We start from the raw sequence: 72,089 nt of genomic DNA, 5'->3' as shown, positions 1-72,089 counted from the left end.
TGTACTGGGATGCATAACCTGAAATTTGTGTCCATCCTGCCGATTGTGGGTCCGACACGGCGGCATATGTACTCAAATGTCTCTGGGGAGACTCGGAAATTCATAATGAATTGGCTTCGGTTAAATGTTGGCACGATTACATCCCACCAATGGCTTGTGCGTGGATGTCTCCAAACCACAGGAGACGTCCGTTGTCTCCGAAGCCACAGCATCTATTAACAGATAAATATGTCTATATAATACATCCACCACTTACAAAATTGTTGATTGTAATATGGTTGTAGGTGTCAGGTTGGCTACTTTCAATCCAGAATTTATTTTTTTCAATTTTATGTAGTGGACCCCCCATTTTTGGTTATTCCCTTATTCCCATTCTCTGTCTTGGTGTCATGTGTTTTGAACTTAATTGTGCAGTTGCACGTTGTTACCAGAGGATGGCAGCACAAGACTATACAAAGAGCTGAGTAGCCAGTAACTGAGGTCATGTGACCAAAACGAAACCTAAGACACGGTTATGAACTCAAGGCACCAGTACCGGAGCTGTATTTATTGTGAGGAGTAATAACGAACCCTCGAAATCAAAGCACAAGTAAGGACATTTTTCATTAAGTTTGCAACATATACAAGGAGTTTATTTGTCAAATGCATTGAATTACAAAGTAATTACGCTGTCTCATCTGGATGTGGGCCCAGAACAAGATTTGAGTGATGGGGACCATGAATCGCTACAGTAAAGGGCATACAGTGTACGTATAGCCAAGGCTAGTCCGATTGGAGGAGTGATTAAATGGATACTTCGTATCTATTCACAAATCCTACACACCAGCGAGAGCAGAAAAAAAGCCTCTCCTCCTGTCCTGACACGTCGAATTGAAGTCTAAACAGCTAGACTTGTTTTCTTGATTGAAAGTAGGACACCCACTAGGCCTATCGGAATTCATAGGACACGTACCCGACGTCTAATGGAAAACCTTCTTCTGCTGTGCAGCCTGTTCAGTGTGGTTAGACGCAACCACCCTTCATATTGACTTTGAATAAACATTTTAATAACGCTGACCAGCAAAACAAGACACACATTTCGTGGCGCCATGGTGGATGATCTCTGAGGTTGTTACCAGGGTAACATTATTGCACTTCACTACTCTAGAATCTATATCGGTTCGCGGACGTAAGATTCCATTCAGTGCTGAACCCTATGGAAATCCGTGCTGGTGCCGGAGCCGGAGCCAGCCTGAGGCCAGTTCAGCACCGGCTCCAGCACCAGCACCGGGCTGGCCCTGGTCGAAAAGTGATACAAGTGGCCAATACATGCCTGCAGTAGCCTGAAGAATGGACAGCCCTGTATACCTGCATGTGATTAAAATGTTGAATGTTTAAACGCCGTAGGGATAGAACATGATCTGGATGACACAACCGTTTTAGTAATAACAGCAACAATAGCTCCTTCAAATACATAAATATTCAGTATGTTCTGCAATATGTTAGAGCAAGTAAAAGACAGTCAAAACAGGGGGGTTCCTCAGGGGAGCGTTTTATCACCTTTACTGTACATACTGTACACAAATGACTGCATGGGCCACACCCATGAATGTTCTGTTTTTAAGTTTGCTGATGATACTGCGATGGTGGGTTTCTTAAAGGGGAAATGAAAGGCCGTCACCTTTCGGCGAAATTCGACGTTTTGAAATCAAAATGGGTCATTTCTGTGAATCGTGTACATCCAAGGAGAAAATTGGGGGGGGGGGGGGTCGAGCTAGGAGAAAAGTGTAGCGCCAACTTACTGTATCATTATGTAGCGCTCTACCGTAGAAAACTTCATACAGTTTCAGGAGAGATTCCACAATTGACAATGACTTTTGACCAGCATTTGTTTCTGTCGGCACAGCCAATAACGTGAACGACCTCAATCGAAGTCCCGCCCTTCATACTTCTCTTTGAAAGCGCAATTTAAACAGGTGCCGCTTTGGTCTGCGGGGCTGGTGTGGTTGTATCAAATATCTTTCTTAGTTCTAGAACATCTCTGATTATAAGAAAATGTCCAAACGATCTGTCACAGATAGTCTACACGTTTCCCAGAGAGGTAGCTATTTGAGATCATGATTATTGTTATGAGAACATCAAGACGCAAGCATTTCGATGAGAAGTGAGTGGATGTAGTTAGCCACAGTGGTTAAGCTGTTTTCCTAATAATTTGAAACCGCATTTGCCCTGCCCACGTGAAAATGTATTTATTCTCAAAAGAGCTCCGTTAATGAAAGCTTGGGTAGGCTTACGGCACGTTTTCCTGACGGCTATTTTAACGGGTCTGTGCGCTACGAAATGGCGAAAGTATCTAGTAGGCACTACGGGGAAGAAGCGCATATAGGCTACGCGAGGCATCCAACATCATGCTTCGAATCATATGCTGCGGCTTCTTATAGCACGCACGAGAGAGAGGGAGAGGGAGAAAGAGCAAAGCCTAACTTAGTCAATCGTTCGACACAGGACAAATTGTTATAGGACTCATGCCAAGTTTTTTGTAATCAATTGGTATAGCCTACCTCTAAATGACATATTAAAAATATACCGATTTATATTTAGTGGAACACGGTCAAACAGTTTTTTTCACGGTCAAAGTTGGAGCTTTCCTATTATTTTTTTCATAGGGAAACAGATATACTAGGTGAATGGACTAAAATTTCAGTAGTTTATCCAAACTGTGACAAAGATTTTTTGTATTACAAGTTGTCTGAAATATGATGATTAACTGTTCAAACGAGATCACAACCAGGCAAGCGTTGAGGGGACATTGGATAGCAGGGTTGCCAGATGAGGCTGATGATTTCCAGCCCCAAAAATGCTCAAAACTCTGTCTGTCTGTCTGCCTGCCTGTCTGCCTGTCTGCCTATCTGCCTATCTGCCTATCTATCTATCTATCTATCTATCTATCTATCTATCTATCTATCTATCTATCTATCTATCTATCTATCTATCTATCTATCTATCTATCTATCTATCTATCTATCTATCTGCCCCCCTCATCAGACATGACAGCATGACAATCATGAAGTAACGAAGATGGTTGGCAGTTCTTATGTTCACTGTCCCTGGGTCGCTACAGTATGCTCAAAATTCATCATTTAAAGACGGTTTTAGCTAAATTTTCTCCCATGGGAGACCATGCCCCCAGACCCCCCTAGTATGACTCTTATACAACACTATCCCCCAAAAACGCCACTGCACACCACACATGTGCACGCGCCGCTGCAGCACACGCACCGCTCCGTGCCACCGTGCCACGCAGCACCTTTCTCACCTTTTTCACTCTTGACCCGTTTTCATGCCTGTAACGGGAAACGAAACTGGCTACAGACAAGAGGTAGACCAGTTCTATACTTGGTGCACTGAAAATTCTTTAATTTTAAATGTTTCAAAAACGAAAGAAATGGTTATAAATTTTAGAGAAATGCCACCACTTGAACCAATTAATGTACATGAGAATGATATTGAAACAGTAGAGGAGTACAAGTATCTAGGTACTATAATAGATAATGAGCTTACATGGAAAGAAAATACTCTTGCAAGATGCTCAAAGGCACAACAGAGACTTTAGGTCAGAAACTGCGTAGCTTCAAGGTTGATACAGTGATTTTAAGATTGTTTTGTTTAAGTTTTATACAAAGTGTGGTCACCTTCCACCTTTCACCTGCCATTCAGTGTTGTGGAGGTGGTCTTTCTGTTAAAAACAGACACATGCTGGACAAAGTCACACACACAGAAGTTAAAAGTATCAGGCAAATCTCTGATGAGTACACTACCAACTTGGCATTAAAAATAGTAGATGATCCATCCCACCCTCTTTTCTTTGAATACTCCCTCGTCCCATCTGGACTTAGATACAGGTTACCCTGTTTTAGAACTAATTACATCCTTTAGAAGCATCCCACTCTTAAATAAGTTAAGTGCAGACAGAGTTAACATACTAACTTTAATATACTGAATGTATGATTTTTTTTTTTGTAATCAACATTTTTTATTTTCCAAATTCAAAAATAAAAACACATGGTTAAACAAATACAATTATGGTGTACCATCAGGTACACATACACAAGTACCCTTGTAACACTTGTACCACGTGTACACAAGTACCATGTAAACACAACCTTAACAAAACAATCAAACCCCCACACAGCATTATCCCCTTTCTCCCCCTTCCCCTGGCACACAACATTCCAATAGATCACATAGTATTACCTCTTATTTCAAATTACTCTAAATTCTTAACATAGTTCAAAAAACTGTCCCACATGGCAGTAAACTTTGACATTTTGTCTCTCACTTTGGCAAGCATTAGCTCGTAGGAGGCTGTATTTGTCATGAGCTCCATCCAGTCCTTGTAGCAAGGTGCACTTTTACTCTTCCATTTCCTTAAAATAACTTTGGCTGCAGTAAGGAAGTCCAAACTGAACCTTTATAAGTCCAGCTGTTAGAGTCCGATCTCCGAGTAGCACAGGCAAGGTGAGCTAGGCAGTGGCTGCTCCAGCTCTTCCATAGTCCCAATCACTTGAGTCCAGAAGGGTGAGACAGTCCCACATGAGGGCAGCCCCACATGAGAGAAAGGTACAGAGTTCTTACATTTCCAGCAGTCATCACTGTTGATTACACTAACTCTCTTCAGCCGAACAGGTGTCCAGTATATTTATGAATTATTTCATGATGTATAAATCTTGTCTCGATGTCTCTCACTACCCAGCCCATATTATGCAAAATATTGTCCCAAACATCTTGTTGCAACTCAAGACCTAAATCCTTTGGCCATACTAACCTCAGATTTTCAGTTTTACCATACAGTGCATTAGCTGCCATGTTATCAAAAACAGAGGACGACTGCAAAAACCTTGGAAGCTTAAAGAAACCCTGGAGAACATTTTCATCTTCACCTATATCAAAGCCCATAGATAATACACAACAACGCAACAAGAGATATTTCCAAAAAATCACCTTTATCATTCATATTGTATTTATCTTTAAGCCCTTGAAATGAAATGAACACACCACCCTCTTCAAAAAGATCTGCAATAGTGCAAATGCCCTTATCATACCATGTCTTCCAATACACCTGTTTCTTTCCTATTTTAATTACAGGATTTTCCCATATAGAAGAGTAAGGCTGTTTGTAAGGACACAATCCAAGTATTTTGTGAATTTTGATCCAGACATTCCTAGAATGTTGAAATATAGGATTATCTATTTTGGCATCTGGTAGTTTTTGAGATATAACATCTGTGTATTTAAGTGGAGATGTCAGTGACCTCTCAATGTCCACCCATCCTAATTTCGAGTCATTCTGTGTCCAATGCTCACCCATTTTAAACATTTCAAAAGAGATATTATACAGCTCTATATTTGGCAAAGCCATTCCACCCATTCCCCTGGTAGTAAATAGTTTATTCAAACTAATTCTCGGCTTCTTACCCTCCCACAAATACTCTTTAACAATATCATTGTATTGCCTTATCAGTGCATTATGAATGGTCAAAGGGATCATCATGGAGACATAGTTAACCTTTGAGGAGACCATCATTTTAACTGTATTTGTTTTGCCCCACAAAGATAACTTTATTAATTTCCACTTATCAAAGTGGGTCTTAATGTTCTGAAGAACTGGATTCATATTGATTTGTACCAGTGTTTGGAAATCTGTGGTTAACCTTATACCCAAATATTTCATCCCTGACTGTATCCAAGTGAAAGGAAATGTCCCAATATCTGCCTGTGAGCAGCTACTGGAAACAGGCATAACTTCAGATTTCTGCCAGTTGATCTTATAGCCTGAGATACCTGAGAAATTGTCTATAATATCCATAACCCTCGAAATGGAGGAGGCCGGCTCTGACAACAGCAATAAAATGTCATCCGCATATAGAAACATCTTATGCATTTGACCCCCTGCCAACACCCCTTTAACGTCTGGATCCGTTCTAATAGCAATTGCCAAAGGTTCCACAAATAGAGTAAATAACAGTGGGGACAAAGGGTCCCCCTGTCTTGTGCCTCTTCCTAACTGAAAGAAGGGGGACATGATGCCATTAGTTAGAACAGCTGCCCGCGGTGCTGAATACAAGACTCTTACCCATTTAATAAACCCCTCACCAAAACCAAAGGTCTCCAGTGTGTGAATCAAGTATCCAAACTCGACCATATCAAATGCTTTCATCGAATCCAAAGAAAACACACCAACAGGAACGTGTTCGTCACGATTTATCCAAATAAGATGTAAAAGGCGCCTGAGGTTATCTGCAGAGGATCGACCCTTGACAAAACCAACCTGGTCAGAGTTAATTACTGTTGGCAAGACTTTCTCCAGTCTCATTGCCAATATCTTAGAAAGAATCTTACAGTCTACGTTCTCCAAGCTAATAGGCCTATAGCTACCTGGTTCATATGGGTCCTTATCTTTCTTAAGTAACACGGTTATTAAGGCGTCATTAAAGGAGGGAGGGAGCAGACCCTCTTCCAGTGCTTCTGAGAAAACCATTGTTAAAATGGGGGCCAACACGTCAATATTTATTTTGTAGTATTCAGCCGTGAAACCATCAAGGCCCGGTGACTTTCCAGATTTCATCGACATAATGGCGGCTCTAACCTCTTCCTCATCTATAGGTGCATCCATCATGTCTACTTGTGCTTGGGACACAACAGGGATTTCTAAATTTGAGAAGAAATCTGCATATCTATCCTTATTAACAGGCACTTCTGATTTATATAGATTTTCATAGAAGTTCTTAAATATGCTGTTAATTTCTGCATTGTCTGTTGACACCTCATCTCTACCATTATTAATAGCAGGGATTAACATACTAGCATCCTTTTTCTTCAGTTGTGAGGCCATCAGTTTACTTGCCTTCTCACCACTCTCATAAAAACAGGTCTTCAACCTGAATAGAGCATATTCTGCCTTCTTATTATAAATCTCATTGAGCTGATATTTCAAGTTGCATATTTCTTTAAATCTCTGTTCGCTATAGCATTGTGACAACATGACTTCCTTACTCTTAATTTGGAATTCCAATTCCCTTATCCTCACAGTAGAGATTTTCTTCATATAGCTTGACTTTGAGATAAAGTACCCCCTCATAAATGCTTTTGAGGCTTCCCATACACTTGAGATCTTTTCCGTTGACCCTATATTTTGATCAAAAAAGTTATTAAGTTCATTTTCCATAGATGCCTTAAGTGTAGGATCCATCTACCTCCACTTGGCTTACTTGACCTCAGCTCCATTACCAGCTCTACTGGGGCATGATCAGACAAAGCTATTGCTCCAATCTTACAATCAGCTACAATATCTGCCATTTGTCTTGAAATTAGAAAATAGTCTATCCTTGAGTGTGACTTGTGCACGTGTGAAAAAAATGTGTATTCTTTTTCTCTAGGATTGACCACCCTCCAGATATCCATCAAACCATGATCCTTCATCATAAGTTGTATAGCTAACCTGTCTCTTGGCACTGCTGCATGATATGTTGTTGGGTCTAAATAGGCATCTTGTATTTGATTTAAGTCACCGCCCACCAATATCTGAGCCTCATCAAGTTCCCCAATATTCTTATTGACCATATGAAAAAAGTCGCTATCATCTTTGTTTGGAGCATACAAATTACAAATATTAATTTTTACTCCATCAATAATAGCATGGACACATATCATCCTACCTTCTTCATCCTTCTTTTGGTTTAGCATGACAAAGTTCAACTTTTTGTGCACTAATATTGCCACCCCATTCTTTTTGCTACTGTAGGAGCTGTAAAACACCTGCCCCACCCAATCTCTTTTGAGCTTCTCTGCTTCCTGACCCTCCATATGGGTCTCTTGAATTAAAGCAATATCTGTGTGATGAGACTTCAAGTAGCTTAGCCACTTCTTCCTTTTTATAGGATTCTGGGAGCCATTTATATTCCATGACATCATTTTCATTAATTTAGCCATTAGGTAATACTATTAGACAGTGTGCCCACAGAGGAGAATACCCACCCACAATCCCAGCTGTGTACATACCCATAAACAAAACAAAGATCAAAACACAAAAAAACAACCCCTGATATCCCCACCCTCGTCTCCCCAAACTTCTTTTAGCAGAAAAGAAAAGTTCCCGCCCACACATGGTCCGTGAGACGCAACAAACAGATGCCTACAAACTCCGCCCCACCCCTTTCCCCTCTTAATAGTTGTAACAGATGAACATATTCGTGCACACCACCATATCTTACTTCAGTTTAAAGCTATGCCCAACATATCTCTTAACACCAACAAAGAACACACCGCCGTTATCAACATGGGCAAAATTGAGTGAAAAACTGAAAACCATTCAGACCTCGTCGGTCTATTTGAGGACTACTCACATCATTGTCCTGTTCAGCCAACATTCAGGCTTGCTTTTGTCCAAAGAGTCAGTGAATAAATCCAAAACGTATTAGTCCAAGCCAAAATCAAACATATTCTATGAGTTTCCAGCGTCAAGCCGCTCGCTTGAGAAAAAGAAAACAAAAGCAAATCTACCGGTAGCCTATTCCTCCAGCACTTCGCCCTGATCTGTGTCGTCAGCCATGGATTCCACTCGCTCTTCACACAATAGCCCCATGGCCTTGTTGGGATCGGTAAAGCTCACCTTCTTTCCCATCCATGTAAAACGAAGGGTGGCAGGAAGGGTAAAAGTGAATCGGACATTCAGCTCGTGTAATTTCTTTCTGGCGTCATTAAATTGCTTTCGTCGGTTTGCCACCTCTCTGGTCATGTCAGGAAAAACAGATACGTTGCAGTCGTCCCATTGTATTCCTGTACCCATGCGAGCCTTGGCTTTCACTGCTGTCATGACACGTTCCTTCTCCAAAAAACTGTGAAAACGAACGATGACAGGACGCGGCGGTGCTTCCTCGTCCTCAGACTTTTCAGAAGGGACTCGATGCACTATTTGCAACTCCGACTTGGCCACATTCACTCCTAATGCATTCGCAAAGAAGTTCCCCATGCGCTCACGCAGCCTCACCTGACTTCCCTTCTTTTCTTTCAGTCCAAAGATTCTCACATTGAGCCGCTTCTCCCGGTTGACCATGTCAGTCACAATTGCACGCAGCTCAGAGCATTCTTTAGCATTCGCCTTAGCCCGCTGTTTCCAGATTTCTCGATCATCTTCTAATTCGGATATCCGATTCTCAGCCTCATCCAATCGCTGTAGAATAGATGACACGTCTGTCTTTATTTGCCCTTGATCATTCTTGACGCTTGTCACGTCTGCTTGTAGGGTTGATAAAGTTCCACTGAATCTGGACATCTCCTCCATAGCATTTTGAAGTGCGGCTTGCAATTCGGCAAATCCAGGTGGTGTCTTGGTCACCTCAGTTCTCTGCGAGCTAGCATCGTTAGCACCTGGCTTAGCAGTGCGTTGTCTCGACGTTCCGCTCATGCTGGTCTAATTTAACTTCACCAAACTATCACTTATTTAACTCGTGGTGGCACTCATACGTCTCATGCAACACTCCCCCGCAAATATGAAGTCTATCGTTTCATAAAATCAATTTAGTTTGGGGTTGCGACGGAGCAGCTCTCTCACACGTCCATCTCGTTTCTCGATCCCACGTGACTCCTCGAATGTATGAATTTTAATTTAATTATTAGCTGACACTTTCATTTATTCAAAGCGACTTACAGTTATTATTTTTCAGGGTATTGGTTACAGTCCCTGGAGCAATGTGGGGTTAGGTGCACTTCAGCCATGGATGGAGATGTAGGGAGAGGTCTGGGGGATTTGAACCTGCTACCTCTAGATTGAAAGACCAATCTAAGACCAATGAAAGGCCACGGCTGCCCCCTTCATATTTGACCTTAAAGGTCAAGTTCCATGTTGGCAACCAGGTGATTCTGAAACCTTAGCCCATGCTGATAACTTCTGGCATGGTTGCCAACTTTTAACAGAAAATGCCATCAAACATTTATTTTAAGGTTTGCTGGCTGACTTGGTTGGAAAACTTTTCAGTATCAAGCAAAATTCGTGAAAGGACTATGTGTAGACACTTGGACAAGTATATGGGATAAAGTAATTATAATTATTTTGAGTAACGGTTGAAAACCTAATTTCTAACTACTAAAACGTGAGGATATTAGGACACAGACATCGCCAAATCGTCTGGAAAGCGGTTGGTAATTTCTTTTTCAAATAGCCTGCAACGTGTTTCCATCTTGTTCTTGATGAATCTCCTACTCACCCAAACAAAAAACAGCGGGATGTGGTCATTGCAATATGACAGAGTTGAATTTGGGAAAGGGCTCACACTATTCTTAATGCGTCGGAAGCATTTGGGCTTAATAACGCTACTCATCCGTGCAGTCCCGCGGCCCACTGGTGCGAAACTGAAAGTTTTCTGCGGCCCTGGAGGTTGTGCGCGCGGCCCAAGTTTGGTCCGCGGCCCTATATGGTTAAGAATCCCTGACTTAAATCACAATTTAATGTAATTAAGCGGGCTTGCAGAGAAAGGCCAGATTCTAGTAATCTCTAAGTCCTGTTTATTATTATTATTAAGCGGGCTTGCAGAGCAAGGCCCGATTCTAGTAATCTCTAAGTCCTGTTAATTATTAAGCGGGCTTGCAGAGAAAGGCCCTTGCAGAGCAAGGCCCGATTCTAGTAATCTATAAGTCCTGTTTCTTTATTCAGCAAGGTCCTTGCAGAGCAAGGCCCGATTATAGTAATCTCTAAGTCCTGTTTAATTAAGCGGGCTTGCAGAGCAAGGCCCTTGCAGAGCAAGGCCCGATTATAGTAATCTCTAAGTCCTGTTTCTTTATTAAGCGGGCTTGCAGAGCAAGGCCCTTGCAGAGCAAGGCCCTTGCAGAGCAACGCCCGATTCTAATAATCTCTAAGTCCTGTTTAGTTAAGCGGGCTTGCAGAGCAAGGCCCTTGCAGAGCAAGCACGATTATAGTAATCTCTAAGTCCTGTTTCTTATTAAGCGGGCTTGCGGAGCAAGGACCTTGCAGAGCAAGGCCCGATTATAGTAATCTCTAAGTCCTGTTTCTTTATTATTGGTTCTCTTGTGTCGGGCAGTAAAATAGAAAATGGATCTCCTCCTAGGCCTTTCGAGATAGAGACACCGTTCAAACACTAAAACGACCGGCTCGGCTTGGAGATCGCGTATACTAATAGGCTTGTCCGTGTCTCTTGTCGTTTTCCCGTTTTTGGCGATTTTGTGAAAGCTTGGGTCCCCATTGAAAACAATGGTGGAACCTTCATGAACCAAAGTTCCGCCACTCTAGAGATTAGAGTGTAGGAGGCTTTTTCGGTCATAAAACATCAACACTTTCACCTAGAAGTTAAGTTGACGCGTTGTTAGCGAGCTCTGTGGGATGTCTCCAAATTGTCAAAGTTTCACCTCCCAACTCCCAATACTTTTTAAATGGCAGGTTTGTAAAAAATGACAGGCCTGGGTCTATGGAGGTTCCCAGTCTTTCCAAAAGTGCATTTTTCAAGAGATCAGCGCATGTCCCACACAGAGGTCCATTTGTGCCTGAACCATTTAACCTATAAACTTCATTCAAAGACTGTTAGAGAGATCACACACATGACTCTGATCTGTGAAAAGGACACATGCCAACTCCTTTTAGTTTTTTTTGTTTTCTCTGTTTATGTTTCATGTTTGTCTTTCACTACATTTCCCAGAATGCTTCACTGACTCAGAGTGCTGCACCACAGGTGCCAATAATGATGTATATTAACCACAAGCACTGTTTGTATGCACTCTGCCTGATGAAGGTCTAAGGACCGAAAGCTTGCAAGTCAAGTAAAGCTTCTTTGCACAAAAATAGACCTGAAGTGTGCGGATTGTCTTCTTCTTATACTGAAGTTTTTTTATAACGATCTTGTAAAGACAAAACACTGGGTCTGATTCTGTTCCCTGCTAAGAGCACAATACTAACTGTCATTCAGTCAATCAGAACAGGTGCTGTCAATAAAGGGGTTCCATTTCAACTGTCACTGTCTCAAGATTCTATTCTTAACGAGCAGGTGCGAGCAACCATTCTAGAAGTCTATTGTTCAGCTCTTCAATGCAATGTGATATAGTCTTGCTGGACTGTGCATGACAGCTAGCTGCTTGGCTTAATGGGAATGCATGCTGCTGGATTAGAGATATGGAGGTTGAGAGTTTGAACCCCACCCAAAGCTATGTTGATTTTCAAAATTATATCATACCCAGTGTTCATTGGCCAACTTAAAATGCCATGTATGTCATTTATTATCAATGACAAATATGCTGGATTAGAGATATGGAGGTTGAGAGTTCGAATCCCACTTGAAGTGATGCTGATTTTCAAAATTATATCATATGCAGTGTTCCTTAGCCAAGTTAAAATACCATGTATGTCATTTAGTATGAATGGCAAATGTGCTGAATTACAGATATGGAGGTTGGGGGTTCGAACCCCAGTCGAAGCCATGTTGATTTTCAAAATTATATCATATGCAGTGTTCCTTAGCCAACTTAAAATACCATGTATGTCATTTAGTATCAATGGCAAATGTGCTGGATTACAGATATGGAGGTTGAGAGTTCGAACCCCACCCGAAGCCATGTTAATTTTCAAAATTATATCATATGCAGTGTTCCTTGGCCAACTTAAAATGCCATGTACTTCATTTAGCATCAATGGCAAATGTGCTGAATTACAGATATGGAGGTTGGGGGTTCGAACCCCAGTCCAAGCCATGTTGATTTTCAAAATTATATCATATGCAGTGTTCCTTAGCCAACTTCAAATATCATGTATTGTATGTCATTTAATATCAATGGCAAAGGGGCTGGATTACAGATATGGAGGTTGTGAGTTCGAATCCCGCTCGAAGCCATGTTGATTTTCAAAATTATATCATATGCAGTGTTCCTTAGCCAACTTCAAATACCATGTATGTCATTTAGTATATCCCCAAAACGCAGAGCTACAACACTTTCAAGATGGCTGAATCCAAGATGGCTGAATTGTTTGGCCCATAACTTCTGACTGGGTGGATGGATTTTTTCCAACATTTCTTTTAGCTTTGTTTTCTCAATAGTACTTTGTTTCATCTCTGCCAGAGACGGTCTTATACGAGACGAATCACTCATGAAACCTTCCATAGGAATGAACGAGAGCATTTGGCTACGCGAACATGGCGTTTGCCGGCGTCACTCCCACCTGTCCGGTAACGAGAGCCAATTGCTTGCTGAGCTGCGCTGTCACTTATCCAATCGTCTCGACGCCTCGACGCAAGTGCAAACGTAAACCTTTACGACTGCTCGTACCTAATCGGTTTGTTTGCTGGCGGCCATGTGGTTTGTTTGCCGTCCGTGGAAACTTCATTGTGAATTGGGCAGAGAGAGCAACTCGACCATTAGGCTAATCACCTTTCTGCGCCCATCCAAAATGCAGGTGCAAGACAAAGGGACAGATAGGCTATAGCCTAATCACGGAAACAAAACCGGCTGTGTGCATAGGCCTACATGTGCACACCCGTTGTGGTTTTTCTTATGGTTGAAAACAAATAAGTAAGAAAAAGCAAAACGGGAGCAAGTCTGCAAGACATTCAACTTTGATCAGTTTAGCTTGTTTTCTTATATTTTTCACCGTTGGTCATTATCAGTTTAGGCAACAACAGCATCACAGTTTAAAACACCAATCATTAATTTATTCAATAGCCTATTTTTTTTTTATTACTGATGAGCAGGGACGACCATTGTGCTTACTGCTTTGGCTATCAGAAAATAAATCCAGTGTCTTTTCTGTACGATGACCGGAGAATGGATGCCCGTTTGACAGTCCACGCAACTTGCTCCCACCTGCCGCAAAACAGAACGTTGTCGTGGAATGTGGCGCATGCGCAGATCAAAAATAGCATAAAGAAAAACGCTGTTTTAAAGTGTTACTTTCATGTTTCGGTCATTTTAAGACTGCCATTAAACCCAGTTTTTCATTGTGATTCCAACCATATGAGTTGTGTATCGCTGTGTTGTCCCACTGTCACACAACATTATTCCCCCCATTCATTCTTATATACCCCATCACTGACTAATCTCAAATAGTCAGTTTGAGGCGTAGCCAAGATGGCCGCCGAGTGATGGGACTTATGGGAACAGACTTTGTCTCTGCCCCAAAAGGCAAGCCCGCTTCCAGCATTTTCTGTGAGAATCCAATCTAGTTCCTAATGATATTCCTTAACTCTCCGGAGTCTAGGGTGTCTCAGAGGCTTTCAGGCAGTTTGGAACAATGTTTTATTTAAATGGAGTGTAAACACAACTGAACAAAAGAAACGGTTTCAGAAGTCTTAGAACAGTGCAAGAAAATATATATATTTAAAATATATATAAAATATATTTAGCCAAGACTTTTGAAGTTTCAATCTTATAAGCAAGTGTTGGCTGCATAAAAGTGCAAAGAGCATTTTGAAATGTTTTGTTTCCGTGCAAAGTGTAAAAAAGTAATTGTATGTCAAGGTACTGCATCTGTTATTCAGAATACTAATGAGATGGGTGGGCAACACCTCTGATGGCCCCCACCCCCTTGCCGTCACTTGCCATGTGCTCTGGCAGGGCATTGTCTTTGTTTTGAGTCTTTTGTTTCTGCTGGTTGAAAGGGGTGTGTTCACACCTCTGTATAGCCACACGCCTCTGTGGCCACACACTGTGAATAAAGATAGGTGTGGCTTCGGAGGCTGCTGCAGTCAGAGAGTGCAGAAAATCCAAAGATTTGTTTTCACTCTCTTTAAAAATGGCCAGCTATATAATTTTATATACATATATATATATATTTGAAAACTAGAAGTTTCAAAGTTTTTAATGATGCCAGAGAAGTGGTGCGTGAGGCATACAGTATATCACGAAAGTGAATACACCCCTCACAGTTTTGCAGATTTTTGAGTATATCTTTAAATGTAACTTTGACACAATGATTAGTGACCTTTTAACAACATATTTAACCGCTTAAATTTCTTGTTCACTCAGAAAAAAACAAAATACAGCCATTAATGTTTGAACATGTACTCACAAAAGTGAGTACACCCCAGATTAAAATCCGGTAGAGAAGGGGCTATGTTGGCTCGAATCGTCTCGAAATGAAACGAAATGAAAAGGGATGACAAGGGAGGTCATCAGTGTGCGTTTCAACCTTTCTTTGCATTGAACTTTTACATTTTGAGTCTGTATCTGGCTTAAATAGATTGGTGTGAGATTTGAATGCAATCCTATGGAGAATATCATGATCTGCTTCAGTAGTCACAGTGCATGTTGACATGCATGTTTCTTTTAGGTGTATTTCAGATTGCCAATGTTGACAGCATTCATGCATCCCCAAACCATGTCAGTCCCACTACCATGCTTGGCTTATGAAAGGATACACCTTTTTTGTAAAACTCACTTGTTTACCACCACACATGCTTGACACCATCTAAAGCAAATTTGTTTATCTTGGTCTCTTCAGATCACACAACATGGTTCCAGTGATCCATATCCTTGGTCTGTTCATCTCTCTTGAGACCAAGATAAACACATTTAGACTTCATCCAAATTTCAAAATATTTTACACAGCGTGTTTTTACTGGGTGTAGAACATTTGTACTATAGGGCCAAGGCAATGTCTTTTCATAGAGGGCGTTTGATGCACCCTAATGTTGACGTTAGCAGGTTCATCCCACACATAGTCACATTCGGAAAAATTCACCACCTGGTATGAACGCAGGTAAACACTTAATAGGCCAGTCTAGCGTTTGACAAATTTCAATAGTAATCATTCCATGTTTTTTGTAATCCCTAGGTATGTCTAAATAACGTACTCTGGAGCTGGATGCAAAATCAAAAAATGTATTAAAGAAAGCCGAAAAAATGTAAATAAAACCGACAGACAGGGGACAAACGTTTCGGGTCTAGCCCTTCATCAGTGTTCCCAGTTTGATGAAGTTTGATGAAGGGCTAGACCCGAAACGTTTGTCCCCTGTCTGTCGGTTTTATTTACATTTTTTCGGCTTTCTTTAATACATTTTTTGATTTTGCATCCAGCTCCAGTGTGCGACTCCTTTCTTCCCTTTATCATACTGCTCTTGGAATTACGCACTGAGCGATACGCACAGGATAAGACATTGGCGCGGACGCCACCCCACCATTACTAAATAACGTACTCAAAATCTACAGCTGAAGTAGGAGATTTCCCATTCATTTTCCCGTAGGGAGACAATATAGATACCTGGGGAATAGGCTAAAATTATAAACAATAAGATATCAATTTGAAACTTTCACAGTAATTTACTCAAGCAAAGACAAAGATGTTTTGTATTGCAAGTTGTCTGAAATATGATGATTAAATATGCAAATGAGATCACATCTGGTAAATTATGCAACAACGGGCTAAACATAAAACAAATTGCAAAAGTTTAATGATTAACACTTCTTAATGATTCTACACCACATGTGAAAAATCTACCTTCATCACTTTAGTGTAACAGAAGTGACAGATTTCCAATGCATTTTGCCATTCAGTGGGTAAAATCGGATACCTTCAGCTGAAAGCCATATCTTTGTAGGCGCATATCTGAAAATCTGAGTACTGGGAAAGTAGGTTCACCATGCAAAACAAAAATACTTTCTCCACAAACCATAACTACAATGTCAACATCAGCAGGTTCATCGGGGTAAGTCACAGTCACTTGAAACGTTCTCTGAATGCAACTAGTTAAAAACTTAATGAACGCTAAATTGAACCAATGAAAGACCTGCGGAAACCCTCAATGGTTCTCCCAACGAATCATCTGGGCAAGGTTAACGCACTAACAGTGCATTAATTATTGAGGTCATTATCACCCAACTTTTTTTTAACGCTTAACACAGCCTAAGTCTTTTATGATTGTTGTTTGTTCCCTTTTATTTTGAAAGCGTCAGTGTGCTATGTATGCGTAGTATGGACGGTATGCTACCACAAGTGGTATTTTTAGGTATGGATTTTGTGCCATACCGTTCTTCCGCAATAGTGCATTGTGTTGTGTAGATTGCAGTAATACAAAGTTTTGAAAATCCAATGAAATTGTGTGATCAAACCAGTAGACCTAATTTATTCTATTATTTATTTTCTATAGACAAGGTTAGATGATTACATACCACTCATTATTACCACCCACAGAATGAGTGATTATAACTCAGATATTTTTACACAAGCCCCTTGACAGACTTGACTTGACAGACTGGGTGTTTCTATTTGAAAATAGACAAAAAATAAGCTTGTTGGAAACTGCAGGGCCATTACTTGTGCCGTGTGTGTGGATAGACAGCTGACATCACTGTTGAACAACTGCTAGAATTTTTGTTATTCAAACACGTAATTCTACATGTGTCCATGCACAGTTGCAATGCCCTCTATGAACATGTACAACGTACTGTAAATAGACATAAAAATGAAGCAAATGCCTTGAATGAGAAGGTGTGTCCAAACTAATGGCCTGTACTATATATAAAAGACAGATATAGAGAAAGATAAATCAGGCAGCGTTGTAATCAGAATCTTCTGATATTTCAGCTGTTCCAGTTCCTCAGTCTCTATCTGTGAGCTCCATCACTGCATCATCTGCTAAAATCAGCTGGCAGGTGCCTACTGAGATACAGAAGACTCCACACAGCTTCCTGGTCTCTTACCAGACTGAAGGGAGTGAGACCAAGTCCATCTCTACGCAGTCCTGTTCCACAGAAATCACAGGCCTGACACCAGGAACTGACTACACTGTTCAAGTCTACACTGAGCTCCAACATGGAGGAAAGAGCCAGCCTGCTTCGACCCAGATGAGGACAGGTAGGAAACATTACATTTATCCAATGAAAAATGTGTGTGTGAGCGTGTGTGTGTGTGTGTGTTCGGGTGCGTGCGTGTGTGTGTGTACATGTGTATGTGCGTGTGCGTGTGTGTGTGTGTGTGTGTGTGTGTGTGTGTGTGTGTGTGTGTGTGTGTGTGTGTGTGTGTGTGTGTGTGTGTGTGTGTGTGTGTGTGTGGGCGTGTGTGGGCGTGTGTGGGCGTGTGTGTGCGTGTGTGTGCGTGTGTGTGTGTTTGTGTGTGTGTCTCCCTTTAGGTAAATATGTGCTCCAGTGCTTTGCACACTGTGAACAACATCAACAGAGTTGTCATGTAGGCACCAGGGACAACAGGAAGTGACCTCATGACATCACACAGCTGCTAGTTGTCAAAGACACTGAGCATCAGAAATAGTAGGATAGGGAACTTAATGAATAACATCCGACAATGCTGTGATATATTGGAATTATTATTACTTTCCTGTCCAAATTATGAGTTAGAATTTTTCCCATATTTTTTCATCCTCCTAAGCAAGACTTACAACAAGATTCTTTTTCAAAATTCCAAATTTTGACAAAGATATGAATGTGGGCACTGTGCATGAAAGGACTGAAAGTGCTCAATGGACTTTTGTTATTTTGCACTAAAGTAGTATTAAATGTTCTTTTTATCTAAAATATATTTTTTCACATTAAACAGTGAAGCATCACAACTAGTGCATATTTCATTGAAATAAGTAAACTCAGGTGAAATTATTGATGGTTTTAACACATTGAATACCAGCAGTGCTCACCGAATTATGTTGTAGAATACCATTACATTACATTACATTGCATTTGGCAGACGCTTTTAACCAAAGCGATCAAAAGAGGACATAATCAAGCCAACATCACAAGCAAATACAAAGTGCACAGGAGATATACAGAACAACACGTGCAGTCCTAGTTAGTCCTTCAGATAAGNTGGGGCCGTTCCTGTGATGGTTTTGTAGGCAAGGGTCAATGCCTTGTGCTTGATCCGGGCAGCGATCGGTAACCAGTGCAACTCAATAAATAGAGGAGACATGGGTGCTTTTGGGTTGATTGAATATCAACCGTGCCGCCGCATTCTGGATCATCTGCAGAGGTTTTAGCGCACAAGCAGGTAGACCTGTCATGAGTGAGTTGCAGTAGTCAACGCGGGACAGGACTGTGGCCTGGACCAGTCGTTGTGTAGAATATTGTGTCAGCACAGGTCTGATATTCCGTACGTTGGACATCTGGAATCGACAGGTCCGGGTGACTGAGTTGATGTAGTTGGAGCATGACAGCTCATCATCAATCATGACGCCAAGGTTTTTGGCGACTTTGCTTGGGGTCACGATGGTGGAGCCTATCTTGAGGTTGATGTTGTGACTGAGCGACTCTTTAGCTGGGATCACCAGGAGCTCTGTCTTGGCCAGGTTCAGCTGTAGGTGGTGGTCCTTCATCCATGTTGACAAATCGGCGAGGCAGGCAGAGATGCGTTCCGAAACCGTGGTGTCCTCTGGACGGAACGACAGGTACAGTACATCTGGGTGTCATCCGCATAGCAGTGGTAGGAGAACCCATGTGCTTGAATGACACGTCCCAGGGAGGAGGTGTATATTGTAAACAGAAGGGGTCCCAGCACTGCTCATTGGGGTACGCCTGTGGAGAGGGTGTGAGTCGTAGACAGTTTCCCTTGCCATGACACACTGAAGGTGCGTCTAGAGAGGTAGGAGTTGAACCATGAGTGGACAACGCCAGTGATTCCCATGGCTCTGAGTATCCTCAGGAGGATCTTGTGGTTGACTGTGTCAAAGGCTGCAGACAGGTCTAGTAGGATGAGGACCGAGGATAGTCCTTCCGTTCTTGCAGTCCTTAGAGCAATACCCGCGTTATATGCCTTTTCTTGACGTTTTTTGTAGTCACAGCATATCATGTGATTGGGCCATTGAAACATGTTATGGCTCGTTTGAGAGTGGAAACTTTGCCCTCTTAATGGGTGAAAAGCGCAATGTGCGCAAGCTTTTATTGCAGAGCAAACCCAAGCTAAACCAAAGTGAGTATCCATGGAATTCAGCTACAGGGGGATTTCCTTAGAACATGCGAGAAGCCGCGTTTATTGTCATCCAAACCCACACGGCGATATGCGTAATTTCACTGAATAAACCTCATAGCACAGGCAACCACCAAGTAGCCTATCTTGTCATGCGTTTTATATGCAATACGATGCCACATGTCGCCCCTAAAGTGATTTGCAGTCATCATGTGTTTATAGAAATATATTTCACTTGGTGGTGAACTTTGACGTACGTCTTCCCCTAAGCTGGAGTAGGCGTAGGCGAAAAAGCTAAAACATAAAGTATGTCATTTCCCTCTATGAAAGACAGCAAGTAAAACCACTGCTACAAAAAAAGAATGGATTATCCTGTTAGACGTTGTGCATCCCGTAGAAATTCGATACATGGCTTCGGGAAATATCTGCGGTTTTTTTCACCGTCGCGCACAGTGAAATGAAGACGCATACCCTATAACACGAATATTTTAGACTTGTTGAAAACTGGGCTGGTCGCCGTGGTTGGACTGTCTTTATTAGAGTTTGTCTAGCCACTAAAGCAGCGTGAAAGAGGGGCGGAACTTGAGAGACAGGAGGCGAAAGCGCTGCGCTATGCGTGAGGGGGGAGGGTGCCGCTTCTGATCGCCTTCAAGTGGTCGACTTTAGGTGTTACGTGTAACGTATACTATAACGTGATAACGTCGGCGTAATTGGGCTGTGTATTTTTTCGACCCATGTCGGTATGCCTAACAGTAGCCTACGATACCAAAATGAATAGAAGCAGTTTGATAAGTCAATAGGGCTGAGATAACAGGAGAGGTTGTGCTGATTTCCTCCGCCTCTCCACCCCTTTTCCTGACACTGATTTTCACGAGGGTACACCCCATGATACAAATTAGGCCTGTTTCATGCCCATTATCTTGACACTGTGCCCATTAGTTCTGTGAAATGTAAGTGACAATCTGTAACATTCATTCACTGAGCTATGCTGATGATCATCCAGGATGATCCTACAGAGGTCACTGTCACTGCGCCTTATCCAAATAGCCTACAGTAGCCTATATAGGTCACAGGTGTAGGTGTAAAATAGGCTATATAGGCATATATGTGGACTGAGTATGTGTGCTTACCCTGTCTGAGAAAGGTTTTCACAGACTAAAAAGTCACAGGTAGATACAAACACTTTTGGCACTCCAGGCGACAACCTCCCAGTTATTCTGTTTCTTGCTATGTTATTATTATTACAATATTAGTTACAATATTTACTATATGTTAGGCTTAAAACTACTTTTTTACTTGACCATAATGTATGTGCACAACATGACAGTAATGGGATGCCACATATTTCTAAATAAATTCAATAATCTATTGAAAATCTATTGAAAATGATCAATATTTTCCATTATTGATTAAAAATTCAAAATGGCCGCCCCATATGACGTCATAATATGCTAATTAGGTATGCATATTTACTCCCAAAATAAACTTTGGATCTTCCTCAACATTTTTGTAATTTACAGTTAGGCTCTGTTAACACTGTCCAGCCACAGCCTGTTGAATATGTGATGCCCAAATCGAGCATTTTCACCAAAATAACATTGGCATTAAATGGGTTAACCCTCATTCATACATATCAGAAACTGCCTGTAGCCTACAATTACTTTCCAGTAACAAATAGTTAGGGAAACGGCAAGCAAGCTAACAGGGGTAGTTGTCAGCCAAGAACGTCAAGCAGTTTCATTCAAATTTGGCTGGAAATGAAGGCACTATATTCTGAACATTGTCATACAAACGCAGTTATTTCATTAATGTTGAAGTATCCGTGTATTGTGTCTGTGCTGGTAAAAGCAGAAATGCCTAGTAGCAAGGTCTAATTGAAAAGGAAAAAAGTCCACCGCGTATTTGTTTGACTTCATTGATCACAAGCACGAAGAACGCGCTTCAATTTTTCAGCATTGCCAGCGCATTATTTCTCTCCAATCCCTCTCTTTCTCCCCCTCCCCTCCCTCTCCATGCTAGCCTCTCTCCCTCTCTCATAGTTTTTTCTCTTGTGCATTTATTTTTAGTTTATCAAATGTCTTGATGTCAATGTCATGTGAATTTAAAACGGAAAGGAAACGTCTTGCAATGCGTTGTCATACTCCTAATGCGTCCCAAAAACCTACCGCATCTTCCACCTAGCCTGATTATCATCGACTCTCACATCTCTTTGAGACTGGCTGAAGCTGTTGCATCACTAGGAGGACACGGCCAGGCTATCTTTCACCGGCATGCCCATCACAACCAGTAGCCAAAGTCAGACTAGGTTTGACTATTGCCACTTTTTAACTAAAGCTAAACAGACACTTAATTGTTATTGATATGTAGTAGACTAAATGAAAGCTGTTTTTTCCTGTAAATATACAACAGAGTAACAGGCTGGCCGATTGCAATAGTCTACAATACATGATGGGTAGGCTATGTTGGTGCATAAAGCAATCAGTTTGACAAATATAATGTCATTGCTCATATATTCTTGAAAAACTAAATGTACACGGTTACTCAAGGCATTTTTCTATACAAGGCAAGGATGTTCATGATTTAAGACACTCTCGTTTTTTCTTAAAAACCTGAATTCACAGTTGCACTGCTAAAAAAAAATCACAGTCACACATGAAATTGAACGTGGACATAATTTACCGCTTATTTAAGCGCGAAAAAAATGGGGACACTTCTGGTTACATTCGGGACAATACAAAGTGGAATTCGGGACCATTGCGGGACACAAAGGAAAAAAGTTAATTTCGAGCCCTGCACACCTGCTCTGTCCCACTGCTACATAGATAATCAACGCCCTTCGAAATCTACGTTTTTCACACAGACTTTCACAAAGTATTTGCACACACGCAGAAGGTGAAACGTTTGCTAAAACAGGTCCCGATGACTCTCGAAAGTAATATAGCCCAACCTTGCCAACAAATTCCAATAATATGATGCTTCGATCCATATGAGATGTCGCCATCTATATTACCTTCTGACTTTTCCCCCACAAAAAGTTCAACATGGGGGAAAAATTATCAAAAAAACAATTCTAATCTGGACGGCCATCAAACTTTCAAATCGGAGCGCATTACTCCAATCACAATTGATGTGCCATTTGGATCCAAGGATCCGGTAAAGCTCTAGCAAGTCCAAAGAGTTCAAGCTACTCCAGACGTTGGTGTAGAGACATCGTGAAAATAAATTAAAATGTCCAACTCATGTAGACTGGGACCAAAATCCTGCTTTGTGACCCCCGAAGGCATTTGAGAGACAAAGTCGGTAAATAGTCTTCTTTTGTCATTTTGGTTGTGCTTAATTTAGTAGGGTTGGAAAGGGGGTTCCACGCGCACCCCCCGGCTTTTTTTACGCCACCTGATTTTTTTGTATCTTTAAAGTGTCTTCTTTTACAATTTGACAGGTACCAAGCTGAAATAATGTCCCATGACCTTCATTTTTAACCATTCAATGTACCTGACTGGAAACCAACAGGTTGAAACAATGACAGAGAATAGGTCATAACTTTTGAAGTAAACTACATACAGAGACAAATTGACACATTTTCCCATACAATATTGACCTGAGGAATGCAATTGTTTTTGACTTTTGATGACATTTAAATAGCATATTTGCTCATCATAAACAGCAATAAAATGACCCAAAATATGTAGACACTCAACTCTCTTTTCATTCTTTTGAGTTTTGTTGCCTTTTTTTCACCACCCGCTCTTCCTTTATCATCGGCAGTGTATATGTGAATATTATATCGGGTATTAAGCTGAAATTATGACCCACAGTCTCCATTTTTTACCCTTTAAAGGAACAGACCACCCTTTTTTGATTTTCACATAATTGCAGTATCTCCAAGCATTATTCATGAACGTGCATATAATTTTCGTCTATGTGTTTGCATTGCCCCGTTTGACAGTATACCCAAATTAGGCATAGTAATGCAAGTCTATGGTACAAAATAAAACACCATCAAATGTACTTCTAAACCACTTAAAAATGAAAGTAACATTCACCAGAGTGTAAAACAGCAATTTAATTCGGTCCAGTGATCACTTGTGGCTTGATGCTAAAGATACCAGTTACTTTCAGTGATTATGCTGAGCTATGCTAATAATTCTGATCCAATAAATCTAAGTACTGAAAACACAGAGAAGAAAATGATATGCACATTCATGAACAATGCTGGGAAATACTGCAAATATGTGAAAATAAAAAAAGGGTGGTCTGTTCCTTTAATGCACCTGACTGAAACCCGACAGAATAAAACAATGATACAGAATGGGTCATAACTTCTGAAGTAAGCTACATACAGAGACAAATGAACACATTTTCCCACACAATATTAACCTGAGGAATGATATTAAGTTGTTGTCTTTGACATTTGACAATATTTAAACTGCATTTTTGGTCATAATCAACAATGAAATTGCCTAAAATATGTAGACACTCAAGTATCTTTTCATTCTTTTGAGTTTTATTTTCTTTTTGTCCACCACCTGCTATTCCTTTATCATTTGCAGTATAAATGTGAATATTATATCGGGTTTTAAGCTGAAATAATGACCCACAGTCTCCATTTTAACCCTTTAATGCGCCTGATTGGAATCCGGCAGATTGAAACAATGATACAGAATGGGTCATGACTTTGGATGTTAACATCATACAGAGAGATCAACACATTTCCCCATACAATGTTGACCTAATGAATGATATTAAGTTCTTGTCTTTGACATTTGACAACATTTGAACTGTATTTTTGGTCATAATTGACAATGAAATGGCCTAAAATATGTAGACATTCAAGTAGGCCTATCTTTTCGTTCTTTCGGGTTATATTTATTTTTCAACACCTGCTATTCATTCATAATTTACATTAAAAAGTGTATTACGAGTATTAAGCTGGAATAATGATCCACAGGGTTCATTTGTAACCCTTCAATGGACCTGAATGGAACCAACAGATTGCAAAAATGATACAATTCATTGGGCAGTCATGGGTAAATTGAGCTGTCATGGGTAAGCAGTTAGGGCGTCAGACTTGTATCCCAAAGGTTGCAGGTTGCCGCCGGGTGGGGTGTAATCAATCAGTGCTCTCCCTCATCCTCCTCCAAGACTGAGGTACCCTGAGCATGGTACCGTCCCACCGCACTGCTCCCCCTTTCATCAACTTTCAAATGCGTTTCTGGACAAAAACGGATGACTACCTGAATAATGCACTATCCTGATCCAAGTGACCAGATTTGTTAAGTTGTAAAGAGTGTGTTTCACACTGGCATGTTTCTCTGTCCCGTACATTTGGCATAGCAAGCCAAACAGTCTATGTCTGAAGAAAAAGGTGGAAGACACAGCTTCATGTTCATGCAGCTACAAACAAATTACGTGTGGAGGTTTTGCGATATGAAAAAGGAAAGAATACACACACACCACAGATGCTCCCTTGTCGTGAGACACCTGACGAAGACCTTACAGGTCGAGACGTAGTGTCAGCATTTCACACATTAAATCACGACAAGGGAGCTTCTGTGGTGTGCGGATAGTCCTTCCTTTTTTCTTGTGTGTTCTTTTATGTCCTGCGGCAATTGCTTTTTGGGATGTGCCTTTGCCTCACATTTTTTTGAAGGTTCTGCTAATAAGTCATTAACCCATTGATGCTGGATGTTGCATCGCGCAAAATTGGCCCTGGAGCTGCATGACGCACCATTCAAGCTCATGAGATTTTAATCAATTTTGTTAAAAATCTTGGTAGAGATGAATGAACACATTCTAATGCATGATGAGGGTCTTTGCATTTAAATGCAACTTCCGTTTAAATGCGTTTAAATGCAAATGTGCTTCAGAGACTGAGACATTTAGGCTGAGGGCAACTTTTCTTAAAATGGGCTTACTGTAGGCATTGAGCAACCTTTTTTGCAGGTGCTTTAAGCATCAATGGGTTAAGGAGCCTTCTTTGTTTCTTGAACCTCTGAATGATGATGGTGTTAGTTGGTTATTAAGTGGAAGATATATTTTTGAAAATGAGATACTATTTCAATCTGAAACTCAATAGAATAATCAAATGTATACTTTAAATGAGCAATACGAAGCACCCAATAAAACTTGAAAGAATGAAAAAAGACTGCTCATTTTCTACATATTTTGGGTATTTTAATGCTATTTTTGTCCAGGAACACGGTTTAAAGGTTGATGACGGTCATTCACAAGTGCTTCATTGAATTTATTGGTTCAGTATTGTATGGGAAAATGGGTTAGCTTTTCTTCTCTTTGTGGTTTACTTCTGAAGCCAACCCACACTAGGTCTTTTTATAAAGTATTATAAGTTTAAATGTTGTCAAATCAACAACTTAATTTCCTTTTTCAGGTCAGTATTGTATAGTACAATGTGTTCATTTATCTCTGTATATAGTTTAATTCAAAAGTTATGACCCGTTCTGTATCATTGTATCAATCTGTTCCAGTCAGGCATTAAAGGGTTAAAAATGGAGACTGTGGGTCCTTATTTCAGCCTAAACCCAGATATAGTCACATGTGCACTGCATAAAGGAGGAGCCGGTGGTGGACAAAAGACAATAAAATTCGAAAGAATGAAAAGATACGTGTCTACATATTTTAGGCCATTTTATTGTCGATTATGACCAAAAATTAAGTTCAAATGTTGTCAAATGTCAAAGGCAACAACTTAATATCATTCATCGGGTTAATATTGTGTGAGAAAATGTGTTCATTTGCCTCTGTATGTAGTTTACTTTGAAAGTTATGACCCATTCTGTAGCATTGTTTTAGTCTGTCGGGTTGCAGTCAGGCGCATTATAGGGTGAAAATGGTGACTGGGGGTCATAATTTCAGCTTAATACCCGATATAATACTCACATTTACACTGCCGATGATAAAGGAAGAGCGGTGGTGGAAAAAAAGACACAAAACTCAAAAGAATGAAAAGATAGTTGAGTGTCTACATATAAAATGTAATTTTATGCTGTTTATGAGCAAATATGCTATTTAAATGCCGTCAAAAGTCAAAAACAACAACTTAAATTCATTCCTCAGGTCAATATTGTATGGGAAAATGTGTCAATTTATCTCTGTATGTAGTTTACTTCAAAAGTTATGACCTATTCTCTGTCATTGTTTCAATCTGTTGGGTTCCTGTCAGGTGCATTAAATGGTTAAAAATGAAGGCCAAGGGACATTATTTCAGCTTGGCACCTGTCAAATTATTAAAGTAGACACTTTAAAGATACAAAAAAATCAGGTGGCGTAAAAAAAAGCCGGGGGGTGCGTGTGGACCCCCCTTTCCAACCCTACTAATTCAAATCTGCCATATGCCGAGCTCTATCTGGCCTCTGTTGACCTCTAAAGGTCATTGAACTTGATTGATCCTGAAAGTGTACCAACTGAACCCAGTTAATCAGGTTTTTAAGCATTTAATTTGTTAATTTTAAGATACGTTGATTTCAATTGATCATCAATATATGCAGCTACCTTGCTGCCTCAGGCCCTTGACAGTTTGCTATTATCAGTGGAACAATGAACTCAAGTTTATTGTGATATTTTACAGAAAAAACGTAAGGAAGTCTGTCACACAGTTGAAAAACACAAGAGTATGCCCAGGTAGCAAGCAGACGTTGGGCCAATGTTGGGCCAACGTCAGGAGTAGTGTTGGGCCAACGTTGGGTGCCGCCGTTGGCCCAACGTAATTTTGTCCGGTGGGCCAACGTTGGCCCAACCAAAATTTCAATATAGCCTACCAACCTAATGCCAACCCAAAACCAACCTAAAAACAACCTATTCAACGCTGGGCCAACCGTTTTATTCAACTAAAAACCTAAAAAAAAAACCAAAAACTTGCTTTATCAACAAGTTCATGTACTGGTATTGAATTGTCCAAAATAGCATTAAGATACATTAAAAACAAACTGCATTGATATAATAAAATGTACATTTATTGATTATGTTGAGCAGCAGATTGATTTATGTTGGGTTCGCTTGTTGATATCAGGGGGATAGTTGGTGCTGCCAGTGGTCTTGCTGAATTCTACAAACAAACAAACAAACAAACAAACCAATAATTAGGCTAAGTAAGTGTGTAAATAAATGTAATGTGAGGATAAGTTTTACAGTATAGAGAGACACCACATACATGCACGCCTGGACACATACAAACAAACACACATACACACACACACACACCTGGTAAGATAGTGAGATTGTGATAGATACTGTACACATGCAACCAACCAATGTACAGCCTTGGTTATGGTATAGTCCATTACATAGGCCAGGGGTGGGGATCCTTTTTCATTCGAGTGGGCAATTCATCCGAGGGCCGTAAAAGTCCTCCGATGCCCGTATTATGAACACAAACCAGGATTTCCCCCTGCACTTTTAGGCCTATATTGAAGGCAGCCACCTTTAAAACAGACCCCACCTTCCTCTAGGTCCCCTGAATATAAGTTAATTGTATTGCAAATCTGTTTTCTAAGCTTCCTTTACAAAATATGTCATATTCCATATGAAGCCGCAAACGGCCCTCGAGATCCCTATAGGTTCCCCACGCCTGACCTAGGCCGATGGTAGTGATGTGCTTACTTACTTCATCAGTGTGGTTTTGCTGTCTGGGGTCCCCGACTTTGTGGCTGCAGGCTCCAGGCTGTGTCTTGAAGATGGTCTGTTGGAAAGAGTCATATTTCAAAACTCTGTACCATACATGCAAGAACAGAAAGACTGTGAGGAAGAGTTTTTACCCCCAGGTAGTGTGACTGCTGAACAGAGATATTTTTAATTGATATACGTGTATATATATTTTTACTTATTTCTTTTTTTGTAACTTTACTTCTTTGGATGAAGAGCTGATCATTGCACTAGAAATAATATGTGAGACAAGTCAAATAACTTCAACTTGAACATGAACATGAACACACACACACACACACACCTTGCCAGTAGATAGGAGAGAAAAACATACTGGGGCATCTCAGGTGGCACAGGTGTTGGGTGGTACGTCAGGTAAGGGCTGATCTCCACTGCCACCACTCTGCTGCTTTTCTTCCTGGTAAGATTGATAGATCACAAGTGTTGAAATGCATACAAAAACTAAGATGTCAACAGTTGATTAAAAGCTAGAATTTTGTGCACGCACGCACACACACACACACACACACACACACACACACACACACACACACACACACACACACACACACACACACACACACACACACACACACACACACACACACACACACACACACACACACACACTTGCCAGTAGCTACAATAGGGAGTAAAAAACATACTGGGGCATCTCAGGTGGCACAGATGTTGGGTGGTACGTCAGGTAAGGGCTGATGCATCTCCACTGCCACTCTGCATGCCTGGTAAAATTGATAGATTACAAGTGTCACATACATGCAACCAACCAATATACAGCCTGGGTCAGCCAGTCCATTGCATAGGAAGATGGTAGTGTGCTTACTTACTTTATAGGCCTATGTGTGTCTTGAACTGCAGACTCCGCTGTGTCTTGAAGATGGTCTGTTGGAAAGAGTCATATTTCAAAACTGAATAGCTCAATCTTTATGTGTGTGAAGAAGGATAGAAAAGGAAACAAGAAAACTTGCCGTCTTATTCGCCCACTTTCTTCCTGTGCTCCTTCACCTTCTCCCCTGGACAACTCACACGTTTTTGCCTGGCTTTCTCATGTGTATCTAACAGAGAAAACAAAGACACACACACAAACATTGAAGGGGAAAGTGGAAAATGTGTTGACATTGTCAATGGTTTTTAACTATAGATCTTGAAAGTGACGTCACTTCCCCTGATTTCATGGGACCTCACCGGAGTTTTTAGCCGAAAACCGTAGCATGTAATCCAATGGCGGTATTAAAATGATATTTCGATCCCCTTCGAGTTGTGCCACGAGCTCCATATATGTTGTTTCTGATATTTTTGCTTAATTTTTCGTATGAACCCCCAAACTTTTTAGAAAGCTGTGTTTCTTCACATTTTTCATGCCGACGGCCTCGGAACAAAACATTGATACTTCTGCATGAATAATCTTTATCTAGCCTCTTAAACAGCATATTTGTAGCCCAGCGCATATCATGACTGAGATAAGAAGATATTTACTCTCTACCATGTTGTTAGATGGTTAGCTTAGGTCCCGCGAAACGCGGAACTAAGGGGCGGGACTTTCGAGCTCTATGCACAGTATAGTAAAGTCGCCTAATTCCGCCCGTCCCCCAATTCCGCCCACCTACTTATAAGTGATTGTAGTTAATTATGTATCCACTGTTTAAGTCAGGAATGGATATCGTCATGATACGGAGTTTGTATGCTTAATATTTGAAACGGTGATGACATTTTTAAACCGAGTCAAACGGCCATAAACAGCATTGTAATGAAGGGTGTCGTAACGGCAGATGGAACTTTAATTTCACGACGACATTCTGGCTATAAACTCGCCCTGGCCGCTTCCCTGTTTCACTTTAGGACCAAAATTATTGAACCGTTTCCACAGTAACGACCAAACTAATCACAGTTCCTGCATCGGTAAAGCCAGGACTACACGTGTGAACCAAATCAACACAACAGCATGAAGGAATAATAAACCGTAACGGAAATACAGACGTGACCTGAAATCAAGCGGGCGGAATTGGGAGCCTTTCGCCGGAGAATTGTGCTGAAGCTAGACTTTGGACATGCTGGACGTTATCGCCAAATTACGATAGAAAGGACAACCAATGTTAGCTAATATTGCTTATTACCTCATCTACACAGTTACCGCTATCCAAAAATACACAATAGCATAATTAAATATTATTTGAAAGAGTAATATTATCACGTTTTCAGTGAAGTGATCAGTGAAGTGGGCGGAATTTGGCGACCTTACTCTACACATCTCCCATGTAAGAAATGCAGTAGGCCTAGTTTCCTGCTGAGATACTGATAGCAGCGCCACCATAGCCCTTTTTTTCCTCTCTGGTGCCACCCTGAACATATTGCCTGGCTATTCATGTTGACGGGGGCCGGCCGGCGTTCAGTCATCAAACACTACCAGTAATAGCTAGACGTGTCCGTAGTAGTGGGAGTAGTGGCCAACCCGAAAACAGCTCCGAAAGGATTAGCTACCAGCCCTCCGTTTTGATTGTTCTTTGCGAATAAAGTTCATCGCCATACATCGTTTGTTTAATGTTTTGACGAGGGTATTTGTTTCTAATCTAGAGGTGGAAATCAGTAGAGAACAGCCGGCAGCTAATGTTGTTAGCTTATCTGCCGGTTGGTTTGGACCAGGGCCGGTTCTGGCTTATTTGGTGCCCTAGGCGAGTTTGAGTTCTGGCGCCCCCCCTCCCCCCCTTTCTTATACCTTACAGATCACAAGAGTAATATCCGTAGTAAGCTTAACTAAATAGCATCAAGAACAATAACCGTTTTTCATCAAATGGATTTGTGGTTCTTTTTGACAGGCGACCAACACATCAGATTGAGTCGCATGAAAGTAGCTTCACTGTGTGGTATGTTGGATGTGATGGTGGTGGGGCCCCCAACCCCAGATGAGATGGAGGTTATCAATGTGTTTGAATTGTAACGTGAAATTGAAATGCCAGGAGAGTGATACAGTAGGCCTACATTTGCATGTAAAATGCATGTGTAGACAATAAGCCTACCAAGGAGGTCTGCATTGATCTACACTACCTACAGCATCACAAAGCATGGCAGCATAACAATTTTAATAAGCTACACATTTGTGCTGTCTTCCAAACCAATTTCATTTCTGGACTGGAAATAGTGGTGCATTTGTGAGTAGGAGAATGAGAAGGGGGCTATCTATGTGTTTGAACTGGAGGGACAGGGTGAGAGAAAGGGAGAAGAGCTGTCACGCTATTGAATTTCATAATATACAAAATATAGTAAATAGCCTCACTTGTCTGCTGTGCATGGTTCTGTTACATGATTAATGTGAGCTATGTCATTCTGGTCTGGAAATTAATGTTTTTTTAAGCTTACAACAAGCAGGTAATTCATGTGGATGGAAGGAGATATGGCAGCTAAAATTGTTTTAAACATTGCACCAGTCTTACTTTACATTGCTTGTCAACCTAAGCAAGTAGGCCTATTATGATATCAGGTGGGTGTTAGTGAGTAGTGAGTAGGCTACTAACAGCTACTTTACTGGATTTCATTGCTTGGCATACTTGGCTAATGTTAGCATGCTAACTAGCGATTTCTCTGATCAAAAACAAAGCTCTTTTTCTCTCTAATTCCAAATAGTAACCTCATAACTATTAGGCTTTCCATAATCACAAACGGTTGCTGATTAAATCACATAGTTCCAAAACACCCTCTGAAACTCCTGCATCATGCAATGAGTGGTTTAATGAGAACATAATAATCTCCATCCAGCAGAGCAGCACTATTGTTTGCGCTTGCCCTCTCTGTCTCTCGAGTGAGTCTCCAAATTCAAAATAGAGCGCAGGCTGTCACTCGTCCCGCCCCCTTTCTCAGAACTGTCTGTTTATTGGTTCACAGACTTCCCAGAGACAGTTGGAAGCGATATTACTATTGGCTGAGGGGCGCTTTGCCGTGAGGAGCGCTTTCGCCACTCTTCGTTGATTGCGACTTCATAAAAAAAACTTCATATCGCAAAATTACGCATAGGAGAGCGCCATTTCGGCGCCCCTTCTTCACATGGCGCTCTAGGCGACCGCCTAGCCGGCCTATGCTAAAAACCGGCCCTGGTTTGGACAATGTCAACAAAACGTAAATACTGTATAACTCGGCTGTTAACAGCTATAACTATACCGCACAGTACAAGTAAAGTGTCTACAAATAGTTGTTACGGAATTAATTAATAAAAAACAGGAATGGTTACCTTCAGCTGGCTGGATGAGGAGGGAAAGTGAATGGTGGGACATGTTAACGGTAAAACTTAAACAGTACTGTTGCTATAGCCACAGGCACTTACCTTGACACGCGCTGGTTTTATACTCCTCTGATTCCAGCAGTAGGACGAGGGTGCGACATTGTGAAAAATGGAAACCGGGAGCAAATATGCGACAGTTAACATTGTTTTCATAACTGTTTGAACCATTTTGCCTTGCAACTGCGTCTTGAGTGTGTGCATTGACGGCTCATTAAATATAGGCTCTCATTAAATAAAGATCACTCTACGTTTGCCGACCACCACTGTGATAGGCCTATCGGACAGCCAGCTTGAGCGCTCACGGCCAACCGTGCCTATGTTGGCCCGACGTTGTGCAAAAGTCGTTTCGGTCAGACGACGGTGCCAACAATGAGCCAACGTTGGGCAAGTGTCGTTCAGGTCAGACGACCGTGCCAACATTGGGCCGACGTTAAGCAAGTGTCGTTCCGGTCAGACGACCGTGCCAACGTTAGGACAACGTTGGCTTTATGCCGTTTGGGTTGGGGGCGACGTAGCCAACCACATATGACGTTGGCCCGACGTATGCTTGCTACCTGGGTGGGTCCTGAAATGTGACAACAGCCCATACTTTAGAAGCAAATCGACTTTAGAATGGCTTCATAATAATGAAATGCACATTCTGGAATAGCCCAGTCAAAGCCCTGACAAAAAACAATTGAGATTATATGGCATGAAGTCAAGAAAGCTAAGCACTCCAGACATCCCACAAACCTTGCTGACGAGAGGCAGTTCTCTAAAGAAGAGGGAGACAAGATGCAAACAAATCAGGTTTAAAAGACATCAAAAGTTAGATTTTTCACTATTTTTAAATATTGCTTAAGTCTACGGCTTACAATAAATGTGCTACCTGGGTGGGTCCTGAAATGTGACAAGAACCCATACTTTAGAAGCAAATCGACTTTAGAATGGCTTCATAATAATGAAATGCACATTCTGGAATAGCCCAGTCAAAGCCCTGACAAAAAACAATTGAGATTATATGGCATGAAGTCAAGAAAGCTAAGCACTCCAGACATCCCACAAACCTTGCTGACGAGAGGCAGTTCTCTAAAGAAGAGGGAGACAAGATGCAAACAAATCAGGTTTAAAAGTTATCAAAAGTTAGGTTTTTCACTATTTTTAAATATTGCTTAAATCTACGGCTTACAATAAATGTTTTTGAAAGAAAATAAATGTGCATTTGAAGTCTTCAAATGTTAGAGTAGAACTGAAATTAGTGTAATTAAATTCATTTTCTATTCAGCCTCCGTTTCAGCCACTCAGTTGGCTTTCGAGCGAAAACCGAAAGTGTCTTTCTTTGCGTTTTTGGCCAAATATTTTCTGCGGACGCATTTTCGTTGCACCTCTACATTACATTGTTATTACATGACATTTTACTTAGCTGAAAATGTTAATATAGTCCCACAGCAGGGATGAAGCAAGGGCCTGCTTGACAGATTGATGAAACTACAAAAATGTACATTGTGTGAAAGTATGGGTGAGTCTGCCCAAGTAAAAAAAAAAAGTGTACTTAATATATACTTAATAAGTATGCATTTTTGTATTTAAAATGTACTTCAAAAGTGTGTATTTAAAGAATGTTACTTTGGGACAACTTATAGTATACTTAAATACACTTGAAATATGATTAAGTACAGCTTAAACACATTTTAAGTTGACTTTTTTGTACTAAAATTAATGTAAATTAAATTAATGTACTTAATATACTAAAATCATACCTAACTTAAGTACATTTCAAATATACTTACTAATTCACTTTAAAATATGTTTAATGTGTACTTTAGCATGCAGTTTAGTGTATTTTAAGTATACTACAAATCTATTTTAAGTTCACAAGAAAGTACTTTATAGCATGCTGCAGAAGTACATACTTAAGTTGTGTTATTTTGGGACAACTTATAGTACACTTAAATACACTTGAAGTATGATTAAGTAGAGCTTAAACACATTTTAAGTTTACTTTTTTGTACTAAAATCAAACTTTGTACAAGTGCACTTAATGTACTAAAGCATACTTTACTTTAAGTACATTTCAAATATATTAACAAAAATCGCTTTAAGTACATTTTAAGTGTACTGACTCTAAATGTATTTTAAGTATACTACAAGTAGATTTTACTTTAAGCACATTTCAAATATATTTATTTTAAGTACACTTTAAATATATTTCAAAAGTATATAAAAAAACATTAACGTAATCTCTAATTGCTCATTTCCATTGTACATTGTCTTGTTCACAACCATCAGCCATTCACATGAACCTTCCTTTCACCTTCACTTCAGACAACAACCACTGCCTCAACCAGGATTTGAACCAACAATTCACTGAACTATATACCTGCACTCTAACCACTAGACCACAACTACCTGTTCTTCAACAGGCACCATTACCTTGAGTAGTACACTTTAAGTATACTTTTATATACTTAATAATAATACTTAGAAATCATTGGTGGTGGTATGCTTTTATGGCATTGAAGACACTTTTACATGTTTAATTTGTGCACCAAAAAGTACACTTAACCCTCTCGGCGCCACAGGTTTTTGCCCAAAACTGATGATTTTGACATGTTATATTCAAAAGGCTGTGGCTTAACATGGGTAATAGATAGAGCCTGACAATTAATGAGACAAATATTGAGGATGACCCAAAGTTTATTTTGGGAGTAAATTATCCCATCTAATTTGCATATTATGACGTCATATGGTGTCGGCCATTTTGAATTTATAATGAGTTATTGGATATTTTTGCATATTTTCAAAATATTTTTAATAATTTATCTAATTTAATTTATAAAACTTCCCCAGACACCTTCACTATTATGTTCTGTGAATACATTTTGGTCTAGAAAGCAATAAATTGTACACTAAAAGTGTAATTTGTAACTAATATAGTGCAACAATGTAGCATAGTGACAAACACAAGTGAATGGACGGTTGCCGTTTTGCCTGTAGGGACTGGTCTATGAAGGTGACAAGTTATTTTTTAGTGCATGGACACCCTTCACAGCAATGCCCAGCATACAGATTCTATCCACACTAGGGGTATTATGTGCATTTTGTCCATTTGTGTGTCTTTGAACCAAGTACAGCAGGCCTACAGTAGCCTACAGTAGGCCTGTCAGCGTACACCCTGAAGGACTCTGGGTATGGGCTACATGTCTAAAAACGTGTGCAAATATCTATTCAAACCCAGTGTTACATTTACTGATATACAAATAGGTGATATAAGGAAAGTGTGTGTGTGTGTGTGTGGAGGGGGGGGGGGGGGTGGGGGGGGGGGGTTGGTTACCTAGCCTATATCGCCCATGTCTTTCTGATGCACCAAACCCCAGCTGGTATCACACTTTTTTTGTTGCAAATAGACTCAGTCAGGTCGCAATTGGACATAATTATTACTATTATTATATCATTAGAATAGCATTGCTATTTATTTAGACCTGCAGTCGGCAGGAACAGTGTCGAGTAGCGTGAACTATGCTTCCGTTTTGCACCGAGTAGAATGCGCACGAGACCTCTGTGTCTCGGGCGCATACTCCTCTCACTCCATCCCCCACTGTTGGCAGGAATATGCGCACTTCTTTTGTCTTCATTTACTTTTCTACTTAGTATACAAGCTCTTCTACAAACATCCTGACCACTGTCACCCTCCAGATGATGAATATTGACTCTGTAACAGACAAATTACGACGCGTTGCATCATTCCCCTGTCGTTGCAATGAACGTCGCCAGCATAGCGACAGTATAGCCTACAAAGCAGCATGAAATTACCTCGCATCTCGATCGGAAAAAAACCTTCCCTTCCTCAATATACAAGTCTCCTGCAGAAACGAACACTTCTATTGTGTACTTACAAGTGAATGAATGAAGGGTTTTCTTGTTACAGTCCCCATGATCGACGAATAGGCTGTCGATAGTTTCCCTCAGGCAACAGTAACATGGGAAGTATAACGCGGCAGAAAATACACTCCTGTTTGCATATTACCTCATTTAGGGGCGAAATATATGATGAATACATATGTACAATCATGACAAGTTACCATTTGAGTGCATTTGGTCGTTTATTCAGTAGAATTATCCACGTAATGTCACTACAAGGCTGCTTCCGTCTTTCGCGTTGTTTCACATGGGAGAAGTTACTTCCGCAATGTCCGAGGTTTGTAGTTTTGTAGTTTTCTTAAACAAAATACCATATAAGGCGTCCCAATGTGTTTAGAACTGAAGTACTACATGTCTGCCACCCAATGGAGTGGAAGTTGAACTACATTTGATATCCTATTTGAAAAAAACGGCCGTTGTAATCAATACGGCATCTCGTCGACAAAAGTCGCCTGTGGCGCCCAGAGGGTTAAAGTGCACTTAATACACTAATAACACTACTTAAGTACAGACTTCAGTATTGTGCTTAAAGGTTTAATAGGTAAGGCCTTACATGCTTTTTAAAGATGTGGGTGTGCTCTTCAATATGGTGTTTTTACCATGAAAATACATTAACAAAATGGAAGGTGGAAGGTTATTTAATGTAACAAAGCGTAATGAATAAATAAGCCTAGGTTAAAATACACTAAAATTAGTGCACCCAGGTGAAAAAAGTGTACTTAATATACTTAATAAGTATGTATTTTTGTATTTAAAATATACTTCAAAAGTGTGTATTTAAAGAATGTTATTTTGGGACAACTTATAGTATACTTAAATACACTTGAAATATGATTAAGTAGAGCTTTGACACATTTAAGCTGACTTTTTGGTACTAAAATCAATCTTTGTACAAGTATACTTCATATACTAAAATCATACTTAACCGTAAGTACATTTTAAATATACTTACTAATTCACTTTAAAAGATGTTTAATGTATACTTTAACATATGGTTAAGTGTAACTATTTGAAGTATGCTACAAATCTATTTCAAGGTCAGAAGAAAGCACTTATAGCATGCTGCAGAAGTACATACTTAAGTTGTGTTATTTTGGGACAACTTATAGTATACTTAAATACACTTGAAATATAATTAAGTAGAGCTTTAACACATTTTAAGTCGACTTTTTGGTACTAAAATCAAACTTTGTACAAGTGTACTTAATATACTAAATCATACTTAACTTTAAGTTCATTTCAAATATACTTTCTAATACCAAACTTCAGCACATTACTTTTAAAATACAAATACACTTAAAATACATTTAAAATATAATACACTAATAGTATGTTTTCAAATACCACTCTTTAGCACATTACTTTAAAAATACAAATACACTTACAGTATATCACGAAAGTGAATACACCCCTCACAGTTTTGCAGATTTTTGAGTATATCTTTTCATAGGAAAGCATTACAGAAATGTAACTTTGACACAATGATTAGTGACCTTTTAACAACATATTTAACCGCTTAAATTTCTTGTTCACTCAGAAAAAAACAAAATACAGCCATTAATGTTTGAACATGTACTCACAAAAGTGAGTACACCCCAGATTAAAATCCGGTAGAGAAGGGGCTATGTTGGCTCGAATCGTCTCTAAATGAAACGAAATGAAAAGGGATGACAAGGGAGGTCATCAGTGTGCGTTTCAACCTTTCTTTGCATTGAACTTTTAAATTTTGAGTCTGCATCTGGCTTAAATAGATTGGTGTGAGATTTGAATGCAATCCTATGGAGAATATCATGATCTGCTTCAGTAGTCACAGTGCATGTTGACATGCATGTTTCTTTTAGGTGTATTTCAAATTGCCAATGTTGACAGCATTCATGCATCCCCAAACCATGTCAGTCCCACTACCATGCTTGGCTTATGAGAGGATACACCTTTTTTGTAAAACTCACTTGTTTACCACCACACATGCTTGACACCATCTAAAGCAAATTTGTTTATATTGGTCTCTTCAGATCACACAACATCGTTCCAGTGATCCATATCCTTGGTCTGTTCATCTCTCTTGAGACCAAGATAAACAAATTTGCTTTAGATGGTGTCAAGCGTGTGTGGTGGTAAACAAGTGAGTTGTACAAAAAAGGTGTATCCTCTCATAAGCCAAGCATGGTAGTGGGACTGACATGGTTTGGGGATGCATGAATGCTGTCAACATTGGCAATCTGAAATACCCCTAAAAGAAACATACATGTCAACATGCACTGTGACTACTGAAGCAGATCATGATATTCTCCATAGGATTGCATTCAAATCTCACACCAATCTATTTAAGCCAGATGCAGACTCAAAATGTAAAAGTTCAATGCAAAGAAAGGTTGAAACGCACACTGATGACCTCCCTTGTCATCCCTTTTCATTTCGTTTCATTTCGAGACGATTCGAGCCAACATAGCCCCTTCTCTATCGGATTTTAATCTGGGGTGTACTCACTTTTGTGAGTACATGTTCAAACATTAATGGCTGTATTTTGTTTTTTTTCTTAGTGAACAAGAAATTTAAGCGGTTAAATATGTTGTTAAAAGGTCACTAATCATTGTGTCAAAGTTACATTTCTGTAATGCTTTCCTATGAAAAGATATACTCAAACATCTGCAAAACTGTGAGGGGTGTATTCACTTTCGTGATATACTGTAAAATGCACTTGAAATACAATACACTAACAGCATATTTTCTAATACCACACTTTAGCACATTACTTTAAAAATACAAATACATTTACAATGCACTTGAAATACAATACACTAATATTATATTTCTAAAACCATATTTTAGCACATTACTTTAAAAATACAAATACACTTAAAATACACTTAAATACAATACACTAATAGTATGTTTTCTAATACCACACTTTAGCACATTACTTTAAAAATACAAAGACACTTAAAATAAACTTAAAATACAATACACTATTAGTATGTTTTGTAAAACTATATTTAAGTACATTACTTAAAAAAATATAAATGTATTTAACCCTATCGCGCCGGATGCATCATCTATGATACATCAAATTCAAAGCCCTCTCCACGCTGACACAAAAAAAAAATCCATCTCAAAAACATCCTGCGTGTCATTTCCAAACGTCCTGCAGTACACGGAAACCGCCACAAGAGAGCAGCGGTCAACAACAAGTTGATCACAGCTCGGCGAAAAATGCAAAAATGGAGTAGAAGCGGTTTCCCTGACCGACGCTGAGATATCGTCAAATTGCAAAAGGTTTGTGTACAAATTTCCGAAATATAACTCTACATCCTTTAATTTGAACACTTGCTTTGTGCAATTAATCAAGGAAGAGTTTATATTTTTACACCGTGTTGCAGAGAGATTGTGCTAAAACTGATGAAACATATAAGCACCATCCGGCGGTGGCAGAAAGTCAGCCATCAATGCATTTGCTCCATAGGGAAACTTACAAAGCATACCACGACGATCGTTTAACAAAACACACAAGTTGTTTTACTTCAAGACAAAGATATTGCCTTAAGAAACAGGTTTTACTTGCAATTTTGAAAATGTAATGCAAAATGTTGAAATTATGATCTCGTAAAAAATGCATTGAAGTGAATGGAGAAATGGTCCAATTGTAGTAATGGACCCATATATTCAAATTACACATCAAAAATGAATAATGATCTATATTACACTCATAAATAGGTTGTTAAGCATTCGATCAGCTATGTTTTTATATAGATTTTTAAAAAATTGTCCAACCAGGCTGTGGGAAATGTAAAATATGGTCCTGCTAAAACAAGGATAGGCTTATAAAAATGGCAGGATCTCACTAAATATTTAAAGATAATCCTCAAATTAAATTGTCTGACAACTTTTTTAAATTATAAAAAAGTTGTAAATGCATTAAAAGTCATTTTTCAATGGTCATGAAATTGGAATTTTCATTCATTTAAAGCCTGATGCATCATATATGATGCATTAAATATCTCAGTGACCTTAACAAAATTTTGAATTTTTTTTTTACATTTCTTATAAGGGACCAATATTGAAGCAAATTCCAAAAAAAATAGAATTTTCTCTCATTGCTTTCATGGTTCAGGTTTCACAGGGTTAAAATATGATTAAAATACACTCAATTACAAGTATATATTTTTAAAACATATTTAAGTACTGTACGTAAAAAATATAGTGTACTTAAAATATACTTATCTTATTTAAAATACACTTAAGTACAATTTTTTTTGACTTGGGTGTGCTTACATGCTTGACAGCAAATGTAACATTGTGAATGATTTGAGAAGATTCTTGGTTTGAATTAAAATGAGCATTTCCCACACTAAAACTATGGTGAGAATAGACTGCTGCTAATGCTCGCTCAGCAGCATCTGAATGGGGAAGTGTCAGTGCAAGATGATGTCCAAGGTAGCAGGTTCTCCATCCTCTAATTTCCATAACAGATATTTTTTATTTGTATGAGAGAGGGTAAAGGACAGGACCTCTCCATATGTATGAAGAACCCATAAGATCACCTAATTCTACATTTTCACAAGTAGCATTGTGCACATAGTGAGTGCACTTCAGTCATCTTTAGAATGGCATTACAGATTACTCAATATACCTGTACATGTAGGCCACAGTATGTCTTCAGTTCAAATTAAATAGACATTATTTCTTAGTAAGTATTGAGTAAGCAGGCAGAGGTCAATTGTTTTTTCAAGTCCTCACCACCAACTTGTGTCACATGTTGTATTACAGTTAGCTCAGTAATCATTGGCTGGATCTCAAATGGCGCACTTGTGCACTTCGGGCACTATGTTTCAGTGCGTAACTAATACGGCATACGCACTGAAACATGAACACTAAAGTGCACAAGTGCACCATTTGAGATTCAGCCATTGAGTACTTCAATTGATACTTCAAAACTGACAGCTGATGGACAAAATGTACCATACGTCTTTGTCACCCTTACCCATAGGAGAAATATCTATACAAAACAACAGTTCTCATATGGTTATTTTAAACCTTGCCGAGTTTCCCCTATTATTTCAATGCGCCTCCTACCCCGACGGTCGTTGTCTGTTCTTTTTGTGATTTTCGCTATATTTCTTGTTTATTTAGACCTAACAATATGAGTAGGCAGTCCGCAAGCAAATAATGAAGATAAGATTTGTGGATTTAAATCAGCCACACCAGGAGAATGTGAACGGTTGAGCGCGCTACAGGGGAAAACAGAGGCATGGCGACTCATAACTCATAAGAATCAATGTATGGGCGTTCATAAAGGACTTTAAAGTGCGCAGAATTGCAACTTGTTCCAGTCGAGGGTATCGGGGAGGGAGAGAGCGAGAGAGAGAGAGCGCTGCCTGCACCTGGAACTTGTGCATCTGTTCATGCTCTTTTGCTTTTTGCTGATGTTGAAATGCCTTTAACAGGGCTAATTTGGGTTTTGACTGACAATTAGCTAGTAACAACGTGCATTTTGGTGAAATAAGCTGTCTAAGTAATAATTTGTGAATTAACAATACCCCACCAGTAGGTTATTTTACATCACCCCATGGATAGGCCTATAAGCCATTCAGTGTGCTTGAGAAAGATAAATAACAGAAAATATTAAAGTAAGACTATAACTTACCCTAATAATAAATACAAAAAAGCCTATTTAGAGCCTATTGTGCTCCATGAGGATGTAATTAAAAACACATATATACATCCCGCCGTGATGCTTTACAAATGTGAAGGGGTGTAGTCACATTTTTATTGCATTTTTACGTCATTATATTGTTTGACACATTTCTTCTTGGAGCAGGCGTCAATCTTAATTAGGCCTATTTAAACCTCTGAGGGTGCTGGCCCAAATGTTAAATTCAATGTTTCAAGAAGGAGGCCGCACCTTGCATAGCAGTGTTTTTTATTGCACATTATATTGTTTGAAAATGGCGAGAGAGACAATATTATCGATTATCGCAATAATTTCTTGTTATCGTTATCGTCTGGCAAAAATTGTTATCGTGACAGGCCTACCCTAAAATAAAGTGTTACCGAAATTTTATATTTATTTTTCAGCAAAACATTTGGCTAACCCAGCATTATGTTACACAAAACACAGTCCTGAATGGCGTTGACGGACGCTCTTCATATAACAAAAAAATCAACAGTTGGCTACATAGCCATCACCATTTAAACGTCTGCATATTTCGAAACTAGTTGGGCTTGAGTCCCCAGCGCGCACGGCTTTGTACGGATAAGAAAAAGAGAACATTGCCTAAAACGTGGGCAGCCTTGCATGTCAAATAAAGCTAGAATTTTATAATATAAAAAAATATATATTTGTTTTTCAGCAAAACATTTGGCTAACCCAGCATTATGTTACAACAAAACACAGCCCTGAATGGCGTTGACTGATGCTCATCATATAACAAAAAAAATAAATCAACAGTTGGCTACATAGCCATCTCTATTTAAAACGTCGGCATATTTCGAAACTAGTTCGGCTTGAGTCTCCAGCGTGCACGGCTTTGTATGAATTAAAAAAAGAGAACATTACCTAATATGTGGGCAGGCTTGCATGTCAAATAGAAATCTGTTTAATTCAAGAAACAACTAGGCATATCGATTAGGTAATCAGGTTTTTAGCTCAGCCATGGAGAAACAGCAGTTATTCACTGTTGAGGGCTTCAACATGCTGCGCCTTTCATCCAATATGCGACCGCAAATGCTGAATGCGCGCTGGGATGGTGCGCTGCATGCCATGCCAGTTTGGCAAGTGTGGGGAAGTCGTAGCAGTGTTTTCTCCACCACCGCAGGATATCTTCAGAATGGTGTGATTTGAATTCAATAAGTTTGGCTCTGCTGTAGTCATCAATCTCCATGTCTAAGGCCTTCAATTCAGCACCCGTAGCACCGACATCCTCCCATTCCTCGAAGTCACGGAAAGTGACCTTTTTAGGTGGAGGTGGCTCCGCGCTTTCATCAGTTTGGACATCAAACCCCAAGTCTGCACTCATTTCTTTGACAGCTTCCATCACGTGATGTCTTTCACTTGCATCGATCATCCTCAGATGACACAGCTTTGGAGTAAGGAAAGTCGCTACTTTATAGAGCATGTCAATTTCCGTTTGGGACAAGGTGACTTGGAGACAGCAGTGCGTCTAAGGGCTCTGCATACTTAACGTGCGCACTTTGGCGCATTTGGCTCGAGAACCATTAACTCATTGGCTGCCTTAGCCGTCGAGTGACGTCATTTCGAATAGTGACGCCCCCTGCCTTCGACGTCGTTCGCCGATAATTGCGTTTTTTTACAGCCAGGCCTCGAGGACGGTCTGACCTATCTTCTGTATAAATTTCAAGCCTCTAGGCATTTTCTAACTGTTCCTGTAGGTGGCAGAAGTGTCCTTAGGAACAGTCAAGGCAGGGCTTTAGTTCAGACCAGGAGGAAATGTCAAGACAAAAACACCCCTTTTTACTATTATAATCTCAAAAGTAGCATAGCAAAATCATTTTTGAAAGTAAAGCACCTGTGACAGTAGTCTACTTTCTTGCCCTCTGATTTTAACACAGGTAGGCTACTGATTTTAGTGTCAGAGCCTGACCAAAAAAAAACCCTTCCTCTCATGACCAAAATACAACCCCCTGTTGCTATCTAGCTAGAAGGCATTGTAGCTAGCTTGCCCAAAATACACCATGAGATGATCTGTGTGGCAACCTTTCATTTTGGATAATGTGATCAGCCTACACAACATCAGGATGATCCTTACAAAATATCATCTGACAGGAGAATGCACAGGACTAGTGGTGATGTTGGGAATGCTTGGCTATAAATTTCCCTACGCTAGCTATCTAGCTAGCACGAAATCGCTAACAACTTACAACTAAGCCTAAATAAAGGAGCCTTGGTAAGTCAACCATTTTTACTCATTCTACAGTTATTTTTTATGGATCTGTATAGTATGATCAGCTTACTGTATCATCAAAAAAAGACAGGGGGTTGCAGATTCTTGGAACAGAGTAGCCTTTGTGTCTGGTCAGATGCAGTCAGCTCACATGAGAAAGCATTGCACTTAGCCTCAGACCAGCTAGCCTTCACCACTCCAATCGGCTTGTGAAATGTTGGATATGTGATCAGTACTTTATCAAAAGAAAATTCATTGAACAATATATGACAAGATCACTATAGCAGAACCATGATGACAGTAATCATCAATCTGCAAATTGTCCGCTCTGCCAAAGAAGCTGCAGTAAGCAACGCTAAGCGGAGCTGCCTGCCTACCTGCTGCCTCCCTCCCCCACAAGACACAACACACGGTACTATTTCTGGAGGAAATAAACCAGCTGTTCTCCAACGAGGGGAGAGAGAGCACACTCAGGAGAGGGAGAGGGAGGGAGTTCCCGGAGGGCACCTGTTGTAATGATCCATTCTGCGCGCCAGCAACTAAACCAAAACACCCTTGTTTTCGAGTCCACCCCCGTTATATTTCAGTATATTAGGTTGAAAAGTTCATACAAACGATCTTTTGTTCAGGCTACAGATGACAGAAGACTCTGTAATAGCATCTGATATGTTTGGAGTTGTTAGGACGATGCCATTATGGGCAAAAACGTTTGCAGTTATAGTTATACTTCAAATGGCGTTTTCTCAGCTTTTTGGCTAGAAAGCAGCATTTTGGCGAATTCCACTTCATTTCAACAGATGATTATGAAAGAACGGAAAGGGGTAGAGAGACACTGTTTTTTTCTGATGACAGATGAGCGTCTAATCTGTGTTTTGATGGGTATGATGTTGACATAGACACAGAACTCAATTTTCTGTGAGCCTCCAAAAAACGCCCACAATGCTGAAAAATCTCTGGCACTCCGAGGTACTCTTTTATGAAAATGGCTGGCAGCCAATGAGTTAAAATGTGGTAGACCATTCATAGTCAAAAGCGCCATTTACAGGCTTTTGCTTGCATTTTCGGAAGTGTGCCCTCTGCTGTTCATGAGAGAAACGGTAGAATCCATCGCAACTCGCAGCGGGAGTTCTAGAGATGTATAAAAATAGAAAGCCAAACAGGGCTGCTGTAGGGCTACTGAACGTCTGACTTATGACTTACCACAATGAAACATAGATTTTTGTTGTAGCCTACATTGTCAGATCATTCCAAGACCACGTGATAGCATTGTTCTGGCTGCAGAATTTATAAATTGATCGCCAAACACAACATACTTTACTGAACAAAGTAAACAATTGTTTCACTGAACAAAATTTAAGAGAGAAGACAAAATAGCTCTCTAAAGACATTATATTATCTTCAAAATGATGCAGGGTCCCTTCTGTAGTCCAGTAGCTGTAGCCATATCTCTTCAACTCCTGCTTTGTCTGTCTACCTGCATGGTCTCTGTTGGCGCACGCCAAGTTACAAAAAATGTGGGGTGCACGACTTCTCGCCGCGGCAGCTTGCGGAGGGGCATGTGACGTCATTTTGAGCGCACGCCATCGTCTCGAGGGAGGTATGAATGAGGTTACCGCCAGTTACGCTAAGTATGAATCCGCTAAGCGTTGCGCACACGCAGATGCGATGGCACTGAGTGGGTCAGCCTTGGACACTTCACAGTGGTCCCTTAACTTCATGGACCATGGCAGAACAAGCGCAGCACGTAATGCCGTATTGTCAGACTCCAGGTCGTTCGTTGCGTCTTTGAATGGTTTGAGAAATGCCACCAGGGATGTAAGGGTCTGTTTATTGATGCAGCTTATTTTGTCGTATTGGTTATTTTCGAGTAGAACTGCTCTGACCTCGTCATACTGCTGTGAGATAGAATCCAGCATATCCACAGTTGAATTCCATCTCGTATCCACTGACTGTTTGAGCGACTTTGTCAGCTTGACTTGCAACCCTGAGTGTTTAAAATAGCTGACGAGCTTCTTCGCGTTGCTGATCAGCTGACTTGCGTCAGGGACTTCGCTCATCACAGCAGGGGACAGGGCATGCGAGAGGACTGAATTCAGTACATGGGCACTGCAGTTTAGCCTTTTGAATCCTCGTAAGGAGGCCACCATATTCGCACCTCTGTCTGTCACGAACACAATTTTCCCCCAAAAGACCCTGCAGTCAATTCCGAAGGCTCTTAAATTCAGGAATAAAAGAGAACGGATTTTCTCCCGTCTTGGAGGTTCCCACATCAAACGGAGCAGAAAATAACACCCTGTACTGTAGTTTGTAGTCTGAATTGATGTAATGCAGAGTGGCCGAGAGGAAAGATGTTTTTCTATACGTTTCAGTCCAAACAACAGCACACCCGTATTTCCCAATGGTCTCTTTTATGTCATCTACGACAGCTCTCCTAAATTTGAGTGCCCTTTCTTCAACATGGCGTGACACAGTGGTTGGATGGGGCAATATGTCTCGCACGTCAAATTTGCCTATGCTGGCTGCTGTGTCAACTAAGTGTTGCGCTAACTGAACTAGTCCACGACCAGCGATGCTGTCATATTGGAGGTCCGCGGCAACGAAATCAACGCATTTCTCCACTGTCTTCAAAGCCTCCGACACTTTTGCTTTGTTCCCTCTGAATTCCAACAATTGTTGTCCTTTTAAAACAGTACAGACATGACGATTCAGGCCCGATGTGCATCAGGGCTTTTTCTGAACGGGGAAATAGGGGCGCTCCACCCTCATACCTCCGCGGGTGCGCCCTCATACTTCTTTTTTTAAATATATAAATTACTTTTTTGAGCGCCCCTAGTAAATTTCTCAGTCCAGGGGGCCCGCAACCTGCATTGATGCTCCCTCATGCCAAAAAGTCCTAGAAAAAGCCCTGTACCTGATTTGTGCCCGCTGTATGTGAGAACCTTTTGGCACTTGTCACAACAGGCAAAGGGCAGCTGATTTCCTTCTGCGTCATACACGAGTGAGAATGACTTCCAAATATCTGATTTCAAAACTTCAAAACAGAACATGGAAGAGCAGAACAGAATCGGATATGCGAGATTACAGATCCGCAAATATATTCCAAAATGTTTTTATGAATAGAAAGGCTACAAAACACAATATCCAGCACATTTTGATTTAGTTGTGATATATTTAGTTTGTTTTTAGTTCGCGGGACTGCCACTTATCACCGCTCCCGCCCGCACCAACACTGTGCGCTCTTCCTCCCGCCCGCACCCGCAATGAGCTTTCAATATTTGTCCCGCGCCGCACTGCTTTGCTTTGGGTCCCGCGACTCCCGTGGGGCTCTAATACACACCCATCTAATTAGGATTTAAGCAACAAAGATACTGCCTTGACTTACAATTACTTTTTCACAGTTTGTGAGGAAGCAACATTACATTACATTACATTACATCACATTACATTACATTGCATTTGGCAGACGCTTTATAACCAAAGCGACTTTCAAAGAGGACATAATCAAGCCAACATCACAAGCAAATACAAAGTGCACAGGAAATATACAGAACAACAAGTGCAGTTGCAAAGAGAGGTTAGTTTTTTTTTTTATATATAGAGTAAATAACGAGCACACACACACACACACACACACACACACACACACACACACACACACACACACACACACACACACACACACACACACTAAACTAGACATCATGTCAAGATTCTGCCCTGGGGCTAGGGCAGCTCAAGCATTAGTCTAGTAGATAGTCTTGAAAGAGGAGAGTCTTTACTTGTTTCTTGAGGACTGCAAGAGATGTGCTAGTCTTGCTGCCTCTGGGAGACCGTTCCACCACTTGGGTACATAACATTTCTGATTGCTCTTTTTACTTTTATGTAGCCAACAATTTTGTTTGCAAGGTTCATCCTTCAAAAGTCTTGGCTGGATCCATTTATAGTTTGTTTTCTTGCACTGTTTGAAGCAGGGGCGTCAGTAGAGGCAATACTATACAGTCGCACAATAGGGCACCAAAAAGAACCGCGAGCGTGCGAGCAGAAAAAATTTTGGGCAATTACTTTTTAAAAAAAAAATGGGCAGAGATAATTTATTGCTGCTTTATCTCTACGATATCTGAGAGAATAACGTTCTGATGTCCATCTACTACAAGAACAATGTTGTTTGAGTTGAATTGAAATCAAAATTATAGGCTAACTAATACAGTAGGCCTAGGCTGTTATCTAGTTCCGGTCATTGAGATAACAAATAATTTAATGCCAGCAAAATATCACAAAATTGCCTAACTACTAGCCTACTAGTACAACATAGTAGGCTACTTCTTCCATAACTCTGACCACAGCACAAAACTGAATAACAAAAACAGGACATTCAATTAGCAATTGTTGTTGTTGTAGTGTGTGTGTGTGGCGTGTGCGCATGTCTGTGTGTGCCGGACCGGTGCATGTTCACGTCGAGAGGGGGAGCCAGAGTAGCCTATAACACATGGGCATTGCGTATGCATTCAATCGAATAGTTGGCTATGTTCACGGCATTATGTTTCTACTGTCTTAAAAGTAACCACCTGCATGTCATCATGCCCTTTTAATGTCTGTGCTTTTGTCTGTAAGCCTACTCGAGCAAAAAACACCAGAATGAGAATCATTTCAGAATCGTTCATTTTCAAATGAGACCAACGTGTGCTTTAAGCCAGCCAGCCTCCAACTTGGACTACGGCTTATTTAGCCTAAGCATGCGCTGGACTATTTTTAAAAGCAACAGCATAGCCTACAAAACAGCTTCCACCTACAAGTGTTGTATTCAGTTATAGTGCGCAAGTAGCCTAGGCTATAACAGCGGGGCCATTGGTTGCAGGCAACTTGACAAGATATCAAAAAATATGCCGATAGCTAGCTAACAAAGTTGGGGTAGCCCATCACGGGATCATCACCCCCTGAAAACAAGAACGTAAAGAATTGAGAAACAGCACAACATGGCAAATAGTTGGTGAAGCCGACATTTGTGATCTTTCTCCGATCAACAGGTGCGAGTGCGAGTAGCCGTTATTGGCGGCAAGTGGATTCTGATTAGGTGTAGGGCAGGCTGCGTCCGTGTCAGACTTAAATTCTAACTTAAGTGTACGCCTATTTTAAGAAAAAAAAAAACATGCAAGCATGTATTCTGTAGATTACCAGATGAGTCAGACTTAAACAATAAAAAATAAAGGTATGAATAAATAAATAAATAAATACATTTTAAAAAATCAGTGCCCCATTAGACCCTGGCACCGCAGATCCATAACAGGGCACGTGCGTCTAACGACGCTGATGGTTTGAAGACCTCTAGTGTTTTTGGCACAATATGGGTTAACACTTTGAAATGTAATACAAGCAGTAATTTAAAGAGTCTCTCCTTCCTCCCCCAGGACTCCTCCTTCCTGAGCTGCTGTCTGCCATTCACCTGAGGGATCTGCAGGGAGGGAAGCTCACTCTCAGCTCAGTCCTGGAGATCAACAGCAACACACTCTCTGATGGGCCACCGCAAGATCTACAGCAACTAGCCAGGAATTTCTTAAAGAAACTCATCATGTCCAATACAGATGCTAGGAATATCAAATGCACACAAGAGCAAACAAAGTATTGTGGTTTTACTGATGATGATGATAACTCAGATTCAATCAATCCTCTAGATTTGATTATTGCCCTTTTCCACTGTGCAGACCCTTTCCTCCAGCAGGAAATGGTCTCCAAAATGTCTTTGTGCCAGTTTGCTGTTCCTTTGCTGCTGCCAAACTGTGACACTCAGCAGAGCACTCTGATGCTGTGGGCCATGAGAGATCTAGTTAAAAACTACAGACTCTATTCTTCATCAGGAGATGTGACATTAGTGGAAGACAGGGTTGTGGAAATGGAAATCCCCATGGTGTCTTTCATTAGGGTAGGAGAGAGTAGTTTGTCTAAATCTCAGAGTCTGAATGACTTGCTGAGTAATTCCTCTCAGTCTAATAAAGCGTTCATCCACCGCCACATGGAGTGTGGTGATGTGCCCAGGAAAATCTCAGATGGGTTGGTTGAAATCAGCTGGTATTTGCCATGTGGGAACGGAAACATCGACATGTTAAAAAAGCCAGTGGCCTTGGCCAACCTGAGAGGTGACAGTAGGTTGTTTGAAGCTCAGGTGTCCTTCCTGTGTCAGACCTCAGCAGCTGTTTTCATCTTCAGTGATGACCTGGAGGGTGGCCTCAGTCATCTCACCAACACACAGCTGTTCCTGGTCACCAACTCTCAGGGGGCGAAGTATAACATGGAAAAACTTAAGAAGATTTGGACAAAAAAATATAACTTAGAGGAGAAGTGTGTGTTAGTCAGAAAAAAGGAAAATGATTCTGAATTCGCAAAGCGGTTCCGTTCATATGTAAAGAGCGTACTTGAACACAATCATCAGCAAACCAACATGTTGGATTTGGCAGTTACAGCTCAACAAATGGGTATTTCAGTGGACGAGGATTGTGTTGAATGCAATAATGGAAGGGGTTGTGCTGAAGAAATCAGTCAAATGGTGAAGGAATGCAAGAATGTTGGAGCAAATGCTGAAGGAGAAATCGAAATGATAATGGATGTTGTGGCATTTAAGAAGCAGCAGCTGCCTTTGCATGGAACCACCTGGAAAGAAATCAGCCAGTTAGAGAAAGAGAGGTACAGAATGAGAAACGCTAACAGAGAGCAGGACATAGAGCACTACAAAAGTTCATTGAGTAAGAAAGAACAGTACCTTAGGAACAAACAACAGCAGACAGCTGGATCGAATGCCATGGACAAATTTATTGTTGGAATCTCAAAGCCAAATACAGAGCGTCTTTACTTTCTGAGGTGGCTGAAGATTCAGCTAGACACCCTCACCAGACATCACCTGTCTTCACTGAGACAGAAGTACAAAGACTGTTGTGATGAGAATACACAGGAGCTGATTAAAAAGTTAGATGAACAGATCTCAAATTGCTCATTGGGTCCTGAGCACTTCTTCAGAGAGCTAGGGCAGATTTATGAGTGCGCTTGCTCCCTTCCACCAGATGAACCAGCTAGACAACAAGTCCAGCACTTACCCGCTCTCTGTGCTCAGATGCTGCTGGATGGGTTGCCAGTTGAGCTGGTGGATGGAGATGCTTCAAATATTCCAATGAGGTGGATATCAGCAGTCCTGACTGAGCTGCATAATCTAGTAGAGACAAAGAGCAGGATCATGGTGTTAACTGTGCTGGGGGTGCAGAGCACTGGAAAGTCCACCCTTCTCAATACCATGTTTGGGGTGCAGTTTGCTGTAAGCAGTGGACGGTGCACCAGAGGAGCCTTCATGCTGCTGATGAAGGTCTCTGAGAAACTCAGTCCTGAACTCAACTATGACTTCATCTTGGTCATTGATACAGAGGGCCTGAGATCACCTGAACTGGCAGCATTGGATACAAGCTATGAACACGACAACGAACTAGCAACCTTGGTGATAGGGCTCAGTGACATCACCATTATCAATGTTGCCATGGAGAACAGCCAAGAGATGAAAGATGTTCTACAGATTGTGGTCCATGCCTTTCTTAGGATGAAGGAGGTTGGGAAGAAGCCCAGATGTATTTTTGTGCATCAGAATGTGTCAGACATGTCTGGTTCTGACAAAAACATGAGAGATCGGAATAAGCTGGTGCAACAGCTCAATGAGATGACTCAGGCAGCAGCTAAAATGGAAAAGAAAAAAGCCAATACAAACTTCAATGATGTGATGGCATATGATCCTGACAAAGACAGCTACTACATCCCTGGGCTTTGGCATGGAACCCCCCCTATGACCCCAGTGAATCCTGGCTACAGTGAAGCTGTGTATGAACTCAAGAAAAGTTTGATTCTTCTCTTCAAATCTGAAAAAGAAGCAAATAATGATGCAACAGAATTTCTGGAGTGGACAAAGAGTCTGTGGAAATCTGTGAAATATGAGAACTTCATCTTCAACTTCAGAAACAGCTTGGTGGCTGATGCCTACTCAGATTTATGTACTCACTACAACAGCTGGGAGTGGACATTTCAATCAGAGATGAACAAATGGCTTATCACAAAGACAACCGAGATACACAATTTCAGAGAGCCTTCACCGTATGGTTCAATTACTCAGTTTCAGACTGCAATCAAAAAAGACACTGCAGTTAAATTAAATGAAGCACATCAGGAAATCCTGAACTGTCTGAAGCAATACTTTCAGCAAAAGGATAACAAGATTTGTTTAGTGGAGAAAAACAGACAGGACTTCATTAACAGTGCCTTGTCTTTTAAAACAGAGATAGAGCGTTCTTTAAGACAACGTTTGGAGCAGGCTGTTGAAATAAAAAAAGGGAAGGAAAAGCTCACTGGAATCAAGAACAAGCTAACAGGTGAAATTGAAACAAAGGTCTTAGAGCTAATTCGTCACTTTAAGGAAAGAAACACTGACTTATCCGAGGATGACCTCAAGTTGGAATTTAACAAAATGTGGGACGAGATGATGTCTGAGCTGTCTAATGTCAAACTACAACAGACAGATGTTTATCAGAATTCATTACATCTACTGAAGGAAAATTTAAGAGCAAAGAGTGGACGTGTCTCTGAAATCCTCCGCAAAGTCGATCTGACGACTAGTGGACAAGGAGAGTTCATTGTTCAAGCATCTTGGTTTTCAAGCTGGACTGACACTGCAAAACAATGGTTGAGTGTCCTTTTTGATAAAACACACTTTATTGAAGAAAAACAAAAGATTTGCAATGTCATCAGAGCAACATGCTGCACTCTTGTTGAGGATCACATGAAGATTATGGAGCGGCAAAACATAGATTACAGTGACACTTACATCAAAGAGCTTCTCAATTATATTATGATACAAACAAATGCACAACATATTGCAGAAGAATGTGAAGCTAATCTTAAGTTTCATGTTATCGGGCTTGCAGCAAAAGACTTCCAGAAAGCACACAATGAATACATTGACTGCAACAATCCATGGGAATGCATGGAAAAGTCTAAAAACGATTTTCTTGACAGTTTCTTAGCAGTTTTTCGTGGAAAAGACCAGGGGTTAAAGAAAGCAAAGCAGTTTGCACACACACGTGTGGAACCTGCAGTTCAGGGCTATGTCTCTAAACACCTCGGCCTGGCAATAGCAAATGAAATGAAGACAGGGGATGAAGGAGTGATCTACAACACACGGACCAATTTACAATTTGCAGTTTTGAAACAGCTCCTTGAGGAACATTCATTCAAGAAGTACAAAAAATATACCACATCCTATGAGGCATTTGTGAAGGACTGGATAAAGCAACAAGTGATACAGAGACTGTCTGCAAATGGCCAGCTGGCTAGACTTGAGAAACAGCTGCTTGGGGATATTGTGCTGAACATACACCATGCAATCACCAAAATGACAAAGACTAGTGATATAAAGGAGTTCATACAGCAGTTCTGCTCTGCTCTTCAGGCTGAGCTGGTCATCACAAAAGATGGATCAGACACCTTTCTGATTCCCTCAGAAAGTGCAGACACTGACTCATTCATCGCCTGTCTCAAGGAACTCATCAAGGATATGGCAGAGGCTTTAGTCAAGGGCTATGAAATGAGGTCAAGCAGTGAAGATATCACTGAGAGAATTGAACAGCTGCCCCTTAAACCCCATGCTCTGCTCTTCTCCAGTCTGTGTGGATGTGGACACCAGTGCCCCTTCTGTAACACTCCTTGTGAAGCAGGAGGGCAGGGCCATACCAGACACTTTGCTAACATGGACAGACCTCAAGCTTTTGGGCACCGTGTATGGCATGGTTCCAATAAACTTGTAACAGACATATGCACAACTTCTGTCTTCAGTGATATTCGTTTTCGGAGTTTAGAGACAAATGGACAATGGCACCCCTATAATGAGTACAGAGAGATCTACCCAGACTGGAACATCGCAGGAGATGCCAGTGTTGAGGCCTCAGACTACTGGAAATATGTGCTGACGAAGTTCAATACTGAGCTGGCTAATGCTTACAATGCAGAACCTGCAGACATCCCAGATGAGTGGAAGAAACTCACAAAACAGAATGCTCTGACAAGCCTGAAGATGGCATTCCACAAATAATGATTACTAAAGAAGACACACGGCTATTGCGGTTTCTGTGGTAATGAAACAGCCAAACAGATGCAGACACACAGGGGCAGATAGGTGTTATTAAAATTCAACAAACTGTGTCATCAGAAACATCAATAACAATATACAGAAATTCATAGTCTGATTCATATACTCCAATTAATCATAGACATTTATTGTTTCATGCCATCAGTCTTTATAGTCATTTAATCTGTTCAACTTGATATTGATTTCTCCCAAAGATCTACTGGGTCCTGGTAAAAAAAAATTAATGGAATATGCCTGGTGTATTTTCAAAGTTATTTCTGCTTCCGATTAACGTACTGATTGAATGCATATGCAGATAAAGTATGCTTACCTTATAAGATTCTTGACTTGATCCATTCATTCAGATATATTACAAAATAGCTGACATTATTGAATTGTTTTTTTTTAAGTAATGAAATATAATTATTAATAAAATGTTTTAGTTGTTGTCCTTGTTCTTGCAACATTCTCATCACTGAATGTTAAGTTGAACTAATCCAATTTAATTAACAGTACGCCTGTAGAGGCTAATCTTACGCCAATCTTACACGCTTGCTCAACTGATGGATCACATGTGCATGAATAAACAAACTTAACATTATCTTTGTTTTGCGTATTTTTGGGGCTCACCTGCATATTGAAGTGCATCCAGTAGCAAACTATATCAACAAAGATCCCTTCATTGATGCCATTTGAAATAGTGCAATAAACACATCACATTACATTTAACTGATGCTTGGCAGTAGAATGGGGTTCTCTTTCAGTCAAAATTTGTTCGACATCTCTCTATCAGGGCTGTAGCCAGCCATGTGAAGTAGGCAAGGTCCATAATGCACGTGTAGAGCGTGCGCCGAATTTGTATTACTAATATAAAATATATATTAAAAATTAATTAATAAAATAGATAAATATAGGCTAATTAGGGGTGGTTGACGTTTAAGGGCGTAGCGCAAAAAAAAAAACAGTTTTCCAAATTCCTGAAAAAAATTATGGATAAAAATTGGAAAAAAAATAAAAAAAATAAAGCACTTAGTGGTCTGTGGAATTTCACCTTATTTTTGCCATTTTTGGGAAAATGTGTCCTGAATCAACACATAGCATAGGCATGTCACACCGCAGGAAAATGGAGTCACACCACAGGGAATTCACTGCATTATGGCCATTTTAATCCTTTTGTATACATGACTGACATCTGAGCTCATGCTAACTTGATAATGATATCATGTTTAATCTTAATATGTGTTTTCATTAATAAAAAAAAACTTTTTTTCCTCCTATAAGAGCAGTCACACCACAGGACACCATAAAATGAACCTAAGTATTGCGTGACAGAAAGATTGCAATATGAAGACATATTAAGAGGTTAAGAGTCACCTTAAACTTCCACAGCACTCTCCAATAACTGAGGTACTGACTGGTTAGGAGCCAGTCTTTAAAGGGACACTCCACCGGTGGAGACATGAATATGTTACTGAAAGTGGGTCATATTTATAGTAGAATAGTAACATACATTTGTAATTTGGTGCCTTCTTGGCCAAGAAAAGGCAGAAAATGACTTTTTAGTGCTTGTGGATTTGTGACAACAATCCCCATAATGCACTGCGATGCCAAAGTTCCACAGGCCACACCCAGTTATTTGGGACTCTATTAGCTCATTCAAAAAGTCGAGAATCCCCAGAAAACCGACCTAAAACCTCGGGAAAGTGGGAGTGAACATTTGGTGACGCAATGTCAGATCGATAATTATCGAGGTTGATCTCTGGCGGAAGTATAGAACAACGAGTTCCCGAGCTTGTGTTTTGTGTGACGACACACGCATCATCGACATGGCGCCCATACATGCAACTAGCATGTAAACAGTATCATAAAAGCTAAAATATCGTCTTGTAATCACTATCAACAACACCAGTTGATGTCATTCAATTGCGGATGCATATATGACAGCAATGCTGGTCTCTGACTGTTTAATTTAGCTTACTTCAGCTAAAATGATATGTCGTGGGTGTGGAGGCTCAAGTGGAGGTGAAAAAAAGAAAAGAGAACCAAAACAAAACACGCATAATTTCCGATTGTTCCGGGATCAGTGGCGTTCATGTGCCAAAGTGCAGAACTCGGTTGTCACGTGAGCAGTGTCGTCAGCTGTCTCGAGAGGTCCCGAGCCCGTGAAGGCGACATATGCATCATCCCTCTCTCAGCTTACAGGCAGTGTTGCCAGATTGGGCTGTTTCCCGCCCAATTGGGCTGCTTAGAATGGTCGTGTGCGGGTAAAAATGGCATTTAGCAGAAAAACCCGCCCAATTTTAGCCATAGAAATCAATAGAATTGGGCGGGATTTTGAGCTTCTAGGCTGGTTTTGAGCATTTTTTGGGCTGGAAATCATCAGCCTCATCTGGCAACCCTGCTTGCAGGTGCATCACAGTGGGACAGACATCACTGGAAAGGAGAAGCTGGAGCACTCTGCAGCTTAGTTGTCAAGACTTTATTTTGTGCACACACGCGACCAACGTTTCTGTGTTGCTACACCTTCTTCAGCATGATAGCAAGAGAGAGACACACATTTCAAGACTTGACATTCACAGGTGATCCTACTTGGTTTGGCTAAATTGGTCTGATCTCATTGCAGGTAATTGACCCCATCCCCCAACACCAGGACAAGATTGTAGACAATTAGACAGCTTGCCAATTTCCCAAAACAAAATAAAAAAGTGAAAAAAAACAATACACAAAGAACATTGTCAATAAAACCACAGCTACAATTATTACAAGACCACAGCCGCGATGCTGGAACAATTTGTTACAGAGAGCAAGACATATTGTGTTCCTCATTTATGCCCTGAGGCTCCACTGAATTTAGAGTATGAATCCAAAATGCCTTTCTACGAAGCCTCTCTGTCTAATTGTCTGCAATCTTGTCCTGGTGTTGGGGGGTGGGGTCAATTACCTGCAATGAGATGAGACCAATTTAGCCAAACCAAGTGGGATCACCTGTGAATGTCAAGTCTTGAAATGTGTGTCTCTCTCTTGCTATCATTTGACTCTGAAGAAGGTGTAGCAACACAAAGTCTTGAAAACTAAGCTGCAGTGTGCTCCAGCTTCTCCTTTACAGCTATGCCAGTGACTTACTGGCAGTGTTGCCAGATGAGGCTGATGATTTCCAGCCCAAAAAATGCTCAAACCCCGCCTGGAAGCACTAAATCCCGCCCAATTCTATTGATGTCGATGGGAAAGATTGGGCGAGTTTTCCTGTAAAATGCCATTTTTACCCGCAGACGGCTGTCCCAAGCAGCCCAATTGGGTGGGAAACAGCCCAATCTGGCAACACTGCTTACCAGAGCCTCAATGCCAGTGATTTCAAAAGCACTGGGACACTGATCTGTGATAGGTCTGTTAGAGCATTAGGTCCAACCCCCTATGGCCGGGGTTGAAAAGGTGGGGAAAAGGCTTGTAGTCTCAACAGAAATCCACCTCTCTTACACTTCCTATGTCGATGATGCAAAATGACCATTTTTACATCATTGACATAGGAAGTGTTAAGAGATGAATGCGGGTTTCTCCTATCTCAGGGGGAATTGAGAGATTTTTGCAAGACCCTTCGAAAGTATGACTGGGTGTCTAGCAATGGAAAGCCTAATGCAAAATGGGTGGAGTGTCCCTTTAAGACCCTTTTAGTTGGCCTTGCAGCTGCCCATTCACAAACATTGACATACATGTCACCCCACAGGACGCAATTTGTGTTACGAAATTGAACTTGTAGTTAATATTACTGTCTTGAGTTTTTTCCACATTCACATATCTTAATATAAAGTTAAGATTTATGCAATCATGCCAAATGCTTCATACATTATTCAAAATGTTGTTGGTTAATTTATATATATATTATTATATATTGTTTCATTAATGTTACAGTCACACCGCAGGAAATTTGACATATAAACCTTTACATAAATCTTAACAAAAATGTTTCAACTCATCTAAGACTAATATGAAACATAATGTACCACATCTTCTTTCATTGACATTTGTTTTTTAAAGGAAAATAACAGTTTTGTAGGTTTTTAACCAATGTTACGAAAAAACAAGGCGTCACGTCTCCCACCCATAGGCATCTGTATATATATGGCCTAATGTGAAATAGTAAATATGTAGGCCTACATGTATAATAATACATATGCGATGTTTTCAGCCAACTCAGCCTGTTCCCTTTGAATGGCTATGCTTTGTTATCATGCCTCTTTTATCATAAACAGCATTCTTCCAGTCAAGGAAGCTAAAGTTTGACCCAGAGGTAACTTGCACAATAAGCTGCATCCTCAGATGGCAAGTTGCTCAGCCATTCATATTTTTTCTCACAATGATATTACACTTCAGCTGTTCCTCCAAATGTATAGGGATAGCTATCTCTGTGGTGCCTTTTTTGGAATAAACTTTCTTTCTGTCATCTGTATGGGCATCTGCATGAATGACTTTGATTTTATCCAAACCATGGGATGCAGAGGGTTTGCAAAATGTCCTGCTTGTTTCAATTCCCTGCCTTTATATGTTTAAAATTCCTTGCTTTCTGAAGTGCATATTTGCCTGTGCAAATTAGGCTACTTTGTCTGTAACAAATGTGGCGCTGCCCCTTTAAGGAATTGATCATACTTGATGAATGAATGTTTTAGCTGCGTGATATCAAACATGTGGTCATTCTCTTTCATGCAATCGCATTTTCTCACTCTCCTACCACGTTTGGAAGTATCTCAATGCTGTTGTGCGTGAATGTCAATAAACCACAACTGCACTGCATAACTACACAACTTTGCAACCCTACAAGTGTACTTCATAGCATCATCACCGTTTAATTAATAAATGGCAAGACAATCTCTAAAACTCTCATTATTTCTGAATTAGGCCAGTGGGTTCTATAGAGCAGTATTTTCCAAATCATTATCCTACAGAGGACATGCACGCTTCCCATTTCTTCTCCCACCGTTTCCCTGTCTCCCTGTTTTCCTCTGCGCTTCTCTACCCAAATGGGGTGTGGTGTGCTGCTATCATGTGTAACATTCCCCCATATGGGCCCTGACGAAGAGGCACTGAATTCACAGCGCCTGTGGTCCACGGGCACGGTATTAACGTTTGTTTGTGTTTCTTTTCCTTATTTCAACGCCATTGTTTACAACCTATCGCCTTTGTTTTAGCTCCTTTGTGCTATCTTTTAACTTCAAAGATAAACATTGCATATCTGACATCTGGATCTCAAAAGTACTGTGTGGGTGAGTGCCCCCCTTCGAGTGACTGCTCGGTGACACAGGTCACCTGTTCTATTTGCGCACCTCCTGGTGTGTAAACGCAAGGAACCTCCGGGCCAGTGTGCTTCCGCGCGCTCTCCCCGGTGTTTCAGCGCGCACCCCCTGGTGTGTGTGTGTTAGGTTTACCCTAAACATTTGTAATATGAAACACCTGAAAACAGAATAGACACAGAGAATCGTTATTTAAGTTCAAGCACGCTTGGAGAGCGAGTAAAGACGACTATCAGTACAATCTTCCCTAGTCACTCTGACAGGCCTCCCTCTCTCCAGCCGTTTTATTTAGGGACTTCCCTGGTTACATGTATCTCAACCACTAGGGGGGGTTGGGGGCATACATCCCGATTGAGATTGATTCGCACACACACACACACACAAACAGGCCTTGGCCCGCTATCTAAACTTTGTTGTGGTTAAGCTGCAGGCGACTAGGCCTATCTCAAGGACGCATTCCATCGTTCTGGTGCAGAGAGTCTTCGCACAGTCTAGTAATCGCACAGTCCAGTAATTTTCCACTGAGCCGCAGGCCCATTTGTTACCAAGGCATAATGTTTGCTCAACTATAGGATAACACGTAAATATAGTTCTAACAGTGTTCCCAGCGCATCTCTGGTCAACTCGCCAGCTGTTCAAAGCTCACCTCGCAGGAACGAACAGTGTTGGGCAAGTTACTTTGAAAAAGTAACTAGTAACTAGTTACTAGTTACTAGTTACTTCTCCAAAAAAGTAACTGAGTTACTTCCTGAGTTACTCCGGTATCAAAGTAACTAGTTACCAGTAAAAGTAACTATTGCGTTAAAATGTGCATGTTAAATCCAACTTTAAATTACTACTAAATGTAGTATTTACATTTTAATTATTACTAAATGCTATCCTTTCAAACAAGACTACGATTACGTCATTTTGTAGTTCACAGAGTCGTGAAGCAGTAAAAGACGCGACCTGTGACTCGACCAGAAAATGCGGAAGTAGCCACTTTGCGTCTTTGTCTCGAAGCGTGCGAGTTGAGTTTGTGTTATCAGCGAACTATCAGCGAGCTATTTCATCGTGGTTAGTGAGAAGTTGAATCATGATGAAGTTCTGAGCATGTTATTTGCCTATTCTGACTCTGAAGGACAGTTTTTATCTCACGAGGAGGATAATGATCGGACGAGCACTCTTTGTTTACCGCGGCGAAACTTCCGAAGGCAGTGATGCCGACATGCGAAGCAAGGATGTTCTCTAAGCACACACACACATTGAAACTCATTCGGTGACTTTATCCGATCTCAAGTGAGTCGGCGGTAGTGGCGAATGCAGTCGTAGTGTCCATACAGGTAGGCCTATTGGTGGAGGAGGGGTGATAGAAGTGGTTCTGGTAATGTTAGCTTGCGCTCCCTCCATTCAGCCCCCGGTGATGCGGGTAGCCACCTATCCGGACGCAAACGCAATAATCCTGGGATCAGACAAACACTGTTCACCAAGCAGCACACACACACTCATTCTGTCCCTCTTTCTGACTTCTACTGGGTGGATGGCAGCGGCGAACGTGGCCATATGACCATATGAGAACGCACGGTGACGACGCATAGCTACCCTAAAACAGTAACGTGCAGTAACGGAGTGTATGAAATTGTAACAGCGTTATACTGACAGTAAGAATAATTAGTTAGATTACCCGTTACTGAAAAAAGTAACGGCGTTAGTAACGCCGTTTATTTAAACGCCGTTATTCCCAACACTGGGAACGAAGATCAAAAGCCGAGGGATATGTCTATTTCCTGCCAGATCTGATATGTGTGATTTAAATGCTTACTATGACAGGTTGAAAATTGCTGTGATGTGTTTGGTATCAATCTGATGGTCATATTTCGGGTGGTGACAAGGTGTTGAAAATGGTTTTAGATGATTTATTAAAGATTTGAATCATAGGAATGAATGAAGAGTCGGGCATTAGCCCATCCCCTCTGGGTTACAGTAGCCCAGCCCAAATTAATAGTCGCAGCCTATTGGCCACCTGGCCAAGGTGACCCACGTGGTAAATATTCATTTAAGACGGGGGGAAATATGAATTCTATCAGGTTTTATCTGTATCCAGATCCTCCGCGAATCTCTCGTTCGTGTAGCCTTTTCCTTCAGGTAATGCATTGACTTTTTCATCATTGTACTTTGTCGTAGAATTAGATTTGTCTTGTAATAAAACTTTCATAAAATCTATCTTTGCTATAGACCCCCGTTTGTTCCTTCATAAGGTTATTGTACTGTCAAAACGTTGCAGCTCCAAGGACATTTCTCCATGTGGAGTGGGACCATTGACAGTAAATAGAATGGACGCCAAATCAACGCTATTTGCCATTCAACGCTTTGAAGCCAGATTTGGGAACATTCCAACTTACATTCCACCTTAGCAACGCCAAACGCAGGTGCTGATTGGACAACAACAAGACTTCTAACGGTCAATCAAACCATGTTCTGATGCTCATTGGTCAATTTAACTTTTAATATCTCTCTAAAATAAAACATCACCACAAAAAATCACCACCCTGGTAAGTTGGAGAGCAAGGGGACCTACTAGTTGAGCGAAAAATGATCCCCCTGGAGTGGCATTTAAGGGAGATACAGGGTTTTATGTCTCTCATAGGAATGAATGGGATTTGGCCATTTTTTGGTCTTTTTGGGTCCAACCTTGGCTCCAACTTGGCTTCAACAATGAAATAGAATTTTGGCCTCCATTCTATTTACTCTCAATGAGTGGGACGCTATACTTTGGGTCAGCAGAGTTCTACCTGTTGTCACTGGCGTCTACTTAGGATAAAAATATGTTATCGTAAACTGGAACTTAAGCGGGGTGATTAGATCTTTTGAGTGTAGTTCCTCCATACTCAATTAGCGGCCCGCGGGCATCTATTTTTGGCCCACAAATAATTTTGAAAACAAAAAAAAAATCCGATCGCGCTGTCAACTCTTATTTTGAAATCGCGCCACAGATGCGTGCCGTGCCCCGCCCTCTGCGGCAGTCTCTCCCTCTTTGTCTTTGCCAGTCACTGCAGGCTCCGGAGAGAAGGACCTACGAGCGTGGCATTAGAGGTTGTGAGGTAGACTACAAGGGAAGGACTGTATCAGCGCCTGTAAATAAATTATTCACAAAGTTCTCTGTGCCTCGTTTTTAAAAGGGACACTGTTGCGTCAGGCGGAGCCTGGGCACGGGCCCGCTTGATTGACAGCCGTCTGCACCGCTCCTTACTGCGCTGAGTTGCGTGGTGCCATGCTCCAGGTGTAGGTAATTTCTGATTGCCCCTAATTGGCATGGGTCTCAAACAAAAGACATGGCGTGTTGCTGTTCATTCACTTCACGAGAGAGCAGCAACACGGCCGGTCGGCAAAAGTTTAATGCCAAACATTTGTAATATTAACAAAATCCTAACAGCTTGGGGAAAAAAACGGACTTCAGAAGGCTACCGGTAAGACAAGAGACTTTTGATCTAAATGTGCATGGCTACGCTCTTAACAGAGCATGGAAATGTTTGTCAGCATCTTGATTGAATGTTTGAATTACGACTATCGGCCAGATAGTTGTTAAATTGCTTTCATCGGCCAAGTGAATTGTTTGTTTAATGTCGCGGACATGCGTAACTGGTTTGGTTGCGTTACTTTTTAATTTAATTCACTTCATTTGTAAAGCTAAAGCGGTCATGAAATGGCCTATGTTTGAGAGTTTTCTTTAATAAGTAACTGATCATTTGTCAGTGTTCCTTTGTTTATTTAATAATGTGTGAAAGCGGTTTAATGCTTGATTGGTGGCATTTTGACCGCGCTTAAACCGTGATGAAAATAGCCCAGTTTAATACTGACCTTATGCAATTGCTAAAAAACCATACTTACCTTTTGTTGCTTATGTTCGTGGGCGAAGATACTTACCTTTGTTGCCTATCGTGTAGGCTACATACTTACCTGGTACCTATTTGACCTGGGCTCGGTAGAAATGTGTTATGTTTGTGAGAAAAAATGACGAATGCACGTTATTTAATCCATTTTATTTCTGCTTCATGTGTTTAAGGTTTTTCACCTGTACCTGTACCTGTAAATCCAATCTGCACTGCAAACCCTGTTGAAACCCTGATCCATTGAAACTCACTTCAAAGAACAATCCACCGAAAATCAATAAAACAAAACCAACGAGTGGAATCTTGTGTCCGATTCAGTCCTTCCTATTTCAAGTGTGGGAAACCCAATGCTGGGAACTTGACAAACACTGTGTGAGATTTTTAGTTGTTTATTTCTTGAATTCATGCTGCCCATTCACTAATGTTACCTTTTTCATGAATACTTACCACCAGCATCAAATTCTAAATATTCATTATGACTGGAAAAAATGCACTTTTCATACAGTCATGGCCAAAAGTATTGGCACCCCTTCAATTCTGTTAGAAAATACTCCATTTCTTCCAGAAAATGATTGCAATCACAAATTCTTTGTTATTAATATCTTCATTTGTTTTTCTTGCAATGAAAAAACACAAAAGAGAATGAAAAAAAGTCAAATGAATGATCATTTTACACAAAACTCCAAAAATGGGCCGGACAAAAGTATTGACACCCTCAGCCTAATACTTGGTAGCACAACCTTTAGACAAAATATCTGCGAACAGCCACTTGCGGTAACCATCAATGAGCTTCCTACAACACTCTGCTGGAATTTTAGACCATCCTTGAGGTGATTTGAAGGGTGCTTTTTCCAAACTATCATTGCGAGATCTCTCCACAGGTTTTCTATGGGATTAGGGGGTGGACTCCTACATTATGCTGCAAAATTTGTTGATAGTCTTTAGACTTCATAATTTCATGCACACGGTCAAGCAGTCCACTGCCAGAGGTAGCAAAGCAACCTCAAAACACCAGGGAACCTCTGCCATGTTTGACTGTACGGACCGTGTTATTTTCTTTGAAGGCCTCATCTTTTTTCCTGCATTCATTTGAATTGACAGGAAAACACTGAGGCGTTCAAAGAAAAGAATATGGTCCGTACAGTCAAACATGGCAGAGTTTCCCCAATGTTTTGAGGTTGCTTTGCTGCCTCTGGCACTGGACTGCTTGACCATGTGCATGGAATTATGAAGTCTGAAGATTATCAACAAATTTTGCTGCATAATGTAGGAGTCCACCCCCTAATCCCATAGAAAACCTGTGGAGAGATCTCACAGTGGCAGTTTGGAGAAAGCACCCTTCAAATCTCAAGAAGGATGGTCTAAAATTCCAGCAGAGTGCTGTAGGAAGCTCATTGATGGTAACCGCAATTGGCTGTTCGCAGATATTTTGTCTAAAGGTTGTGCTACGAAGTATTAGGCTGAGGGTGTCAATACTTTTGTCCGGTCCATTTTTGGAGTTTTGTTTACAAGATCTTAGTAACACAGTTTCGTTTTCAGTATTTGAAGAACCTGTAATATGTATATTGGTTACCAAAGGATGGAAATATTAATAAATTATGATTTATTTTCCGATTTCCACACGACTGTAACAGTTTACAGTCTTTCCAGTCCAGATTCACTTGCTCTGTGGTTATTGACTTGGGTTACGAACAGACTCCACCAAGTGGTAAGGAAGATAACTGCACCTAACTGAAGCAATGGGTTTTGTTTTGATTTGTTAGACGTACCAGTATATCTCCTTATAGTCGAAATAATATTATTATCATACATACACTACCGTTCAAAAGTTTGGGGTCACCTTCATTTTTCCAGTTATTTGTTTGCAACTCAAGTCGCAAACATCTTTTAAATAGTTTGAAATGGAATAATGGAACGTACTGAACAGCCACAGGTGAAAAAAGGTTTGATTACCCATAAAATTGGTTAAACTGGACAGAAGAGTGAAATCTAACCAAGCTTTTTCACCCATTTATTACATAGAAATACGTGTTTTAGTCCATTTTTCTACAGACATTTCTTTGGTTTGTCAGAGAATGCACGGTACTATTGGAAATCTCAGTGTCTGCCCTTTCCAATGGTAGGTGTATGACATTTGTTGAGTTGCCACCTCGTCCAAAAACTCAAGTCAAAGTAGCTGCATGATTTTCTAGCCATCAGAATGAACCTACTTATGAATGCACGATCCATTGTCTCAGCGATGGTTTAGTGTGCAAGCCAGTGCCATACATCGTTGGAAAGTGTAGATTCTCCTCTTTCAAATCATGTGTATATCATCCGGCATTGTATGGATTGACAAGAGCAGACATCAACTTTTGCATGCATGGTGCTCATAGAGCTCATGGGCAATTCTGGACCTCATCTCATCCGGGGAATGAATCTGTAGAACCGCAACTGGCTATTATTAATGCCAAAGGAGTCTAACTTTGATTAGTACACCAGACTAGACACTACCTTAGTAAACATACACTTTCATTAGTCAAAAGTTAGTGATACATTTTGGTCTATTCTATGCATTGTCTATACAAGTAAATCCACTCAACAGTTACTTTTTCCAATATCAAATTGCTTATATGTTGCATGAATTAATTTCAGAGAACAATAACTCTATACACTGATTTTATACCACAACTGAAATTGAAAAGGAATAAGCTTAACTGTCAGAAAGAAGCATTGTGGGAGGAAAGTGTGGTGACCCCAAACTTTTGACCGGTAGTGTATATTTATATGTGGTACATTTAGGATGTAGCCTATGTCTGAAGAAATGGAACAAAATAATTACCACACAAGATTCTGATGTGACCAGTGCTGGGTGTGTAGGCTAATAAGCTGTGGATGAAAGTAGAGTGATTGCAAGAAACAAAGACATTTGCTGCGACGAAGACAGCGTTTTAAGGTAGGCCTACACCGTTTGGTTATACATTTTGTTGACTTATGGTTGTGGTTTGAAGTAGCTAAGTTTGGCTTATTTGCGGCATGGTGGGTTTATTGCACAATGTAGACAGACTTTTTGTAAGCTATAGGCTACTATACTATATTTTGTAAGCCTACTCTTCTAAAAATCCCCACACTCAAAACTTTGTGCCCATGCTCATCCTGTCTTCCTTAAACGATATTTCAATTTCAAACTGTCAAAATGACAATGGAGTGCACATTTGCATGGAACAGTAGCGTGATGTAGCCTAACCTAGGCCTATGAATGCTTTGGACTGTGATGATGGCTCCAGTGGTGTAGTCTACTTTTTGAAGTGGGTATACTGTATATTTGAGCATTTTTTGATGTGTGTATAGTCTACTGTATATATTTGTGCTATTGTAAATAATGGATCAATCAATTTTAAGTGGGTATACTGTAATCCCTGAAATTTTGAAATGGGTGCGTATACCTGCGTTTTACGTAGACTACACCACTGGCTGTGCATTTCATCAAGGTGTAGGCTACAATTCTCCACTTCAGGTTGATATTTTGACAACACTAATGTCCACATGTAGTACGACTGCAGATTTCGTGGCTTTTGTCTTTTTGGTTAGGAAACCATGTTCGCTTTTTTTTTTTTTAAAGAGGGCCGCCAAGGGGAAAATTCTCCCGGTGGGAAAAGGTGGGCCACTCCGCCCCTGTAATCACTCATTTTGTTATGGCAATGAGGCTGTTAGGGGCCGTGTGTGGGGTGAAGGGTGAGGGGGTCACACCTTACAGTGCTAACAGCCAAGACAAACAGGGACAGACCGCTTCTTCCCAAGGGCTGTCAGCCTCCAAAATCACCACAGGTAAATAGCAACTTGCATGAAGATATCAGCAGCAAAGACAGATAGCACAGTTTGGCGGACAGTGTGTTACAGTTTTTCTCCATTGGTTTGGCTCCACTGGCGTGCACAGACATTTTGGGGGGCAGGTCCTGGGGTGGTGCTGGGGGGCATGTGGAACTGGCGGCTGTCACGCTTCGGTTATAATTATTTTTATTTTTTAAATCACATTTTAATGAACATTCCACAGTAAGCTAAACCAAATATTTAAAAATGTTTAAAATTATGAATATTATTTAGGAAAGTTAAAATAATTAGATTACCATACCGAGAGCATAATTTACCGCATGGACTAAAAAGTGTACTGTCGCTTTAACTGTGCGTCTCCCAGCGCAGCAGTTGAACATACTTGCAGTCATCAGGAAGCGATTCATTCAGATTCCTTACTTGGAAAACTCTGCATCTCCGGTCATTTTTCCTCCATTAGTACTGATTTGAATTAGTTCATGTGTGTTTTCAAACTGTTAAGACCACTATTAAAGCCCAACTATCATTGCAAGACATTGTCAAATCGTATTACACTGTAGCCTATTGTGAGTGAAAACTGCTTCTTTGGGTCGGATATTGTAGCCTATCCGTGTAAGTAATGGTGGACTTATTACTTTGTGGACTTATCCAAAGCATTTGACACCGTGGACCATTCTCTGCTTCTACAAATTCTGCCTGGTATTGGTTTTAATGCAAGTGCCTGTAAATGGTTCCAGAGCTACCTTTCAAACAGACACCATACTGTAAAATTGGGTAATACTCAATCTGACCCCCTGCTAATAACCAAGGGGGTCCCACAAGGTTCAGTATTAGGTCCGGTACTCTTCACCATGTACATAAATAGCATACTTTCTCTCCTTTCCAACTGCTCTATTCATCTATATGCAGATGATACAATTTTGTATTGTGTTGCGGATTCTGTACAGCTAGCCTTGGAGAAATTGCAGCAGTCTTTTAATATCCTACAAAATGCCTTCATTAGTCTTAAGCTTCTACTTAATGTAAGCAAGACTAAATGTATGGTCTTTACTCGATCTAAGCATGGCATGAAAAATGATTTTAATATATCTACTTTAGATGGGTCTGTTATTGAGAGAGTATCACATTATAAGTACCTGGGAATCTGGCTAGATGACAAGTTCACATTCAAGAAACATACTGACTGTCTTGTCACTACGCTCAGACAAAAGCTATCTTTCCTGCACAGAAATAAATATCACTTTCCTGTTTTCTGCAGAAAAAAGTTAATTGAAGCTACTTTTCTGTCTTCCCTTGACTATGGTGATATTATTTACAGACATGCACCACTCTCTAATCTGAAGGCACTTGACACTGTCTATCATTCAGCTCTTCGTTTTATTACTGGGGATCCATATAGTACACATCATTGCCTGTTATATGATAAAGTTGGGTGGGCTCCACTTTCTCACAGAAGGGACATGCATTATTTTATTTTTATTTATAAGGCCCTCACTGGCAAACTCCCATTTTATATTTCATCTCTTTTAGTTTGGCACTCCAACCCATACCAAACCCGCAGCAGCATTTTTTTACTGGAGGTCCCTTATGCCCGCACAGAACTGGGTAAAACAGCTTTTAGTGTCTGTGGACCTTCAGTTTGGAATAACTTACAACTAAGGATGGGTCTTCAAGCCTTTGTGCCATTAGAACATTTTAAAGTTACACTGGGAAGTTTTTTATCACATACTTGCACTTGTTTTAACTCATAAGTTTTAATTCATAGTTTGTCTTAATTCTTATCTCTTATATGATTTATGGTGTATTGTGTATGTTCGTTGTTTATATATGATTTTATATGTGCAATTGTTTGTTTTACTCGACATCATTGTAAATGAGGGCTGGGCCCTCAATGATTCTTCGAGTTTAAATAAATGAAATGAGTAATAACACTTTTCTGGAGGTGTCATTAAACACAATCCTGTTTACCGCCGCATAAGACATTACTGTGCACCCTGTTATTATTGCTGTGCAGAAGGCTATAAGTGGCAGATTTGCTGGAATTCACAAACTTTTTTTTCCTCCCTGGCCATGACCGCTGTTCTGTTCCATGCCGCCGTCTGTTACAAATGTGATTTGGCGCGTTGCATATTTCATCAGGAGGCCGACGTTTTCCCAAACATACCTACATGAATCCTCTCGCTGTTTCCCAAACATTCTACAGAACAGGTTAATCGTTAGACCTGAAACTGTTTGAGCAACTTCTGGATTCATTGGTTGTTACAATCATGTTACACTGTGTTAATTGTTGACATAACTTGGGCTACCTCTTCTGCGGTAGATTTGATAAATGCACAATTAGCAAAGTCTCATTATAAAAGTCAAGGCTCTATTTAGATCACTTCCAAAGTCACTCACAAGCAACTTTCAACATCTTAAATAGGCTATTGACTGTTACCTGGCTGGAGGGGAGAACGGTGGGGGCTGCCCGCCACACTGCTGCCTGCGCAACGCGCTTCCGAATCTGTCAGTTCAAGCGCGCTCACGTTGACAAATGGAGGGATGTGTAGCGTTGGAGGGGGCATGAGGCATTATTATCACGCGATTTTAATTGACAGTCATGTCTAAATGATGATGGGAACATCGACTACAGCGTTAACCCTACATTTAAGGAATAAAATAATAAAAAATAAAAAACGAACTTTCAAAAGGGCACTTTTGTCTGTTGAAGGCAACTTGGTGTTGCCCAAGCAACACCACGTGTCTATCTGTGCACGCCTATGTTTGGCTCATTTCTTGAAACTGAGATGTCATTCTCAAAACATGGACAAATCCCAAAACTAATTTGCAGTTCCTCACAACAGAATGGTATTTATCATTGCTTTCATCAAATTTCAAATGCTTTTGTACATGTCTCAATCATTTAGTACATCCTTGCAAATGGCTATGTACAAGTATCCTACAGTTAACACAATCAGCTTACATTTAGTAGAATTTTCAAATGAATGTACCTTGCTGATCTATCCCAATTGGTTGATTCTCAATGTAATGGTTGTCCTGAAAACATGTCAGCACATTTTCTTCATATAAGTCATCAATGAACTTGTGAATTTCCCATGTGATCATGACGTATCATATGACTGCAACCAGATAATGGTTGAATTACAGTTTTTCTCGATTGGTTTGGCTCATTTCTTGAAACTGAGATGACATTCCTATAACCATTGGGTCATTTTGCCAAACATTCGTACACTTCTGCACAATAGTTCAGATAACTAGCAAAATGTCATATACCTCCCAAAACACATCATTATTGCATCAGCACTAAACCGTCTCACATATAAATAGTCAGTACCATCAAAATGGCATCTATCCTTCTCAATTGCTTTGGCTCATTTGCATTCATTTAGTCTTTCTGTCAAAATAAACTGGATGGTTCAGCATAACTACATGGATCCTCATCACTCGATCATATCACCCCAAAAACAGTTTACCCATGTATGTGTCAAAACTAAATTTCTTCCCCACATATATCATCAGTATCCCCAAAATAAATTATCCCTTTGCCATTGTGTAAGCACTGCCAGTCAAAATGGTTAGGTGTTTTATCTACGTTCAGCTAACAGATTTCGACTATGTATAAAAATTAAAAAGTGAGTGAAACCATTGAAGTTTGACAACACAGATAATTTACCAAGGACATTTATCAGTAACTTTCTTTACTGTAAATTCAAAGAAAGCAATGCCCATATATCACAGGTTTCTCATGGGTTTGGCTCATTTCTCAAAACAGAGATAACATTCACAAAATAACATGGACAAATGCCAAAGCAACTAGCAATTGTTCAAAACAGAATGTCGTTTGAAAAAATGTCATGAAATTAGCCAAATAACAGAGGAAACTGTAGTATACACGGTTGTAAAATTATTTTCTACTAACTAGTAAAGTTACAATACCATCTGACCTGTTGAACATTTACTATGTAATGAAATTCTTAAAATATGATGTCCTTGACTGTTTTGTGAATTGCGTAGACCACTTTGCATATGATGACTTACACAATGAAATAATGCTGACATGTTTTGGAAAGGGCAACCATTAGACTGAGAATTGTCTAATTCGTTTAGATAAGCAAGGTCAATTTATTTGGAAAATATGCTAAATCTATGCTGAATGTGTTAACTGTAGGATACTTGTACATATCCATCTGCAGAGATGTACTAAACATTTGAGACATGTACAAAGCATTTGATATCTGATGAAAGCAATGAAAAATGCCATTCTGTTTTGGGAAATTGCAAGTTGGTTTGGGGATTTGTCCGTGTTGTTTTGAGAATGTCATCTCAGTTTCGAGAAATTAGCCAAACCAATCGAGAAA

The 72,089-nt window shown here is 40.4% G+C and overlaps 2 protein-coding genes across 2 annotated transcripts in view; one reads left to right on the top strand and one right to left on the bottom strand.

The window, feature by feature from the left end:
* The window catches only part of LOC134443240 (uncharacterized), a 2,076-nt gene extending 805 nt beyond the window's left edge, over nucleotides 1-1,271 (bottom strand). Inside the window, exons 1-2 of the mRNA XM_063193117.1 lie at nucleotides 953-1,271; nucleotides 1-212 (exon numbers count right to left, since the gene is read on the bottom strand). The exon at nucleotides 1-212 is cut by the window's left edge and continues 805 nt beyond it. Coding sequence (XP_063049187.1) covers nucleotides 1-212; nucleotides 953-1,090 — 350 coding nt within the window. The 5' untranslated portion in view covers nucleotides 1,091-1,271. The remainder of the gene's footprint in view (nucleotides 213-952) is intronic.
* Nucleotides 1,272-46,291: 45,020 nt separating this feature from the next.
* Nucleotides 46,292-54,734, top strand: LOC134443239 (up-regulator of cell proliferation-like). Its single transcript, XM_063193116.1, has 2 exons — nucleotides 46,292-46,370; nucleotides 50,032-54,734. The coding sequence occupies exons 1-2, from the start codon at nucleotides 46,292-46,294 to the stop codon at nucleotides 54,732-54,734; spliced, it is 4,782 nt and encodes a 1,593-aa protein (XP_063049186.1).
* Nucleotides 54,735-72,089: the final 17,355 nt, after the last annotated feature.

Source organism: Engraulis encrasicolus, unplaced genomic scaffold (genome assembly GCF_034702125.1).
Source record: "Engraulis encrasicolus isolate BLACKSEA-1 unplaced genomic scaffold, IST_EnEncr_1.0 scaffold_29_np1212, whole genome shotgun sequence".
NCBI classification, from domain to species: Eukaryota; Metazoa; Chordata; class Actinopteri; order Clupeiformes; family Engraulidae; genus Engraulis; species Engraulis encrasicolus.
Note: the sequence above shows the minus strand (reverse complement) of the source record. Positions and strands in the feature narration are given on the sequence as shown.

Excerpts from the sequence above, each read along its gene's own strand:
- LOC134443239 (XM_063193116.1), top strand. The coding sequence starts at position 46,292 with ATGGCACTGAGTGGGTCAGCCTTGGACACTTCACAGTGGTCCCTTAAC. Across the intron at positions 46,371-50,031 it reads TGGCAGAACAAGCGCAGCAC|GACTCCTCCTTCCTGAGCTG; the intron begins GTAATGCCGTAT and ends TTCCTCCCCCAG.